General features: G+C 40.2%; 2 protein-coding genes across 2 annotated transcripts; one reads left to right on the top strand and one right to left on the bottom strand.

Moving 5' to 3' along the window:
- Window positions 1-24,202: 24,202 nt before the first annotated feature.
- LOC122820815 lies at window positions 24,203-52,987 on the top strand. Its single transcript, XM_044098436.1, has 8 exons — window positions 24,203-24,336; window positions 24,456-24,573; window positions 27,056-27,403; window positions 45,670-45,762; window positions 47,529-47,882; window positions 48,649-48,972; window positions 49,338-49,661; window positions 50,388-52,987. Exons 2-8 carry the CDS (start codon window positions 24,504-24,506, stop codon window positions 50,462-50,464), a joined length of 1,590 nt encoding a protein of 529 aa, XP_043954371.1. The 5' UTR covers window positions 24,203-24,336; window positions 24,456-24,503; the 3' UTR covers window positions 50,465-52,987.
- A 15,994-nt stretch (window positions 52,988-68,981) lies between these two features.
- Window positions 68,982-70,201, bottom strand: LOC122820120 (trinucleotide repeat-containing gene 18 protein-like). Its single transcript, XM_044097294.1, has 4 exons — window positions 69,848-70,201; window positions 69,622-69,657; window positions 69,183-69,509; window positions 68,982-69,103 (listed from the first exon to the last, which is right to left on the bottom strand). The coding sequence occupies exons 1-4, from the start codon at window positions 69,876-69,878 to the stop codon at window positions 68,982-68,984; spliced, it is 516 nt and encodes a 171-aa protein (XP_043953229.1). The 5' UTR covers window positions 69,879-70,201.
- Window positions 70,202-72,089: the final 1,888 nt, after the last annotated feature.

A 72,089-nucleotide genomic window follows, 5' to 3' on the forward strand; every position in this document is an offset into this window, starting at 1 on the left:
CGAGAAAACGCAAGAAAAAATATGTGAAGCTGATGATGATCCTCTTGCATCCTGATCGGTCGTCTTCCCGTCGTTATACAGCTCAGTTGACAAACTGAGCGTCCGTTGCTCTACTGAAAATCGGATTATTATGCCTCATTTCAGTGAGATTCTTTAAAAAAAACAAAAGATGAAATCTCCTTCTCCCCATGGAAGGACATCGGAACAGAGAAAATAAAATCTCCTTTTCCGAGCCCTGTAAACCTCGAATTTCAGGAAGATGAAGTGGCCACGACAGAAACCCTGCTACACTTCTTCTCGGGACAGTAGATCCACGTCTGCTTCTGGCCGTGCCTGGCTGTGCTCCTCAACTGAAGCTTGATGCTGCAGGTCCTCCTGTATCACTCGGAACGCGCGTTGTGGCTCCTCGGCTGCCGTGCACTGACTCCAATGGAGCCAGGCGTCTCCTTTCCCTTGTAGACGAACAGCATGGGATGTCTTCTCCACTACTCAGTGTGGTCCGGTGAAGCGAGGTTCAGACCGCTTCCGTTCGATGACCCGCAGGGGCACCCAGTCGAGTCCAGGAACTGGTCTCGAGCCTGGACGTTCCTGTCACGTCTGATATTATGCAAATTCCACTCCCAGAACCTGTAACTCATTAAAGCAGTCGTTATGCGACAAATGTGCACATTCACCTTTTCATCCTGGTATAGTCCGGCGGTCCACGTAACTTCCGTCGGTTTCGAAGCTCAAATGGAGAAAAACCCTGTTGAATGGTTACTAGACAGACAGGCATCGAAGTAATAGGCAAAACATCTACTCAATTTAATTCTTATGTGCACATAGTTCAGCCAATTTCTGTGATAATTTAATTTAGTCTCCCTTGCCTTGTAATTGGGGACAATATATAATTAGTTTGCCAGTTTTATTTCAAAATTTATATTCTGTTCTAATCACACATATTCATACCATATATTCACAGACAGACGATAACACAACAAACAGAACATGAAACATTCAGTCTAGTCAAGGTCAGTCACAAAACCGTCAGTCTTTTCACATCGTATTCTTCTTTGTTCAAATTTATTCAATCAAGAATTACGAAAGCTACAAGAATGCTCCAAATGTGTAGCATTAAATGTTTTACTATTTTATAAATTTAGTCTCCAAGATTTTAATTAACATGTGCATTCTAAAAGATATTTCTCAAAAGTTATATTAGAACCCAATTAATAATTTCCTTTTTGTCAAAACTTCTCACCAATTTCAATAACTGCATATCCAATATTGTGTCTCAGAGTTAAATTCTAGTTTATATATTCAATTAAGATGCAACAAATACTTCAACGTTCCACAAAACACTGCTATTTAACTCCATAATTATCAACAATTAGAGATTTTAATTTAATTTTACATAAATTCCTTCACTCAGAAAAACCCTTTAAATGTCCGCTTATTTGCAAAACTTAATAGTATAAGGACCTTTTCCTTCTCATTTCATTTTATTTCCAGGATAATTTAATAATTTTCATAGTTAACCTTTATCGTCATTATTTTGTTTTGTCAGGGCCTCTGCCCCTTTTTGTCTAAAATGTAAACTTTCAAAACAAATAGATCAATTATTTGTAGCATGATTTAAACCCACAAGATTACTCAAATTTTCCCAGAACATTTCACATTACAATTTTAAGCACATTATTTCAGTCTTACTCGTTAAGGATTTCAATAAGTAGAATTTCATCATGTATTAGCTCCCTTGGAAACCTTTAACGTTTAAACAGTCACTCCATAGTTCTACTCATCTTCAACTTTTCCCAACATTCAGGGGTAACCAGAGCAGCCTTTAGAGAATTTTTCTAATTTGAAATTATCAAAACATTAAAGCAGTATGTGTTAATTTAACCAAACAGGCTTGTTCTCATCAAACCATGAATTCGAATATTTAGTTAGAAAATGCCCTTAGAAAGATCACACCACCAAATTATTATTTGTACATATGTAAAACATTTTAAGAAATATATTTTCTTCCACCACCTTTTCCTAGAAAATTTAACTAATGTTTGTCAAAGCATGTTTACCCATTAAACTCAGCATTATGATGCTAAAAATGTACTTTTAATATTTTCCATATTATTTTCTTACTCACTAAGTATTTACTTTTTAAATAATTCACTGTAAAGAGTTCTCTGAATTTAAGACACCAAAACTCCAAGCAACTCGCCTTATCTCTACAGTCAGATGGGCCATAAAACTACTTGACACCTCCTTCATGAACTTTTCTTCACCTTGTAGAAGGAACTTTTATGGCAGGAAAGAAAGCTAATTAGGATTCCAAGAGAAAAACTCCCAATTCCTCTGCTACTTCATCAGGTTCTTGCACTCGTATCATACAACATGTTTTTTAGTTTCATCCAATTTTAATTTCAACTTATAAATCTTTTTGGGGTGCCTCTTGTTGTTTCACTACTAAAATTGTGACATATATTCTGATATTTTGTCAGGAGCTACTTTAGGTGATGGGGGAGAGAATGATTTGCATTACAGCTGCCTTTTATTTCCTGCTGAGCTATTTGTCTCTTTTCCATAGGATCTAGTATTGTGCTCGCATATTAGAGAATTCTCCTCTCACCCCCCTGAAACACAACCAGATTAACAATCGGTTGTGTTACAGAAACATCCAAACAAAATTGGGAAGATGATCACACACCTCCCTGCCACCATGTCTAGGAGTTTGAACATGCACCGTAATCGCAGAGTCCACAGGCAAACACAGCATGCTGCATATGTCTGTAAAAGAGGAGAAAGAGATCAGGAACAACAATAGAACTTCAAGGAAGCGTTTTACCACGCCCCTTAACTCCCAAAGAAATATGTGGAACTGCTTCATCATGCATTATAAACCGAAACGATCAAACATAAGTCAGATTACTACAGCAGCAACACCCCCTTTTGTCTCAAAAATGCAACCATTCAGTCCGGCCTTGGTCATAACACAGAGTGACATGAGGAAGAACAGAAGCCGGTCCACATGGGACAAGCGCTTCGGGTCCAGGTTGGCCAAAGCAGAAAACAGGACAGGATACAAGTTTAAAACACTTATCTGCAAACGACACCTCTCTGTCCCACTTCTCCGTCCTCCCCCTGGGTCTGGCGTCACTGAGGTGCAATCCTCCCCCCTTTCTCTGAACTCTCCGCAGTCACATGTAACTGGCTCTGATGTCGGACTTTGAGTTGTCCAGAATGTCCCTCTATCAACGTCCAAACAGTTCATGAATGAGACAGCATCAAACAGTTCAGTTCGTTGTCTTCATCTTAGAGGCACATCATTTTCCGTCTCCACGCTGATGTCAGGGGGTTGGTCAGCGGAGGTTGTACGAGTTCAATTGCACCCAAACAGGAATCTAGTTTCAGTCCAATGTCCAGCAGGACACCATGCAGGAATTTTCTGAATCACAGTTCACAGGCATCGGAACTGTAAGACCAGCATGTCATCAGTGACTGAAGGTGATAGAACTCTTCTCTGTCTCCTTGAGTGCTGTCATCAGCTAGTGATGTGGAGGGAACATCATGTCGACCATGGCAAGACTGGTTTGAGTTGAGGTCAGGGGTCAGACGCACCGCAGCGAGTCTCAGACAGAGGAAAAAGAAAGAAGCAAACAGGAGTTAATTAGTTAGCTTTTACATAAAAACACCCGTCTCTGCTTCGCAAGCCTCGCACCCCCATCAAACAGACGCTCTCCTTCTTTCCTCACCCCACGCTGGAAGAGTAGGCTGCCAACATGGAGTTGCACCCTTTTAACCCAGGATGTGTCACTGCAGCAGGAGTCCAACCGAAGCCTCAGTAATTGTCCAAAAAAATCATTATTCTACTTCTCCACCTCTCTCTCCTCAACCTGAGAAATCTGCAAATCATGGAACAAATGCAACCCCCATCCTATATAATCACAGCATTCCAACCTATGTATTCAACATGGCAGCGACATAGGGAGGGACATCTATTCAAAACAGGGCCTGGCGGAAATAGTCTGTCATTAATGTTGCACCAGTGCCACAGAAAGTTATTCGTTCCCCATTAACCAAAAAAGGGTTATTTCAGGCGCAATGTTATTTATTTACAGCAAATCTTAGAAATTTAGCAAAAACCTATAAATTCTGACCTCAGTCATTTCATCAAATTTGGGGATAATTTGACATTATATAAGCCTAGTGCACTCGAAGCCAAATCCAATTTTACTCATGTGTGGTGTTTCTCAGGACAGATTCCAACCATATGTGTCAGGTTTTTGATGCAATCTTATTTAATTTATCAAGTCACTAATTTATTTATACATTCATTTATTTATTCAAATTATTTTGTATGTAGTCAGCTAGTAATTTGACAATACAGCATTACCACAATCCTCTATGTCCGCATAGTCATAGTTTATTCTTCATTTATATTTCAAGTCGTAGTTCTACCAATCAGAGAACGTTAGAACCCATAATTTATTTTCAGCACGTTCAAATGTTATATTTTATCAGGATTCCATCTTGCAATAACCTTTCAATCTTTACAGTGCAGCTCAGGCTGCCTGCTAGTATCATTTATCCGAACAAATAGTTTAGTTCATATTATGAACAACATAGGGCATCCCAAAAACTGTAATTTTTGCACCTCGAAACAGCAGTGAAAGAAAACGTTCCGAAGAGTAATTACTGCTTCAACTCGGTTCGAATCCCGACAACCAGCGGCGGACAGAAGGAGCTGACCTATAACGCTCGCCTAGCGGAGAATTTTACTCCCTAGGACTTTAGACAGGTCGTAAGACCCGACTGCCAGCAGGTTTGGAGCGCGTCGTTCTCCTTCCGCCAGCGGCGGCTGTATGGGAACCCCTTTAACCACAGCTAGTTTGAAACAAACACACAAAATGAAATCCAAACACTTTTCAGCAGTATAAATTCAACCCGTCAACGGACCACATGGCCTAACGTGATTTTCAAATCATCCGCCTGGACAGCAAGCGAATTCAGACCAAGCTGTCGCTCATAAATAATAATCAAGCCAGCGATCCGTGCCCGCAAAGTTATCCACGGAGTCAGACCAGAAGAATGACCAACAACATCTTTTGCAACACATTGTCCATAAGCACTTCACACTAAAATGCAGCAAAAATCAACACAAATCAGCATCGTTCCACCCAGACCAATCAGAACAGACAGCGCTTGACAACACAGCGGGCCACACACACCAATCAGCACATACACACACACGCGCAGAGCTCAGCAGGGACACGCCACACTGAACAGCAGCTTAGGTCCGAAATCACCACGGACAAACACAGAAAACACAAAACACACTGACATAAAAGACAGAGAGAAAAAAATTAAAAAAAAAAATAAACAAAAAATAATCAGGCGCCGAAAAAATAAGTAGCATCAGTTATGATTGTTTCTTTTTTGTTTTTTATTCATTTATTTAATTACTTTCTTTCGAAGGCTCAAAACTAAAAGTCCTTCAGGTTAAAAGCACTAAACCCAACTAATTTATTCACTTACTTTCTTTTGAAGGCTCAAAACTAAAATTCCTTCAGGTTAAAAGTCCTAAACCCAACCAATTTATTCACTTACTTTCTTTTGAAGGCTCAAAACAAAATTCCTTCGGGACTTAAAAGTACTAAACCCAACTACTTTATTCACTTTCTTTCGAAGGCTCAGTAACATTCCTTCAGGTTAAAAGTCCTAAACCCAGCCATTTAAACCGCGGCGACGTCGCTCCGACAGTTTTGGACCCGCCACAGTCCTCTGAATATCTTTTGGAGGCACAGAAACAATCCCCCGGGAGAAAGATCAGAATCTCAACCCAGCCTTTTTACGGCACAGACGCGTCACTTCTGCTGCCTGAATCCGCCACGATTCTCTGAATTTCATTTATTCCAAGTATATACAACAAACACGTACAATAAAAACTATAAACACTGCCGCAGATCTGTGAGGTCACACACATATACCGGGAACAACCACTGTCGGGCCGCAGCGCCTGATATGAAAACAACAAAAGGTTTCTTACCACAATGCAGCACTCGGTCCGACACAGATTACTCCGGGACACACAGCTCGTCAAGCACCCACGAGCCCCCAATTGTTAAAGGAAGAAATAGTACTAAGTTAGCTTAATTTGGAAAAAGCTTGGCTCTCTATTTCTTCCTATTTCCCGGGTTCTTCCAGCGAGGAGTGTGTGCCAATCAGGAGCAACATGCGTGATGACGTCACAGAGTTACAGCATTTAATCTCACAACAAGCAACGTATGAGTTAACAAGAAAACTGCAGAGTTACAGAGACATACATTCATTACCTGAGACAAAAGAATTAAGACAGAGACAGAGAAAGAAAAAGCAAAGACATGTCTTTGGAGAAGGCTGTTGCCAAAACGGCAGGAAATAACAGCAATCTAACTTATTATTATCGTGTTCAATCTCTTTATAGTGGAGGCGTTTCTCTCCTTGTTAATGTATTCATTAAGGCGTACCCCTGGTTCGACCAACCAGGAGCTCCCCTGGACACTCAGAGGAACTTAGACCTTCCCTTAATTTCACGCCAGAGATCAAAGGCCATTTGGTCTCTAGAAGAACAATGGAGCAAGCAGCTGCATCCTAGTCTTCTGGCTCTAACAGATACCTGTGAAATTCGGAGTGCCTCCCGGCCAAATCAAATAATTTAGTTTAAGGAAAGATTATCTTCACAAACCTAATTCTGGTCTACTGCATTCAGCATTTTCCAAAGATTTAAGTCCTTGCTTTATCACATAAAATCCTGAACAGTTTTCTAATACTAAACAACACATTTTCATTGAAACAATTTCCATTTGGTTCAGATATTATCATAGACAGTACAATTTTCAAATACATTCAGCATTCACCCTTCTAAACTTAGATAATGCACTTTCATTATAAACTTGCTATTAATACTTAGAAAACTGTTAGTGATCTCAACATTCTATGTTGCATTCTAGTTTAAACCATGTCAGATGTGGTTCTGGGAAACCTTTGATGCTCTGTGAGCCATACAGGCTTCTGCCCTGCAATAGATGCTAATTTCGTGGCTTCCTGAGCCCTGATAACAATCCTAAAAGATCTCCTTTGATCTGCATCTAGTTCCTGACCTTTGACATTTACTCTGCTGGATAATTTAACTGTAAATTCTTCACAGAACATCTGTTTAAAACAAATAAATTTATACAACATAGAATGATCAAGATACCCTTCACACATGACATAAGATTAACTGTTAAGAAATTTGTTCAAAATCAGACTGTTCAATATACCTTTTACACCTGGGGTAAGATTAGCTGTATTAAGCACTAAAAATAATAATTTTCCGTAACAGTGGAAAACTCTGCGGGAACAGATTGCTGACTTGATTACTATTTATGAGCAACAGCTTGGTCTGCCTTCGCTTAATGTGAAGGCGGATGTATTGTAAATCACATTGGAAAATGCGGTCCGCGAACAGGATGAACTTCTTAGTGCTGACCAGCCTTTGGATTTGATTTTGAATGTCTGTTTAAAACAAGCCATTGATGACGGAAGGAGAAAGACACAATGAAATCTGCGCAGTCGGGTTCTGTTGGACCTGAAAGGAAAAAGTCCCGGGGGGTAATTTCCTAGCTGGGCCGGCGTTTTAGGTCACCTCCTTCTGCCAGCGGCTGATTGACGACATTCAAATCAAGTTGAAGCAGGATTACCCTTTGGAGTGTTTTTTAGTGCTGTTTCTGGTGCGCAATTCCAGTTTTTGTACTACCCTGTGTTGTTGATAAACTGGACTAAGTTATTTATTCGAATAAATGATAATAGCAGGAAGAGTGAACTGCACTCTAAAGATTGGAAGGTTATTGAAAGATGGAATCTTGATAAAATATAACATCTGAACAGATTGAAAGTAATTATGGGTTCTAACATTCACTAAATTGATAGAGCTACAGGTTGAAATATAAATAAAGAATAAGCAAAGACAAGGAGTAAATGGAGGATTGTGAAAATAATGTATTGGCAAATTAGTAGATGACTAAATGAAAGTAAATTTAATAAAATACATAAATAATAAACAGTACAAAAACAATAGGCCTTCGCTGCGCTTTGCTGCTCGGGCCTAAATAGTTCCAGTTTTTCCACCAACAAAATACGCATCTCCCTCCATTGTTTACATTTCTGTCGCATAGAGACGTCGGTCACTCGACAAGACGAGTAGAGGAAATACGATTAAATTACAAAAGAAAATAGTAACGCAAAAATGATTTTGATAAGTAACTGTAGTCTGACTACTGGATTAGAAACAGCCACACGTTAGATTACTGGTTACTGAAAAAAGTGGTCCGACGTCAGTAACGCGTTACAAATTAACACGTTACTGACGTCACTGCTGTCAGGTTAACTGGTCTCTCTAAATTCTCCCTGGGTGTGAGTGTGTGTGTGAATGGTTGTGTGTCCTGTATGTCTTTGTGTTGCCCTGTGACAGACTGGTGACCTGTCCAGGGTGACCCCGTGACCCCATGACCCCGCCTCTCACCTGGAACGTAGCTGGAGAGGAACCAGCAACCCTCCTGACCCCATTAGGGACGAAGGGTGTATAGAAAATGGATGGATGGATATTTTAATAAACCTGTCAGCATAAAGTATTAACCAACATCAGATTCTCTACATAAATGTGATTCATTGATAAAGTTGACATTTAAAGTATTTCTAATCTTTCTTGTGCTAATATTTCAATTTACAGATGTTTTTTTTTTTATAGGTGATTCTTTTTCTGCTGTCAGTCTGAGTTTGCTATGACATCATCTCACTTTTTATTGCACCATATTTACATGAAATATAAGTAACTAATTTTAATATTCTGACTTTCAAACCACTTTTTCTGTTTGGATACTGGATATTATCCCCATCTCTATATCAGTTATTAAACAATATTTCTGTACTTACAGATCAGACGCTGAGCAGCTGCTTCCTTCATGGCTGCTGACTTTGACTAGACCGATTCACTAGAGGAGAGTCAGAGGAAGAAACAGAGTCCGCCTCTTCCTGTACACATTATGGTTTTAGCATATCTTTCTTCCAGACAATGCTACAAAATGTGCAAAGAAACAGAATTTTAGAATGTTTTTATTCACTGTTCAATAATTACTACATCCATTTGGAATAAATGCTGCCTCGCACTTGTAACAGAGTTACAAATGTACTTTAGTTAAATTATTATTTCTTATTCATTTTATATTGAGAATTTGTGAATTTTATCTCATTCAGTTATTTTTGTTTATTTTGTTGTTTTTGCCTGCGGGGGTCGCTCTTCTGCACTCCGTCTCATTTGTGTTTACTGGGCTTCCGTAGTTGATTCCAGCCCTCATAGCTCCTCTGTTTATTTAACTTTGTCCCACTGTATTGTGTCGCTGTGGCCACCAGGTGGCGTTTTTCTCTTGTTTTGGTTTAAGATTTTTATGAGAAGATTTCTTTTTTGTGTGTGTGTTAACTGTTGTTAAATTTGCAAAATGTAAATGTTACCGGACAACGTTGTTCCCGCTGCTGTGGGACTGCAGAGAGAGAAAGAGAGGGAGTTGAATAAGTTTTGATTTATTTTCCCTTCTTTCCCAGAAATAAAAAAGAATTTAAATATCCTGACTGAGTGAGTTCTGGAGACTTATTGATGCCATCCGTTACACACTGTCTGATTTTAGATGATCATGAGTTTTGTGATGGAAAATATTATCAAATAATACATTATGATTTTGCTGATAATACAATGTTCGTACCACAATCCCTTCTTTTGATTATAATATAATATTTCATATTAATCACATCAAATTTTATTCCTGCAGTTCTTATAGTTTTTTGCAGCAGTGTTCTCTACAGCAGGACGGTTCGTTTTCATTATTGTCCATCCCTCTTTATGGTCAGTCATGATTGTCTATCATTTACAGCAAGTGCATGTCTTTTATATATTTCTTATAATTTTAATTTATTTTACTTCTTTTCAATTTATTTTCTTTCTTCCTTTTTTGCAATTGTGGCAGCACTAGATGTGTAAGAGCCAGTTAATGGGGAATTCATATAGAATAATAATTTAGATTAAAAATGTATAAATATGCTTAATTTAATTTTAATAAATTCATGATGAGTATATTTTCTAGAATGTATAACTTAGTTAATATAAAAGGATGCTTTTATTGTGAAAAGGGCCAAAGCTATTGTGGGAGGTGGGAGGGGTCACAAATTACATATATGTACACATACATACAGTGCCTTACTAAAGTATTCGGCCTCCGTGAACTTTTCAACATTTTGCCGCTTTTCAGGCTTTAAACATAAAGATCTAAAATTTTTATTATTTTGTGAAGAATCAACAACAATCGTGAGGTGGAACAAAATTTATTGGATATTTTAAACTTCAACAAATAAAAAAACTACAAAGTGGGGCATGTAATATTATTCAGGCTCTGTGATGGGCAAATTCATGGCCACTGCCATGTTGTATGTATCTGGCACCTGGAGGTACCAGACAAAAGATGGGGGCCAGGGGCCAAGTCCACCTCAGCAAACAGGAAGGGGCGGGTTGGACCATACCTTATATGGAAATGGGTCCATTGCACTCTGGAAGTGGAGGGGGCGCTATTTCCTAGATTATCCGGGTGTGAAAAAGGCTGCTTGGTAGTCTCCTATGTTGAGCCCTTTAAGGGGCGGAGCTTAGAGCACCGGTGAGCAGCATGCAGACGAAGAAGGGGAGAAAAAGGGAAAAAAGGAGCTGCAGAGTTTTTTACCGTTCGCAGTTGTGTATTCCATCTTGCTGTTTGCAGTTTGTTGTCACCTTCTCCCGATGTGTGTGCGTGAAATGTAAGTAAGTAATGTCGGGAGGGTGGGTGACATTGTTTATTCAAGAGAATATGTCAGTTTACCCTTAATTGATAGCATGCTTCATATCGCAGCGCGTAAGAGCTACAAAACGTGGTTTTCTTTCTCGTGCAGTGTATTTATCTAGAAACGAGATGTTTGTAGTTATTAACATTGCAGTTGTTTAGCATGGGTAATACTAGTTCAGTCATTTGTTGGGAAATATTCGGACACTGATTTTGTATTATTGTCTGTCTTTCTAGAAAAACCATACACACGGTTACAAGTTGAAAATAAACAGCAAGTACAAGTTGAAATTCCTGGAGTGCGACTCTGCGTTTTTTGGAGTTCTGACCGGACTCACCACAGTGATCTGAATTTTCCACCAGCAAACAAATTCCCTAAGTTTTAATGGTCCTTCGAGCCGGATAGCAGATTGCTGTTTAAGAATGCAGAACCAAGAGTCAAAGGCATTGGACACTCAACCCAAACGACGAATGTCAGTTCCTTCCTACCTGTCAGATTATGACTTAAGTGGACCTGGAGCTCAGAGTAGATTCCGGACAGCAGCTGCAGGGGAGTTATCAGTGGAGCAGAGGGCACTAGGGTGTACAACTACCAGATCTCTATCACCACCTATTAGCCAGAGCTTCGACATGATGAGCCTGGGGGATGATGAGGAGCAAGAACTAGAGCTTTGTCAATCTATGGGGCAAGTCACCGGGGAGCAGCAGACCAACCAAGTTCCTGAGTTCAGTGCTGCTCTCCAAGAGATGCGCCAAGAAAATGCTGAGCTTCGTAAACAGTTTCAGAGCCTGATGGTTGCTTTACAGTCCCAGCCAGCATCCCATCAGCCTCTGCTCCCACCTCCTCCACCTCAAAGTGTTTATAGTGGCGGTTATGGACCTTACCAACCCCCTACTGATTCTCCAGCATACCAGCAGCTACAATATCCAACATACAGCTCACGAAGAAACCTGCGATTAGATTTCACTAAACCTAGAGTTTCTCAAACATCCGGTGGTTTGACTCACAGCCTGTACTACGCAGACACACCGCAGCAAAGCGCATCTTCCTATTCACATAGAGATTCTACATTTTTCCAAGCTCCCGGATTTAATGAGCCACAGAGAGACCACATACAGGGGGCCGAAGCCCACCATCCCCAGATTTACATCACCAGATCCCAGAGAGTTTGCACGTATGAAGATTGCCTTAGAGAATCTATTACCAAGCGATGCTACAGAAAGATACAAGTACCAGATCCTCACTGATCACCTCCAGTGTGAGGAAGCTTCACTTGTAGCAGACTCATACTGCAACTCAAGGCAACCTTACACTGATACAATGCTGGCTCTCACGAAGATGTATGGACAGCCCCACAAGCTTGCAGTGCAACGGATTGCAGAGTTAATGGATGGACCAAATATAGTGGTGATGTTAGGAGTTTTCGCCTGTTTGCCCTCAACGCATGCGGTCACTAGTCGGCATGTTGGAACAACTAGGGCAAAGAGGTCAAATCGAGTTAGTCTCGGCTCTCATGTTTCAAGACTCTTAAGTAAACTTCCCTATGACCTCAATGCCAGCTTTAAGAGATTTATCCACCCACTGAGAGTTGCCATTCCTACCCTCATGGACTTTGCTGATTGGCTAGAATATGAGCTAGAAATTCAGGAAGACGGCATGAAGCCCCCCAAGAGAGAGAGTCATTTAGCAAGAAGCCTGATACCAAGCGCACTCCCAAGCCCTCAAGTAAGGCTGCTACTATCCTCCTGGGCACTGAGAAGGTCTCTGGATCAAATAGCGTAGCAGCACCACCTGCATCTCCTGTCAACAGGTCAAAGGAGAAAGAGAAGGTTACGCCTACTGTCCTTATTGTGACAACGACAAGCACTTCCTGAACAACTGTTCTAACTTTAAGACTTTGACCAAAGAACAGAAGGTGACATGGATTAAAACAAATAATAAGTGTTGGCGTTGCTAGGACGAATCACCAAGCAGCCAAGTGTACACTTAGAGCTCCCTGCAAAACCTGTGGTAGGAGACATCTGTTAGTGCTGCATGAAGTGAATGAAAGAGCAGAGGAAGAACAAGCAGCAGTTCCATCTTCAGGAGAAAGTTGCCTTGTTAACACTGCTAACAAAGTCATGTATGTCGACCGGCCAGTCTACAACTGCAAGGTGCTACTGAAGATCAGTAAGGTACTCCTGAGAAATGGTGACAAGTCCCTCGAGACGTATGCCGTCTTAGATGATGGATCTGAGCGGACAATCCTACTTCAGTCTGCTGCCAAACAGTTAGGTCTTAAAGGAAGTAAAGAGGTGTTAGCTCTTCGTACAGTCAGACAGGAAGTGGAGAAGCTCCACGGGGCGGCTGTGTCTTTCACAATTTCCCCAGCAGCCAACCCTGACAAAGTGTATGGCATCCAGAATGCCTTTACAGCTGAGCAACTGAGTTTAGCAGAGCATTCCCATCCAGTTGTCTCACTCCAGCAGAAGTATAAACATCTGTCAGGTTTGCCTCTCCCTCCTCTAAACAGAGTCCGTCCCATGTTGCTGATTGGCGCTGATTACACACACCTCATTACACCAGTGGAGCCAGTCAGACTAGGACCACCTGGTGGCCCGGCAGCAGTGAAGACTCTTCTCGGATGGACTCTACAGGGACCAGCTCAAGCCATTAAATCCATCACAAATGTGAGTCACTGCCTCTTCACATCTCTGTCATCACCCACAGAGCTGTTCTCCTGTGTAGAGAAGTTATGGCAGATGGATGTGCTCCCTTACCGCAGTGAGAAGTTAGCAGTCAGGTCACGACAAGATCAAGATGCAGTTAAGCTCCTGCAAGAAGAGACGGTGAGAGTCAATGTTAGTGGTGTTGAGCGTTATGCTACACCCCTTCTTCGGGTCAAGAACATGCCTCTCCTGAACGCCACACCAGAAGCAGTGTTGCCTCTCCTGAGAGGCACAGAGAAGCGCCTTGCCAAGTCACCAGAACAAGCTGCTGCTTATCAGATGGAGATAGAGAAGCTTATAGGATCTGGTTACGTAGTGAAGTTGGTGGATCATCAATCTGAGACCAGTGGTGAAGCTTGGTATATACCCCATCACATGGTTCAACATAATGGGAAGAACCGGGTGGTCTACAACTGTTCATTCCAACACCAAGGGAACATGCAGTGGCATTCAGCAGTGATATTCGTGGCATGTTCCACCAAGTGAGGCTCCTACCAGCAGATCGACCCCTGCTTCGGTTTCTGTGGCGGGACATGAACCGAGACAAACCCCCTGATGTCTATGAGTGGCAGGTACTTCCATTTGGAACGACTTGTAGCCCTTGTTGTGCAACGTTCGCATTGCAGAAACACGTCATGGACCACAGCCAACCAGAAGAAGATGTTCGTGTTGCCATTAACAAGTCCTTCTACGTGGACAACTGCTTACAGAGTCTCGCATGTCCAATAGCGGCCAAGACACTCGTTGACAAACTGCGCCACCTGCTGGCTGATGGGGGATTTGAGTTGCGGCAGTGGGCCAGTAACAATCCAGATGTCATCCACCATCTTCCTCCAGACCTCAAGTCAGCCAGCTGTGAGCTGTGGCTCAGTCAAGGTCAGTCCGACATCCAAGAGCCAGCCCTTGGGCTACACTGGAACTGTAAGTCTGACACCCTCACCTACAAACACAGACACATTGATTGCTCAGTGGCTACTATGAGGAACATTTATAGAGTTTTAGCCAGCCAGTATGATCCTCTTGGCTACATAGTGCCTTATACCACCCGAGCTAAAGTTATCGTACGCCACCTGTGGGAGAAACAGAGAGATTGGGATGACCCACAACTCCCTGAGGAGCTGCTGCAGAAGTGGCATGCATGGGAAGCAGAGCTGGAACAGCTGCATAAGATCACACTGCCTAGGTGCTACACTAGTCACAGGCTAGACCAGCCCAGCTGTATGAGAGCTATCCATGTATTCTGTGATGCCTCCGAACAGGCATATGGATCAGTGGCTTATCTCAGGACAGAGAGTCCTGAAGGAGAAGTTGAGGTTGCCTTCCTTGCAGCTCGGTCTCGTGTTGCTCCAAAGAAGCAACAATCTGTACCTCGGTTAGAGTTGTGTGCGGCTCTAACAGGTGCTCAGCTCTATAAGGTCATCAGCACTGAGTTAACTCTCCCCATACACAGCTGCATATTGTGGTCTGACTCAGCCACAGTTTTAACCTGGTTGGGTTCAGACTCCTGCAGATACAAGGTTTTTGTGGGTACTCGTGTGGCGGAAATACAAGAGCTGACGGAAACTTCCACATGGAAGTATGTGCCCTCAAGAGACAACCCAGCAGACGACATCACTCGTGGCCTCACTATACAAGACATCAGCAAAGGCAGTAGATGGACAGATGGACCTGAATTCCTGAAACTAGCTCCAGATTACTGGCCTCATCTACCACCTCCACCCCAGAGTGATCCTGAAGGTGAGCTGAAACGACAAGCTGTTTGTCTAACTGTGTCCAGCTCTAGTGTTCCAGATCCACTCCAGCACCAAACTTGGGACAGCTACTTAGAGGCTGTCGCACATCAGCTTCACGGGGCGGCTGACCCCGACCACCCTCTCACTGCTGATTCCTATGCTGCTGCTGAGATCGAAGCTCTACAACGAGCTCAAAGAGAATCCTTCTTGGAGGAAATAACCCAATTAAAGGCCGGTAAACCTATCACCAAATCCAGTCGTCTTCTTCTACTTGCACCTGAGTTTGATGAGAAAACAGGGCTCATCAGAGTGGGAGGCCGTTTACGCCGGAATCCAGACCTGGCTGTAGATGAAGTTCACCCCATTGTTCTGGACCCCAAACACGCTCTGACCCAACTCATCATACAAGATTATGATGGTAAACTCCAACATCCCGGGCCAGAAAGGGTGTTTGCCGAGATCAGAAGGAGATACTGGGTGCTACGTGGACGTGAAGCAGTACGTCGTCATCAGAGATCCTGTGTTGAATGTAAGAGGTGGAAAGGTCACCCTAACCCACCCCGGATGGCGGACCTCCCTCCAGCCAGACTGCGTCTGTTTAAGCCGGCATTCTATTCTACAGGTGTGGATTGTTTTGGGCCATACACCATCAAGATCCGACTCAGTAATGAGAAAAGGTGGGGAATACTGTTCAAATGTTTAACTACAAGAGCAGTACACCTTGACTTGATTCCCAGTATGGACACAGACGCTTTCTTAATGGCTCTGAGACGCTTCATAGCCAGGCGTGGGAAACCCAAGGAAATCCTCTGTGACCAGGGGACAAACTTCCGGGGAGGAGAACGTGAGCTGCAGGAAGCATTTCAAGTTCTTCATCCTGACCTCAAAGATCATCTAGCTCGCCAGCAAATCAAGTTCATTTTCAATCCTCCTGGTTCCCCACACTTTGGAGGCTGCTGGGAGCGGGAAATTCGCTCTTTTAAAACTGCTCTTCAAGTTGTCATCGGTGCCCAAGTCGTTACTGAAGAGGTGCTGCGCACCGTTCTGATTGAAGTTGAGGGGATACTCAATTCAAAACCCCTAGGTTATACCTCTTCTGAAGTGGCGGATCCTGACCCGGTGACCCCCAACTATCTGCTCATGGGACGGCGGGATGCTTCCCTGCCACAAGTCATCTATGACAGCCCAGAGATTCTTGGGCGGAGAAGATGGAGACACAGCCAGATTCTAGCTGACCATTTCTGGCAGAACTTTCTGAAGTTCTACCTGCCAGGACTCCAAGCCCGCCAGAAGTGGCAGACTGAATCAGCCAATCTACAAGTAGGAGATGTGGTCATGATCGTGGACAAACAGCTCCCGCGAGCCCTCTGGCCTGTGGGTAAAGTCTCTCAAGTTTTTCCTGGACCAGACACCCGGATCAGATCAGCTGAAGTGACTGTAAAGGGACGATCTTATATTCGACCCGTGGCAAGACTTGTCACCCTACCTGCCCTGCCTAAGGACGATTGATTCCCCTTATTACTCAGCCTTTTTTTGTTATTTGTATTCTCAGGTGAATACAGGGGCGGCTGTGAAAAAGGCTGCTTGGTAGTCTCCTATGTTGAGCCCTTTAAGGGGCGGAGCTTAGAGCACCGGTGAGCAGCATGCAGACGAAGAAGGGGAGAAAAAGGGAAAAAAGGAGCTGCAGAGTTTTTACCGTTCGCAGTTGTGTATTCCATCTTGCTGTTTGCAGTTTGTTGTCACCTTCTCCCGATGTGTGTGCGTGAAATGTAAGTAAGTAATGTCGGGAGGGTGGGTGACATTGTTTATTCAAGAGAATATGTCAGTTTACCCTTAATTGATAGCAGCGCCGTAAGAGCTACAAAACGTGGTTTTCTTTCTCGCAGTGTATTTATCTAGAAACGAGATGTTTGTAGTTATTAACATTGCAGTTGTTTAGCATGGGTAATACTAGTTCAGTCATTTGTTGGGAAATATTCGGACACTGATTTTGTATTATTGTCTGTCTTTCAAAAAAAATCATACACACGGTTACAAGTTGAAAATAAACAGCAAGTACAAGTTGAAATTCCTGGAGTGCGACTCTGCGTTTTTTGGAGTTCTGACCGGACTCACCACAGTGATCTGAATTTTCCACCAGCAAACAAATTCCCTAAGTTTTACCGGGGTCTCCCGTTTTTATTTATTTTTTTTATATCTGTGATATATCTTCACCTTTAGGAAGGATTTTCACTCTCAGCATGTACTTGAACTTCTCTCCTTTATTTACTTCAGCACAGCTCACAGTTTTTAACAAATTACGTAGCTTCCTGTGAACTTCTAAATCTGCTTCTTAGTCGCATCTTTTTGGGCTTGATACTGCCTCTAGTGGTCTGGGCGTGATAACACAACGAATATAATTACGTCACCAAACGAGAATACCACAAAGTCTTTATTATTTACTATTAATTTTGCCATTACTGGCAACGAAAAATATAAATGATCTTCTAAAGCACCATATTTTTCCATTTTCTTCAAGATGTAGAGCTAATTAGGTGACATAAACAATACTTTTACACAATATAAATAATATCTATATATCTCCATGAATTATAGGAGAATCAAAAGAAATAAGACATGAAAAACAACATAATCAATTATAATAAAAATACCATTTACAATGTATTTGTCATGTTCCGTTTTTTTCTGTGCGTTTATTTTGAGTTTCCTGTGTGTCTGAGTCTCCGTGTTGTCCTGTCTCCCCTTGATTAGTTCCCAGGTGTGTCTTATTCCCTGATTATCCTCTGTGTATTTAGTGTCACCTGTGTCTCTGTGTCTTTGTCAGATCCTCGTCAAAAAACTAAACAGACACCCTTCTGTCAAAGTTTAATTGGGGAGAGATTTATGACCCTAATCATTAATTGCTTTTAATTTCCGGTGTCAAATTACACCCTCCCATCCCCCACGCCATCTGTTGCGACATCTGTTATTCCCTCACCTTCTGACCTCTATGAGTTTGAATTAACCAATAGAAGCAGAGACAAGGGATTCGGCCTTAAGTGTTTCTGCTATAAGTAATGTCAGAAAAATCAAGCACTCTAGTTGTAACAGTTGTTCAAGAACTTTATAATGAATGGAGCTAAACGAGTTCATACTGCTGTTGACAACAATGGACCTATCTCCTCTGCAACATCTGATACAGATTCGAAGTTACCTAGCCTGGAGACATTCGCTAAGATGATGAAGTTAACTCCGCTAACAAATAAATACTTGCTAGCTGAACAAGAACCTGCTATTGTATGAGATCCCAATAGCAGTAAAACTGGATTTGGGCCCTGTGATGTATAGACCTGCAAGCTCACCTTCATCACCTGACGCATTTGCCTCAGACACTGCGGATAAAAGAGAAATAGCGACAGGTGGAACATCTCTTCTATGTGAGACCCCAATATCCATCTATAACAACTCAAGGCTTGGAACGGATGCCCCCAAGAAATCAACATTTAATTTATGTCGTGTGCAGAGCCCAGTACTTGGATCTCTCCAGGCAGACTGGTCTTTAAAACCTCATGGTCTATGGGGGTCATGGGGTTATGTTTTCCCTTATGAGACCGGAGAGCTTTACCTGTACCAGTTGGACAAGGATGAGGAGCTTTCACTGATAACAAATACCTGCAGCCTCACCTATAATGACTGGGCAGTGCCAAGGCTCGCAACTCCTTGTGCCAATGAAGATATGGAATTGGCCTTAGAGCAAAATACATGAGAAGATGAGTCTGACCCTCGATCTGCTAAGAAAACCAGAAGACGGCGTTTCCAGACTGATACTGAAATTGGAAAGGGAGAAATTCTCTTCAGCGCAGTGTGGGAATCGAAAACTACTGAATCCGGCCGCTGGTTCTTACAGGCAGGCAGATGGAGGGGGGAGAGCAGGAATTCCCCAGATCTCTTTGTGTTGGAGGCTTTCAATGTGGAGTGTGATGTATTCAGAACCATGCTGGCTCTCCCATTTGAGGCCTGGTCTGAGAAAATGACGGAATTCAGGTTATCAATCCCTCCTCCAACTCATGCTGTACCCGATATTGCAGAATGCTACACATCAGTTATGAATGTTTTAATTGATTTGGCTGACGCTGCAAGCTCGTTAGCTGTGCGTAATGATGTCCTGCAGTTAGAATTAGTGGGGGATAATATTTCTCATCGGACGTGGATCACCGGGGCCCCACTCTGGAGCCAGGGCTGGAGGGGGGGCACAACGGTGAGCGTCTGGTGGCCGGTCTTTTACCCATGGAGCCCGAAGAGGAAACATGGGAAACAGATTCTGTTCATAACTTTTATGGACAGAATCTCTGGACCAGCCAAGGTGTTGAGGGGATCCGTTTTGGTGGCCTTAGGATCAAATCTCTGCTTTTTGCGGATGATGTGATCCTTTTGGCTTCATCAGGTCGTGATTTGCAGCTCTCGCTGGAGCGGTTTGCAGCCGAGTGTGAAGCGGCTGGGATGATGATCAGTGCCTCCAAATCCGAGGCCATGGTCTTGAGCCGGAAAAGGGTAGAGTGCCTTCTCCGGGTCAGGGGGGGTGTCCTGCCCCAAGTGGAGGAGTTCAAGTATCTCGGGATCTTGTTCACGAATGGGGGAAGAAGGGAGCGGGAGATCGACAGGCGGATTGGCGCAGCGTCTGCCCTCAAGCGGGCGCTGTACCGGTCCGTCGTGGTGAAGAGAGAGCTGAGCCAAAAAGCGAAGCTCTCGATTTACCAGTCGATCTACGTTCCCACCCTCATCTATGGTCATGAGCTTTGGGTCATGACCGAAAGAACCAGATCACGGATACAAGCGGCCGAAATGGGTTTTCTCCGTAGGATGTCTGGGCTCTCCCTTAGAGAGAGAAGCTCAGTCATCCAGGAGGGACTCAGAGTAGAGCTGCTGCTCCTTCACATCGAGAGGGGCCAGTTGAGGAGCATCTGGTCAGGATGCCTCCTGGACGCCTCCCTGGTGAGGAGTTCATGTCCCACCAGGAGGAGGGGAAACCCAGGACACGCTGGAGGGACGATGTCTCTCTGCTGGCCTGGGAACGCCTTGGGATTCCTGGGAACGCCTTGGAATTCCTGGGAACGCCTTGGGATTCCTGGGAACGCCTTGGGATTCCTGGAGGAGCTGGAAGAAGAGACTGGAGAGGGAAGACTGGACCTCCATACTGAAGCTGTTGACCCCACGACCCGACCAGGATAAGAGGAAGAAGATGGATGGATAGACGGATTTATAGAAAAGTCAAACAAAATAGCATGACAAGAAACACAATAGTAAAAGTTTGTTATAATAAACTGAGCAGAAAAAAGAAATAAAAAAATACAAACTAACTGTGCGGAAAGTAAATTCAAGACAAATTTCAAATCTTAAGTTAAGATATTAACATATTGGTGTAAAGATTGGGCTCTTGTGATGTTATGTTTAAACACTCTTAAATAAAATTATTCCACTTTAAAAATGGAGGTGAATTTTAGAAAGCTGAATTAGTGAATAAAGCCAGAGGATTACATATATCATTATATATAAATATAAATATATCATAATTTAACTCTTCATCCCCTTCATCTGGAGGTTTTCTGTCTCCAGCGAGACATTTTGGGCGAGAGGCGGGGTCACATGGAGAGGTCGTTACTACATCACAGACATTTTAGTTCCATTAGTTTTTTTATTTTTCAAATGTAGCATCATGATTTAAAAAAAAAATGATTTTCATATATGCTGTATGTTTGTCTTTAACTTGATCTTTACTAGCACGTTAGCTCCACTTTATACCAAACTAATTTTTAGCTGCATAAATATAAGTTTAAAAAAATCTAATTACTGTTAAATTGAATATTTGTACATTTTATTAATGTGTATTTTTTGCCAAGATGCATATTTGCATCTTGGAAATATGCAAAGTTTATTGGGCAAACTTTCTCTTGCAAAAAATAAATAAAAAAAAAGAATAAAATCTATTTTCAAAAATGCTGAAATCCTATTTTTCACTGAACATGTGATTACATAGAATTTTCTGTATTCAACAAGATCCATTTTAGATGTGAAGTTACGACACTGGGGTGTTCTGTCCCAATTCTCACATTTTAGCACGCTTGTAAACCTGCACACTCAAACCCTTATGTACACTCGACTGATTCCACACTTCACAGGATGAGCACTGAGCTTTGGGACTGGGCCTGAAAGTTCTCCGGACAACTAATGGTGTTTCATTTTAACGTCTGGAAACATTCAATTCTAGCTGGGAGGATACTAATTTAGTTTTCTATGTTCAAAAGTGGGTAGTACTGATTACATTCACCTTAGCAACGTTTTTGGAAAAAATAAGAATTGTTTTCATGCACTGCACTTTTTTTCTTCTTTGACAAATATTATTTATACTCTTTCTTCTTCATTAGATTTATTTTGCATAAAGAAATGGACTCCAGAGATTGGAGACATTAAATTTCTGCAACATGTGTTTATGAAATGTTTATGAAAATTTGAGTATAATTACTCAGCATTTTATACATGTCATTGTTTATATCCTGTTTATTTTGCACTAATAAACATGGTTATTTTATTTGAAATGTTACATAAAGGTTTGTTTACGTATTTATTCCCCCCCCCCCGCCCCCCCCCAAAAAAATAAGCTAATGCCCCCTCCCCCTGATAAACTGTTCTGGAGCCGAGGTTCTGCAAGTGTGTGTGATAATCTGCTGGCCTGCCCTCTAGTGAAGGCAGCTCTATGGCTCCATCTCGTGGTGAAACTGAGGAAGCGAAAGGAGGAAGAAAAATCACCCAAAACCCCGGTTACATATGCGTTTTCAACAAGAAATGTATATGTGTTGTTTTTATTTATTTATTTTTTCTGTGGTTACTGAGTGGTGGTATTGATCTAAATAAACCTAAGAAGAATAGAACAACACCGCCACCTAGTTAACCGAGGAATAAAACCAAGAAGATAGCAAGTGTGAGCAACGCTTTAGAAAGGAATGGGGTAAAGTTACCATCCTTCCATCCATCCATCCATCCATTTTCTATTCACCCTTCTTCCCTAATGGGGTCAGGAGGGTTGCTGGTTCCTCCCCAGCTAACGTTCTGAGCGAGAGGCGGGGTCACGGGGTCCCCCTGGACAGGTCGCCAGTCTGTCACAGGGCAACACAGAGACACACAGGACACACAACCATGCACACACACTCACACCTAGGGAGAATTTAGAGAGACCAATTAACCTGACAGTCATGTTTTTGGACTGTGGGAGGAAGCCGGAGAACCTGGAGAGAACCCACCATGCACAGGGAGAACATGCAAACTCCATGCAGAAAGACCCCGGGCCGGGAATCGAACCCAGGACGAACCCTTGTAAAGTTATCAATTTTATTTAAATCTTATTACAAATAAGTCATCAAAAATAAAAATGGAGGGGCAATGTCACGCAGCAAAGTCAATAGAAAGACTGTGGAAAAGAAGCTGGAAATAGAGTGTTGGCTAAAGGTCTGCTCCTCTCGCCGGGGTTCGATCCTCTACCGCCACCAGCTGACCGATCCTCAGCGGCAACCAGCAGGTAGGGATGGGCCACCTGAAGCCATCAAGGCACCCCCTTTGTATCGAGTAAAAAGGAGGTGCAGCTCCAAAGTGACAACAGTGGCATGGCTTCCTTTAGACCACATATGTCAGAGTCAAGGCCCGCGGGCCACATCCGGCCCGCGAGAAGATTTTCTACGGCCCCTGGGATGATCTTGATTTATTATTAGAACCGGCCCGCAGCAAGCCGGCACCCCGTCTGAAAAAATGCGAGATGCACCCCCCCCCCCCCGTTCGATCCTCACAACGCGCGCACCCCCCCCCCCCCCATCCGCTTACGAAGGTTTGGGCCGGTCCGCTGCACTAGACCAAATGCGTCATTTAAAAAAATCTCAATGAACATTCGATCAGTCCGGCCCTCGGCTTGTAGCTAAATTTTTCATTTGGCCCTCCGTCCATTTGACTTTGACACCCCTGCTTTAGACGGACTCTTTATTAAACGCAGTGAAAACTATAAAAATAAAATACAAAGCTTTAGATACATTTACAGACAGGTGACACGTGCTTTAACAAAAGTTACCTCATGGCCTGCTGCCACTTCGGAGGTCATTTGCAGATTAATTCTTTGTCGTCCACTCTAAATTAAAATATCATTTTACACAAATCTCAAAACGTGAACCAAACAACTTAAATACATTATTCTATGTAGCAGCTCCCCAGCACTTGAATTACTCAGCCAGTCTCGACTGGTGAAGTTAGCATTTTATTTTCTTTGATGAAGGTCCACCATGATCATCACAGTCACCGTGAAAACTAAAACATATACAAATGTTAGAATGTAAAAGGACCTCGCTGAAGCAAACAGAAAAGGGCAGAGATGGACCACTGTCAGTTCATACCTTATTGGAAAGACTTTGTGCTATTCTGATTTAGTAATGTAATTAGATTAGTTGTGTTACCACACAAACGCCACTGGAGACAGTATCAGGCCCGAAAAGATGCGATTAAGGAGCAGATTTAGAAGTACAAGAAAAACTACAGAATTTGTTAAAAACTGTGAGCTGCGCTGAAGTAAATAAAGGAGAGAAGTTCAAGTACATGCTGAGAATAAAAATCTTTCCTAAGGTGAAGATATATCACAGATTTAAAAAGAAAATATAAACGGGAGGCCGCGGATAATATAGTAAATAGCGCCCCCTTCACTTCCGGAGTGCAATGGACCCATTTCCATATAAGGTATGAGATTGACAGCGGTCCGTCCCGCCCCTTCCTGTTTGCTGCTGATTAATGCTGGCATTACTGGAACAGTAATGAATGAATGAATAGATAGATGGATGGATCTATGTGGCGGAAACGGGCATCCAATCAATTTAAATAAAATTCAATAAAAAAAAAAAACACAACCCCGGAAGTATTTCTTTTAGCGCATGCGTAAATGAGCTGAAGGGAGGGCTCCTGCTTCTGGCACAGATCATGCAGTCACAGCCCCACCCTTTTCCGTTTCTGAAAGATCTCTGTCGCAGTGCGCTGTGAGTTTTCGCTTTTCTGAGTTTAATTTATCCTCGTTTCATCGCTCTTCTAACAGGTTGTTCTGTTCTAAGTTAAACTTCAATGTTTTTGGTGTTTCGTTACAATATTTTCCACTTAGGAACGTCTCATGAATCTAATCTAACGGACAGATCGACTCAACCAGGAAATGTCTTCCTCTCTGCCTGCGTCTCTGTTCCTGCTGTCTCTGGTTTTCTGGCAGTTTGTTTCTGCTGCAGGTGAGATTCCGTTACACACAGACAGTTTCATCAAACTACTCAATTCTGATTAATTAACTTTAATCACCTCCATGTTGAGATTGTTTTCATCATATTTCAAAGCTGTTGAAGAGTTTTTATCCTGGTTTAGGTCATTTTATAACTTCACTGAAAACAATTTACTAGTTGGACAGAAAGTTGAGTGATTGATTCAGAAAATTCAGTTTTCAAGCATATTTGGTTTTGTTTTTAAGAACTTCATGCCACTCCCAATATGGTGGCACTCTTGACATGTTTCTACTGCTGGTTGCCAGTAGAATCAGCCTGTGGTCAACATGGAGTTTTGAGTTTTAACTAATAGATTTAGTTGCAACATTTATTTAGATTTAGAGGACATTTAAATGATTTCATGGATCTCTGCTTTAATTTTCAGCCCAGTTATTCAGATTTTTTCTGATTTATTAAGTCAGTCACATCATTTCATTGGTTCCAGTTGTTTTCTGGACCAGATGGTACCAGAACCAGATGTGTCTCTGTGTCTTCAATCTTTGATACATCTATGAATAAAAGACGATGCGAAACCACAAATCATGGAACATGAAAAGGATTATTTAATCTAAAATGTCATGCGCTGACTCTTCAGGGGAAACTGCCTTGTTCTTTTTTGTAGCCTGTTTGACTTTATTGTTGAGTTTCTGGAGTTGGTTCCTGCAGCTCTGGAGGAACAGGTGACTTCCAGCCGCTGAGACATCATGAACCTCACAGACTTGTTTGAATAAATGAACAAAGTCACATTAAAGCTCTAAGGAAATGGTGTTCCTGTTGTCCAGTGGAAAGTGGTCATCCACAGTCTGACCTCCAGGCTGGATCTGTACAAACAGAGCAGAGGCAGAAGGTAGTCGGCCCATTTCCCACAACTGACAAAGATGGATATTATAGTTGATTTCGCTTATTTAAATTTGGTGAATTATTAATAATTATGGTAATTATTTATTATAATTAATAATTCATGCTAATATTAATAATAATAGTCTAATCATTACAGGTGTCTGAGCGTACCGCTGACCGCCTCCTCATTTATGTTAACACCTGAAAACGGTTCAGGTTGATTTGGAAATTCACTTCAGGGACCTTTTGGACCTTTTGGACCTTTTTGGACCCGTCTGGGTGGTTCAGCCCTTTCAGATGGACGTGGTCACACTGAGCATCTTGTTGATGTCCAGTGCAACGTTGAGGCACAAGCTACTTTTCACCCCTCTGGTTGGGGCAGCATGTGGACCAAATACGCCGCCTGTTATCCGTTCTATAGAAGGTCAGGCTGCTGCTTCTTGCTTTCCCGTCCACATATCTCATGATTCAGCCAGGTCCTCCCCATGCAGTCCAAATACCTAAATCGTTTGGATCTGGCAGCTTCTGGTGCACTACGGCTGAAAATGACTTCTCTGCAGCTCGCAATAAAGAAACGGGCAGAGAAACACCAGACGGTGAACTCCTGTTAGTTTTTCAAATGGGTTTTCTTGAAAATCAGCCTAAAAATCCTGCTTTGTTTTCAGTTCTTAAGTGGCTGATTCTTTTCTGTTGGAACAATTATTCTGCTCATTGTTTGGCGTTTTTGATTGGCTGTTGTTAATTAATACATGAATGGTAGATCGCTGGCTGTTTCTGATTGGTTCCTGTTTTTTACAGTTAAAGTTTGAACTGAAATTTCTAACCGTTCTGATTGGCTGAAGTTAAGTGTATCTAATTGAAGATCAATTTCAGCTGCTTTTTCTTAAAAATAATTTTTATTTTCTGAAGGAGCTGTACATAGATTTTATTCTTGTGCCATTTTTGCTTCCTGAGAAACTAATAAATCTTTGTCATTCAGTGATGTGAATCAAGAAACAATTTTTTAATGATAAATTCAGAAACAACATGATATCAACAGTAATAGTAGCTCATCTCAGTTGAAGGGTAAGTACCTGGATAAGTGGAGCTGGAACCATTAGAACCAGTGGAAAAAGGCCAATAAAAATGTTGCAGATTAAATTCAATTGAGAAATTATTTATTCATTTCAAAGGAAAATTAAATCTGTCATATTAACCAGATCATCAATAAGCCTCAGATTCTGCTTGTTTCAGATCTTCTGTTTGTTTGTTCAGTTCCTTTAATAAACAGGTGACATATTAATAACTGGTGACTGGATGAAGCTTTTATGTTTTGATCAAATGTTTTTTCTAAAGATTATTCTGTGAGGAAGGTACAAAATGAATCCTGCAGAGTTTTTGTTTCTTTTAACCATATTTTTTTAATTATTTAAAATTGTCTTCATAAAAACGTGTTTTCTTTTTTTGAATATCTATACTGACTATGACCTTTGACCCTGATGTTTCTGTTGTTGGATGAATCTTCAGATTGATGGATCTGAGCTCGTTGTTCCAGCAGCAGAAACTGAAGAGTCTTCATCACACTGATCACTCTTTGACCTCTGACCTCTCTGCTCTGTGTTGTTTTCTCCTGCAGGTCAGAACAACATCACAGTCAAAGCTGAACCTGGAGATAACGTCATTCTGCCATGTGAATCTCCAGACCAGGATCGGATTTTAGTCGCAGAGTGGAGCAGAACTGATCTGGGGCCAGAATCCGTCCTCCTGTACAGAAATTTTCAGTTTGATCTAGAAAACCAGAATCCATCTTACAGGGACCGGGTTGATCTGCTGATTGGTCAGATACAGAAAGGAGATGCGTCTTTGATTCTGAAGAACACAAAGACTGATGACAACGGAAAGTATGAATGTCACGTTGTTAAATCAGACCGTGAGAGGAAACTGATCAGCTCCATCAGCCTGGTTGTTGCTCCTCGTCGTCCAGGTGAGTGTTTGTCTCTGGATCAGAACCAGCAGCTTCCTGGTTCTGATCCAGATCAGTTGATGATGATCTACAGTCAGATCAGACTAGAGGTTAAAGGTCACATATCTAGACAGTGTTTGATTGATCATGACCTTTAACCTTTATAATTAATGCCAATTGAATTTGATTGATTCTTTTGACCTTAAATACAAACTATGTTCATAAGTTATCAGAAAAATTAAGTTGTAATATTGAATAACTTAAACTGTTTTATTTTCAAGTTTTATAACTGTAAGTGGGCAGTTGATATCTTACATAAACCAAAATTACATACTAATATTTTACTAAAGGAGCCTGTTTGGTCTTGAATGCATCATGGATCTTGTCTAAAATACGACGGTCAGTTCAGACCAGATGTTTTCATTCATCCCAGAGGAAGAATAAAGATGTTCTTGGTGTGATTTGGAGGAAACTGAGAGTAAAGTCCACTTTTTGTTTTACTGTTCTTTGTACTTGAGGTTTAGAAATGATTTATTTACTAAAATACTTGATATTAACCGATGGGGATAAAATGTATATTTATTTAAGTATTTTATGTTTCAGTTTACACAGTTTATTTTGAAGGCCTGGCACCTTAGATAAAGGATGGTTTTAGTTTACAGAATATTTATGTCTGTCTGCTGGTTTGTAATGTTTTTATTGTATCTTATAAACCCATCTGGACTGTGAACCTGTAAAAGGTTGTATGACACAAGAAAAATAAGGTCTGTTTGTCTTAAACTATTTTTACCTGTCAAATTATAATCATATTAACATCGGCCTTTTAATCACATGTTTATGCGATTTAGTTCATATTCACCAAGTTGAACCGTGAATCCAGATTCCATCAAACAAAGCAGATAAATGTATCTACTGTAACTTTATCTGTGTATTGACAAAACCCACTGACTGAGGTCCCAATAACTCATAATAAATTAAACAACTCCACTTACATTAGCAGTTCTGTAGTTTCCTCCTGGTTCTGGTCCAAACCAGCAGCAGCTGGTCTGACCAAAGGAAGGTCCAGCTGGAGGAACCAGAGGAGCTTTGAGGTTTTTAGGAGACATGAATAAATTCTGTGATGAACAGGAAGCTGATGGAGGACAGGAGAGACGTCCTCATGTCTGAGTGGACCAATCAGGAGACAGCAGCAGCATTTAGACCAATCAGGAGACAGCAGCAGCATTTAGACCAATCAGGAGACAGCAGCAGGTCAGGGGTCACCAACAGAGTGCCTGCAGGCATCCAGTCTTCCAAGGGGAGCAAGTTCTAAAAATAACCATTGTCATTAGGGTGTACTGCCAAAAAAAAGATTTTAATTTTTATTGACTCTAGTGGCCTTTATTTGACCGTAAGGGGGTAATGAGAGAAGGGGAAGACATGCGACAAAGGTCGCCAGGCTGGGAATCGAACCTGTGACAGACACGTCAAGGACTAGGGCGTCCATATGTGGGTTGTGCTTAACCCCTGCGCCACCGCAGCACACCCGTACAATATTTTAATTCAATGTTATTACATTGAAGTAATAACATTTGTTTATATTTAGAATAAAAAAAGAAAGTTGTAAAAACATTTAAAATAAATTGCTTTATGCCTAAAACTCTTTTCTATGGTTAAAGTTCAGAACGGGTCAGACGCCTGCAGGATTTTATCGGAGGGCAGCAGCGCCTGCAGGCTGCTCCAACTCTGCCTACCTTAAGATTTTACTTAAAGTAAAAATAAGCAAAAAGTAAAAATGGATGGATGGGTAGATGGAGAGAAAATGATCTTTGGTGTCAAAACATCTTGTACGTAGCAAACATCAGTGTGAGTCTGTGGGGGTCAAAGGGCACGCCAAAGCCTAAATCTTATTGATCAGTTTATTTTGCGTCTTGGTGCTTTTTCTAAGCTAAAAATGAATGAGCAAAGTTTGAACCTCCCGTTGTTCTAAAAGGACGTTTGAATCTCGGCTGAGCTTTTTATGTAAATGCCCTGAAGAAGGAGAGTATTTTAATAAGAGCTGGACATGATGCTTCTGCTGCAACGGTTATTAACGAAGGAGGAAGTCCTGGTGCTCTTCACTATAGCTAGCATGAGCGCTAGACTCCCCCTGCTGGTTGAATCTGACCACTGCTTCAGCCAAATCAGACTCATTGGTTGGTTGAAAGTTGGTTTTCAAACTCGCCACCTTGGTCATGGTGGATCCGTGCTGGGAACCCAAATCTTAGTGCATAATCATTGAATATTTTGTCAGCTACTGTCTTTCCAGATTTTGATGTTGTAGTGTATGCATCATAAGACATCTCCTCTGTGCACTCAGCCATCAAGTTCTCTACATCCAGTGGCATCCGAGACAAGCTATCAGCATCAATGTTTTCTCTGCCTGGATGATATTTAACTGTGAAATTAAAGTCGACAAGTTCTGCAACCCACCTACTCCCTGTGGCATTCAGCTGACATTCAGTTGATAACACATAAGTTAGAGGATTGTTGTCACTGTAAACGGTGAAAAAGGGGGCATAGTACAAATAATCACAAAATTTCTCTGACAGCCCATTTAAGAGCAAGAAATTCTAATTTGCCTGAATGGAGATCATAATTTTAGTGTTTGCGATCCATATGCGATAACACACAACTTTCTGTTTTGTTTTTGATACAGTACAGCTCCAAGACTCTTACTGGATGCGTCTGTATGAAGAACAAATGGGAGAGAAAAATCTGGAAAGGCCAATATGGGTGACTGAGTCAGACAATTTATCAGTTGCTCAATAACTTGTTGGTGACTATCTGTCCATTCAATTGGAGTGTGGGATGGCACTACTTTTGCATTCCTACAGTTTTGTGACTTCCTCCCCTTACAGCATGACTGGTTTGGATCTTTAATTGGCCCCTTGGTTAGGTCATACAGAGGGGCAGCAATGTGGGAGAAATCTTTGATATACTGACGGTAATAACTTAACAGTCCCAAAATTTGCCTCAACTCACCGACTGTTTTTGGTTCTTTGTCTTTTAAAACCTGGACAGCTGCAGTGTCAGAAGGATCTATCTTATTTCCCTCTGCTGATACAATCCTCCCGAGGTAACGGACTTCATTCTTAAACAGCTGCTGGGTTTTAGTTTTATCCCATGTTGTCTGAGTCTTTGCAAAACGGTTCGAACATCATTAACATGATTTTCAAATGTTTTACTAAAAACTAAATATGGTACGCATATTTTGTCACGCAGCCCTTCAAGGCAGTCTTCCATGCAGCGTTGGAAGGCTGCTGGATCACAGGTTGGAAGGCCTGTGACAGCAGGTCCATTTGGGTTTCATGTCACTCAGAACCGGCCGTCTCTCCAGACTCCCAGGACTCATAAAACCTGTTTTCTTTTTAAAATGATGATAGATATTTGTGTAAAAAATAAATTCACCTGTTTTATCAGGAGCAGTTCTCCACAAACGACACAAAGACAAAATGAAATACTGATTTTATTTTTGCTTTTTTTTAATTAAAATGATCACTTTGCCTACCAATCAAGCTGATAATTATTATCCTGTTGGTTTGTGTTTACAATGTTGGTATAGTAATTGTTCTAGCCTTTGGAATAATTATGATACAATTAATAAGTTATTGATAGATTAATGGATTATTTAGTATTTATTGAATGAGTTCATGATGAAGAATGTGGTAGAATGAAAGGGTCTAAACACTTTATTATACTTGTAAAATAAGAAATAATACTCAGACGAGTCTCTTAACTGCAGGCCACGGCGGGTGGAGATTTATTACACTTTTCCACAGATCATGTTACAAATACATCGACTCAAACACGAAGTTCCTAAATTTCCCAAATCTCCCCAAAATCTCAAGGTATTCTAAGTGCAATCAGTTTTTATAGGATCTCAATTCCCTTGGTGTGGTTTGGTAAGATTTGACCAATAATATTGCTGCTGGTGTTTTGCGTATGCTTTTACGTAGGTTTTCTGGCAATCTTTGAACTGACTGTGTATGGGGTTCCTTTTTGGGAATGTTCAAACCTCTTGACCTCACATCTGCTTCATTTCAGGGTTGCCGAATAAGCCAACTCATCACAATTGTTATACTTATCTATCCAAACATCTTGCTTCCTAAGCCATATTTGGTCCAACTTTGTGCTTCGCACGTAAGCAGGGGAAAGAGCGTTCAGGTCAAATTGACCTTTAATGGCGCCAGATTTCCTCAGTAAAAACAACTCCATAAAGGTATTTTCCGCTCTTACATAATCCCCCCTATTCCGCTTTTAAGTGGAATCCTAGTTAGTCTTAGCAGTTGTTTTTTCTTTTGTTTATTGCTATGCTAAGTGTCATGGTTATATGTGATTATAATCCTCAAATATAAATTTTGTGAATGCATATAAAGATTTCTCAGAAGTGGACAAGAATTAAGTGGGTGGTTACATATTGTTTCAAGAGTAAATGAACAAACTTAATAATCCTTATACATTGATTACATAGATGTCCATTGCTTCCATGATTGTTCTTCCATTTGCATAAGGTCGAAAAACCCTGTTGGCCTTTTGTTGATTGTATTCAGGGAAAAAATTACCTTATGGTCCCCGTCCGCCTCGGGCAACCGCCGACAACTGATTGCTTCGGCGCAAATGTAATTCAATCATGGATCCACAGTGGATCAAATTCAGTGATATTCATGGTGATGATCAATACATCAATCATTACATAATCTTGATGATAGTTATGAAGAATTGTCCATAATGCACATGTAATTGAATAACTAATGTAGTGAATCAACACAATCGAAGTCTTCGTAGGAATAACATCGTGGCTTAATACTTGTGCTCATCCACGCACTCTCTTTTGCATTCTCTTTCTCATTCAAATTCACACTCTCTTTCATACTGTCTTACATGTTCATGCATACTCACATTCACACGTGTTCCTAGTGTGTTAACTATGTGTAGGCCACCTGTGTTGTATTGTATATAATTGTATATAAATTGTGTAACCATGTGTAGTGGTACATGTGAACTGTGTCTTTTCCATGCGTCCATTTTATTCCACTCCAGGTTCTGTCTTAGTTCCTTGAACTTCTTGACCATTGAACAAACCATAAGTGCTTTTAGGTCTGGCATCGAAATGTCCTTGAGCTTAGCAGTCCTTTGATTCGGTCATGAGTTCATCGGTCCAGGCAGCCTTGTGCATTAGTCCGTGTGGTGTCCACTGTCCTTGGTCATCCATCTGTACACGGTCCCCAAGATCCATTTCCTCATAATAGGGATCACACAACACACAAGTAGAAAAATAACAATTAGTACTACTACTATAGTTATTCCTGTTTTTGCTGCTAAGGCTCCCCATTCACCTAAAATTTCCTCCAGACTTTTCCATGGCCAATTGTTCTTTCCTGCATTTTCTTTAAATTCCACTTTCAGTTTATTCAGTTTAGCCATTACTGTTCTAAATGCTCCTTTTGGTGAGGTGTGCATAGGTATATAAGTGCAGCATTCATTGGCAAACATATGACAAACTCCTCCCATTTTGGCCAAGATCCAATCTAATGCTTGTCTGTTTTGTCTTGTCATTCTGCTTGTTTCATGAAGTTGATCTCCTAAGATCATAAATCCTTCAACGGTGAAGTTTATCAATCGCTGTTGGTTATAATAAACATAATTGACGCATTCAACATTTTTGTTAATTGTAATCCAAGGTAAGATAGATTCAAATCCTGCTAGGACTTCATGTCGTGCTTTGAATTCATGTGGAATTCCTCTTGGTTGACCTATCAGGTCCAAATATACTCCTTCATTTAATCCATAATCCCCCAGGCTTCTTCGAAGCCTTGTTTTATTGTGAGTTATTCCTACTATGTCTGTTACTCCTTCATACACTTAGGTTACTGGTACTTTCATTCGAACGAGAGCGCAAAGGCCTACCCATTTTAGGGGCAATGTGTTGCTTAATGTGTCATCACCACACATCCAGTAGCTGTCTGCCACCGGATATGTCTGATCACCTAGAAAATATAGTGGGGGAATGGCCCTAGTCACATTTTCACAGTCTTCTTCTACAAATTCTGGATTTTGATACCATATTGGTTTTGTAACAAACAGCGGTGTTATGTTGGCATGTTTAAACCAAGATAAAATCCAAGTAACATTACATTGAACTGTTGTATTACCTACATATATTCCTCCATCATTTTCAAATCCTCCACTTGCAAAACATTCATACTCTGCATCATAATCTACCTCATAATCCATTGGAGGATTGGTTTGTGTAGTGGTCATATTGAATTCTGCGCAAACAGTTTCGTATCTCCAACCTGCCCATTTATCTAAATAAAGATGTGAGTTACGTGAACCGTATAACAATCTGCAATTCATGCCACACATTGGAACTGAAAAGAATGAAACCATATCCGGTGCTCGAATAAATTTACCTTCTCTGCAGCTTTGTTGTTGTCTAATTGCACACTCTTTAGATGTGTATCTTTCTGGAATAACAATTGATGCTGCTCCGGGAACAGCAGTACAGACAATGCAGTCATTTTGTGTTAATTCTCTTGCAGTATACCAGGACCAGGTATACCATGCATTCTGAGTTGCCCTTTGCCAAAGTGGATCTCCTCTTGGTCGTAAGGAGGTCCATTTAATGTCACGTAGTGTATGCATGGCTCTTGGAGCTACTCTGTTTTCCCGTCTTTGGTTATAGAATTCATCTAGACCTCCATGATATTCATGACAACCATCCTTTTCAGAACATCCATATTTATTTGAAAATGACATATTAACTACTTGGTTTTGTGATGGGGTTGTTTGGATAAGTGCCAAATCTTCATTACTATTGAGCAATTCATATGATTCAATTACTTTGCTAACTTTTGTTTGTGTGGTGGTTTGTTTTAGTGTTATAGGTGTCACAATTTGGTCACGTCTGGTAATCACGTTTTTATTCAAAACTCTTGGTGTTGTAAGATCTTTTGAGGGCGTTGTCATTTTTATTAAGGTTGTTGATTTAGTGGCTAAATTTCGAGTTGGGGTGGTTTTTGAAGGTACTGTGGAGGGCAAGACTTTTGTTGTTGAGGTAATTTTAACTTTTGCTGCTGCTGCTAATTGAGGTGCAGGTGTGACAATTTTGAATGTCTCCTTTACTGGTTGATTTCCTTCATCATCTTTGATCTTTTCATTAGGTTTTTTGGTTATATGAGCTTTACTCGTAATAGTTTTAGTCGTTTTGACAGTTGTGAATGGCATAACCGTTGTCATTGGTAATGTGATGGGTTTGATAGTGTACTCATTGAGTGTTAAGCAGTTACTGGTTTCCGTGTTTACTTTCGGTAAGCTCCAAATTACTCTAATCTCTTCCAGTTCATTATTGGCAGCTGCTCCAATTTTTATTTCATATGATTTATCCACTCGAAAAGCTAAAACATCTGCTTCAATTGTCCAACCACAAGTTGTTTTTATAAGTCTTAAGTTACATTTTGTGTCTTTCTGATCCTTCGTTAGTACATTATATTCTGAGTTCATAATTCCTCTACACATCTCGCGACGATTGCTTTCAAACACTATTCTTGAGACAATTATTTGTCTTCCTAGCATGCTGCTACCGACTTCATCAGTTGACATATATATTTTAACTCTGTCAGTCATCATTTCAACCATACTCGTTATCTTTGTATCTTTTACTCGTTCTAAATCACCTTTACCTGTTACCGAAATATCGAGGTTTGTCATTGCCATGTAATGTTTAAATTCATAGTCTTTGTTCCATTGTCTTCCCATTTTTGCTTCAATGTCAAATCCGTCATCTCTAATGTACATAATGATTAAACATTGATCTGTGATATATGCGTCGTTCTGTGTCCTAATTGTTTTGTGACACAGTTTTCGGTTAGTATAGCTTACATAGGCCTCATACTCTGTTTCTGAATTTGTTTGAGTTGCAGTCTCTGTTAAACTTGCTGTCCATTTCCAGTCTAGGTGCACATGTCTAGTTTTACGAGTTAACTTTTTAGAAAAGTCTGAGTTAAAATTTGCTGGAAAGAACACTGGCATGTACTTGTCTGGAATTCTATAAGTTGTGTGATACTTATCTTTTTCATTGGAGATGGATCTTTCCTTGTGGGTGGTCATCTCTAAGTCATCGTTTGTCCCCCCTGGTGGCTGTCTTTGAGTCCATGCTCTGTCACTTGGGATCGTCGTGGTCTGTTTGTCCTGTGGTGTCGGATGCAGATTGTGTGAGTTCGTCTCTGCTGTCGCTGCCGTTGCATGGCTCATCACTTCTGTCAACATCCACAGTTGGACAGTTATCAGTATCAGTCTCATTGCCGCGAGGCTTCTGCTCATCTTTCTTGTCAAACTCAAATTTAACTCTGTCTTTATTCTGAACTTTAGTGCAATGAGTCAAATGATGCCAAGTGGTACTTCCTTCTACTTGGACAGCTGTTGGGGTTGCTCTTTTGACTTCATAAGGTCCTTCCCATCGGGCCTCATGCCATCTGCGTCTGTACACCTTGATGTACACCAAATCGCCTGGTTTCACCGGTGGCTCCAACACTGCCAACTCTGGACTTCTGGATTTTTCCTGCAAATAGATAGCTCTATGGATAGCAGTTAGTTGTTCAACATAATCTTTCAATTCAGTTTGCAACTGCTCAAGCGGAGGTCCCTTGAAAGGTGACCTCCATTGCGGCACAGGCATTGGTCTGCCTGTCAGCATTTCATGCGGGGTTAAATGCGTGCTTTTGTGCATTTGCATGCGGTAGCTCATTAGTGCTAGTGGCAAAGCATCTACCCAGTTTAGTTTAGTTGTTGCACAAATCTTTCGAAGTTTTGCTTTCAGCGTGGCATTGATGCGTTCCACCATTCCCTGGCTCTGGGGATGGTAAACTGAGCCAAGACGCTGTTTGATTTGTAGCCCTTGCAAAATGCCTTTAACGACTTTCTGTACAAAAGCTGAGCCATTGTCTGAACTGATTTCAGACGCAATTCCAAATCTTGGAATCACTTCTCTTGTCAAAGATTTGATAACTGTGTCTGCTCCTAAGGTTTTTGATGGTACTGCTTCGACCCATCGACTGAAACGGTCAATTATCACTAGCATGTACCTTTTACCTTGAACTGGTTTGAGCATGTCTACGTAGTCTATCACCAGGTGTTTGAAGGGTCCTTCCGGGACTGGAATGTGTCCAATGCATGGTTTTATGCCTTTCCGAGCATTGTTTTCTGCACATATTTCACATTGGCTTAGAATTTCATCCACCATGTCTTGCATGTATGGAGACCAAAAACCTTGTTTTCTCAGTTTTTCCAAGACTTTTCCTCGGGCACAGTGGTCTAAGCCGTGGGCTTCTGAGACCAATAATGTCAGTAATGCTACTGGTGCCATCAGTAGGCCTTCATGTGACCTCCATAACCCATTTTCACTCATTGTAGCACCTCTGCGTACCCAAAGATCATGTTCACTACTACTTGCTTGTTGCTGCATTAAAATGACATCTTCTGGTGTAACGGCTGGTTCTAAGGTTACTACAGGTGCCAAGATGGCCATTTGGCTCTTGGTCGCCATTTTCGCCGCTTCATCAGCCATGTTGTTGCCTCTCACGACAATGTCATTACCTTTTCGGTGTGCTTGACACTTGATCACTGCCAGCTTCGAAGGAAGCAGGCAGTTTTAACCTTTGAGCAGAACACAGCTTCAATTCCTTCAAAAGCTTTGTGGGCAATCACTTCATTTAATAAGTTGAAACATACACATTTCAGAATTTACTGTATATACAGAGGCATGCCGATTAAATACTTACACAGCAGTCACATACAACATACATTCCCAATTATTCAGCCATTCATCTCAGCAACATTCATCCTTTATATTTTTGCTTCCTATCTTTAATTATCGTTATACTCTTCTTCTTCTTCCTCCCCGGGGAATATATACTTTGACTATTATAATTATTTATAAAATGTAAATATATAAAATTGTAGTTGCCTACAGATTTAACTAGCCAGTGTCCAATTTTATGTGTGCACACAATTGATTATGTTAGGACTTCAATCATCTCAGCCAAGGCACAAAATAACTCCAACCTCCTTTCAGAGATCTCAGACAATCTTTGAACTGACTGTGGATGGGGTTCCTTTTTGGGAATGTTCAAACCTCTTGACCTCACATCTGCTTCATTTCAGGGTTGCCGAATAAGCCAACTCATCACAATTGTTATACTTATCTATCCAAACATCTTGCTTCCTAATCCATTCTTGGTCCAACTTTGTGCTTCGCACGTAAGCAGGGGAAAGAGCGTTCAGGTCAAATTGACCTTTAATGGCGCCAGATTTCCTCAGTAAAAACAACTCCATAAAGGTATTTTCCGCTCTTACAAGAACTGAATCCTCTGGTTATACAAACACATGAACCCAAAACAGCTGGTATTTCTGTATTGATCATGATTTAATCTTTTTTTTTAGTTTTGTCTCTGTCAGCCTCTGAGAATCATTAGACAGAAAAGTGGATTATAGATGGAGGTCATGGGTTAAAGGTCACCAGGTCCAGATTCCAACCCAGGAGGTCCATCTGTGGGTTTTTCTTTAACCTTGAGCCCAAAACTAATAACCTGATCAGTTATTAGTTTTAGAAGTTTTTATGACGCTTTAATAAATTCATAATGTTTAGCAGAGCAATAAAAACAAACCCTGTAATCTGAGTTAGTGACGTTTTAGTGAATCTGGGATAAAACAATAATTTATAGGAAATCGACTCGTTTTTCTCCTGAAAATAAACTTAAACTTTATTGAAATTGTTTTCTTTTCTCACCATTTGCTGCACCGCTGTTCATTACTGTTGCTGTTTTATTTACCTAATTATTAATTTTTTTATGGTTAATTGTAAAGCAGTTTGTTTTTACTAATGACATCATAAATGATTTCAATAAAAAAAAAAAAAAACGCAGGTGAAAACTTTTCAGAATTGATTCTCACTCAGTGATGATCAGTGATGGTGTAGCGTAGTTGAATCTGCGTTGTCTTTTTTTTTTTTTAGAACTTAGACTTTTATTATTTTTGCAGAGCAATGATACAACCATGCATCAAAGGTACACAACACAAACGCCAAAAATTTGAAGTTTTTCATAAATAAACATCTTAGTCACAATTGTAGGTTCATCGTCGTACAACCCCAAAATAAGGATACACTTTGGGAGGGATACCTAGACATCATATGCCAAGAGACAGACATGTTGGGTTTATTTACATCAACATTGCTTCTGCTGGCCCCCAGCGTAGGCTAAAAGTATTTTTTTGAAGTCTTAATGAGTAGGTTATCTTTTCCATTCTATACAATTCCCTTACTTTTTGGACCCATAAGTCATAGGAAGGAGGCTCCAGCTGCATCCACCTTATTGTGATGCATTTCAGGGCAGCTGTAAAAAGGACATTTAACAGATATGCTTTGGCCCGTCCTTGCAAACTATCTGGTATAATCCCAAGTACCGCAACTGCAACATCCTTTGGTATAACTCCTGGGAAAATATGGTTTATAGTTCTGTACACCTCATCCCAAAAGTTTTGAAGTTTGGGGCATGACCAAAAAATGTGTGTATGATTGGGGACCGCTGAGCCACAATTTCTCCAACACAAGCTTGGTACTTTAGGATCCATCTTGGCAACCACATCTGGGGTCCTGAAATATCTGCTAATAATTTTCCATTTCTATTCCCGCCACGTATTTGAGTTTGTAACTCTGAGCCTCAGTCCAGACTCCCTCCCAAGCCTCGTCAGAGATTATTTTGATCGTCTCTGCCTCCCATCTTTGTTTGGTCCAAGTGGTTTCGTTAAGGTTCATTGACAGAAATACACTATATAACTTTGCTATAAATTTTTTATCTCCTCCCCCTTTCTGGTAATGGATTAGAAGGTTTTCTAATGGTGTGGGATTTAGTACTTTTTCCCAGTCCTTGTGTGCGAACAAAAAAGAGCGCAGCTGTAAATATCTAAAGAAATCACTTTTTTGGAGATGAAAATTCCTACATAACTCTTCAAACGACATAAGATTGTTTCTGTCGATCAATTGATGAAGAAATGTAAGCCCCTGTTCAGCCCATTTAGAAAAATGTTTTCTAAATGTGAAAGATTTAATGTGTCCAATGCTTGTTAATATTGATAAAACTCTCGGTAGCTTGAAAGAAATTCGCACTTTGTTCCAAATGTCAAGTGTGGTTTTAGTCCACAATGGCAGTTCCTTAACTGGGATATCTAAAAATGGCAATACCTTTAATGGTACTGAGCACTTTGCTTGCTCAATGCTCAGCCATCTTGTTTGAGAATCCTGTTGGATCCATGAGATTAAAGGCTTTAACTGAGCTGCCCAGAAATAGTATTTTAAAACGAGAAGCTTGAGACCCCCTTCCGTCTTACTTCTTTGTAGTGTTTTATATTTTATGCGGGGGCGCTTGCATTGCCATATGAATTTTGATATAATTTTATCCAATTCATACTTAGGTATGCCAACTGGTAACATTTGGAACAAATACAATAATCTGGGTAACAGATTCATGCGAATGGTTTCAATGCGACCGAGGAGGGACAAAGGCAATGCTGACCATCGCTCCAGGTCTTTTTTAATTATATCCAGTGTTTTAGTGTAATTGACGTGATACAAATCATTTAATGAGAGGGGAATATTGATGCCTAGGTATTTAATGCCTTCCCTTGGCCACCTAAAACCGCTCTGTTGTTTAACCCCCAATGGAATATTGCTGTTGACATCCATTGCCTCGGTCTTATCAACATTTATTTTATAGCCAGAAAAATGGCCATAAACAGAAATCATTTCCCTCAGACGTGGTATTGATGATGTAGGATCAGACAGATACAGGAGTACATCATCTGCATAAAGAGATATTTTATGTTCCTCTGTGCCAATCAAAATCCCTTTAATTTCATCATTGTCCCTGATAAGCTGGGCTAGTGGCTCGATGCTAATTGCAAACAAAAGAGGTGACAAAGGACAGCTGTGTCTGCATCCGCGCTCCAACTGGAAACCTGCCGACCTGAAACCATTAACTCTTCCAGCCGCTTGTGGGATGAATATAATGTCTGTATCAATCTATGAATTTGGGCCCAAATTTAAACCTCTTTAATGTTTGAATAAGGTATTTCCACGACACACGATCAAAAGCCTTTTGGGCATCTAAAGATATTACAGCTGTCATAGCTTTATTTTCTTTTTGGTGAGACATAATATTTAATAAACGACGCAGATTATTTCCATAGTGCCTCCCGACAATAAATCCAGTTTGATCTGGATGTATGATTTGATTTATTATGACATTTAATCGTCTTGCCAGAATACCAGTTAGAATGCGTCCGTCCCCATTCAGCATGGATAATGGCCGATACGACCCGCAGTCAGTGGATCTTTACCTTCCTTATGTAATACAACTATTGTGGCATCAGACCAGGACGGCGCCATTGGTTTAGTTTCTAAAGAAAAGCGGTATGCTTCCAATAAAAGTGGAGTAACGATGTCTATGAAACATTTGTAAAATTCATTTATGAAACCATCGGGGCCAGGACTCTTATTATTTTTAAGGGATAAGATAACATTTTTAATTTCTTCTACTTGAATTATCTTATCTAATTGTTTAGCTACAGTATCAGATAATTCAGAAATATTTATATTTTGTAAGTAGTCACCTATTTTATTCTCATCACTGCAAGTGTCAGTGTCTCGGTATAAAACCTTGTAAAATTCAGCAAATGTTTCATCAATATCCTTTGGTTTTAAGATGGATTTATGGCCTGATTTCAGCTTTTGAACAACATTTGTTGTTTTTTAAGTCGGAAGGCCAGAAGTCTGCTCGCTCTATTTCCATTTTCATAATACTGCTGCTTAGCAAAACGAAGGTTACCTTCTATCTTTTCTGATAATAAATCTTGAAGCTCTCTATGTGATCTATTCAAATCATTCAGAATTTTGGATGCTCTAGTCTTTTTATGTTGAAGATCCAGATCTCGAAGGTATGGTTCCTTGCTCAATGCGTCTGCCACAACATTTCGCGGCCCTGGAATGTATTGAATGTCAAAATCAAAGGGGGCCAGTTTGGCCACCCACCTCTGTTCGCAAGCGTCCAACCTTGGCTTGGTAAGAATGTATTTCAGAGGATTGTCGTCAGTCCAAACAGTAAACTTATGTCCACGCAGCCAATGACTAAACTTATCATGGATAGCCCATTTCATGGCGAGAAACTCGAGCCTATGAGCCGGGTATTTGGACTGCGCATGATTGAAAGACTTGCTTGCAAATGCAATGGGCCTGGCAATGGTTTGGCCACCTTGAAACTGTGACAACACAGCTCCTAATCCAGAAGATGATGCATCAACAGAGAGCAGGAAAGGCTTTGTAAAATCGGGGTGGGCAAGAAGAACCTGCTCGGTCAATGCAGCTTTCAAAGTCTTAAATGCGTTGCTGCATTCCGGGGTCCAGTCAGCCGCGACAAGCTTACGCGATAAAGCTTCCTTCTTTCGGCCCTTTCCCCTCCGTGGCTTGGAAGCCCCTGTAGTCAGTTAGAATAATGGCTTGGCAATCACAGAGCAGTTCTCAATGTAATGCTGATAATACACCACCATTCCAAGAAAAGAGCAAATTTTCTTAGGAGAAGGTGTGGTGCCATCAGGTTCCATAAGATCCGCTTCTGACACACCTACAATTGCCTGCACTTTATCAGGATCTGTTGCAATTCCGTCTCTTGTAACAATGTGACCCAAGAACTTGACTGACTTTCTCAAAAACTGACACTTGGATGGAGACAGCTTCAGGTTATGTTCTCTTAACTGCCGAAACACCATCTCCAGTCTCTGCAGGCTTTCCTCCTCAGTCTTGCCAAAAACCAGCAGAAGTAACAAAGAAGGCTTAAAAAGTTCTGGTCACCAAAAATCGTGAGCATCATTCGCATGAAAGTAGCAGGGCTGTTACACAGACCCTGTGGCATGCGGTTATACTCATGCAATCCGAGAGGAGAGGAGAAAGCAGTGTATTTCTTATCATCCATTGTAATATCCCGAAGTCAAGTCCATTGAGCTAAAGAACGCGTTACCTCCCAACGCTGCAAGGATGTCAGCTTGATGCGGTAAAGGGTGCGCATCCTTGACTGTACGGGCGTTCAACCATCTGAAGTCCGTACACAGCCTCAAGTCACCATTTTTCTTCCAGCAAAGAACGAGCGGAGAAGCATACTCACTACTCGACTTCCTGATAATTTCACGCTCTTCCATGTCATCTAAAGTCTCTCTCAGCTTTTGGTAGTGAGCAGGAGAAAGCCTACGATAAGGCAGACAAAAAGGGCTTTCTTCGGTAAGTCTGATGCGATGGCAGAATTCAGCAGCTTTGCCGCAGTCCAAGTGATGTCTCGAAAACACATCTTCATACTGTACGACTAAGTCAGTCAGCTTCTCTCTCCAATGATCGGAGACTTCACAGTCACCGACAGACAGATCCTGCAGCCCCAAATCAGCCAATTTGCCAGATCCACCTGTTGTATCAACACTGCAACTTGACTCAACTGTAAGGCTGCCATGGGAACTGCCCACCCTACCCACATTCTGGTGTATCCTCTCCTCCATACCACCATCAAAATCCTCCAAGGCAATGCATGGATACACATCAGCTACCTTAGCGTTCCGTCTCAACACAATCGGAGACATAGTAGGATTGATGATCTTCACAGGAAGCCACCCACCTCCCCAAAGTGGAGTCACTACTCTGCCGACCATCACACTACGGTGCACGCGGCGTGATGTGCTTGGCTCAACAACAACAGTACTCCCCACAGAGAGTTCAGTCTTAGGTGGAAGGCGGCCCCACACCACATGCTCACTCATAGGTTCAAGAGTCACGGCCTTCTTCAGTTTGACAGTCCCAACTTTTTCTGGGATTTCCTCTCCCCTCCACCTTTCAAGATTGGCCAAAAATCTGACAAACTGACTATTCTCATCCAAACAGGTGGAGTCAGGTTTACTCAGTATCCTCCAATAAACCTCATCAGACTTAAACTGTTTTATGAGCGGTTTCATCACATTTGTGCCAACAATGAGCTCATCAGCCTGACCGTCGACCACCAAGACTATAGTCAAACCCAAACAGCTTAAGTTTCAGTTCACATATGCCCATCGGAACGGTCTGCTTGCCACCACACCCAACAAGAACAATGTTATTGGGAGGGATTACATCTCCCATCACCACTCCTGCCTCACGTAGCTGAGGGATCATGTCTGCACGTACAGATGTAGCCATAGACCCACTATCTACCATCCCCCGCAGCGCAATCTTGTTGCCAACTAGCACCGTAGTGAAAAACAGGTCGTCACTGATAGGCAGTTTTGCCACATTTTGGAAAATGACAGTTTTATCATTAGTTACTGTGTTGCAAGCCATCATGTATACAGTCTGAATGTCATCATCAAAATTGGGGGAAACACTACAGAGGCCCACACCATCCCCCGCTAAATGAGGGCCATCTAGTTTTCCTGAGGTGAATCAGTCTGTCGCTGACCAATCGGGTGCGTTTGAGGTTTTTGAGTCTGAGTGCAGTGAACACTGATGTGCTCTGGAGAGAAGCATCGAAAGCATAATCTGTGCATCCTACAGTGTGACCTAGTGTCATGTTGCAGGTTGCCACAAACCTGACATTCTCGTGAGCGTCGAGAGATCTGCTTATTGGACCTGTAGTTTATAGCCTGTGTGTTACTGATCAGAGCAGTCTCCAGAAGACTCAAGACCCTGTCCATTGTGGTGTTTTCAAGGACTGCTTTGGAACACTCTAGCTCTGGAACACATTTAGAAATGGGCAACACAGTTTGTTCATTGACAGCCACCTTCTCATGTGATAGCTCGGTAATCGCCACTTTCTGATTCCCACGGCTCCGAACAACCATATGATCTCTTAGATACTCATCCAAATGGTCTTGCACTTCACTAGCTGTCCAATCGGGAGAAGGCTTGGTTTTAAAAACCAACGCCAGCTCTCTGTCCGGACAATGGCGAATAAACATGAGCACCAGGTGGGAACTCAGGTCAGTCATTGATTCCCCCTTACTACCCAAGCACCTTTCAGCAACCTCCGCGGCTTTGTTTATAAACGTATAAACGTTTATTAACAAAGGAAACTAAATTTAAACATTTTATTCAACCAACTCATTAAACTAACACTTATTTAAAACTACTGAGATTAAAATAGGAAACTAAAAAAAATAAAAACTGGAGCATTAAAATGATTCAGTGATGTCATAGTGATGTCATAGTGATGTCATAGTTCAGTATTAATGGTGGACATTGAGAACCAGCTTTATTTCATGGGGAATGTGTCAATTAGTTTTTACTAATTGAAAATATGTTTATTCTTCATACTGAACCAGAAATGTTCAATAATCAAACTTTATTAAAATGAAGTAATTTTTACTGGAAGAGAAATCAATAACCTTTAAATCAATGGAGAGATTGTTTCCAGTTCACACTGGGAGGAAACAGATGATCAGTTTTGATCAGTTTTGTGTTTTTCTACAACGATATTTAATTTCTCTAATGTTGGTAGAAAACCGAACATGGTCCAGACCTGCAGGGCTGCTTGATTTGGACCTGGGAAAGTTGATCAGAACCATTTGGAGCCAGAAAGTAACTGGATCAGTTCTGATAAAAATCTTCCTCCAGTCAAAATGTCACTTTATTTATCAGCAGCTGATGCTGACATGAGGATTCACTTTATTCTCACAAAGTTTTTCTGCTAAGAAGCTTTTGAGCAAAACAGGAAATCTGTAAAGTAGCTTTTCAAAATAAGAGTCACAAAATAAACCACCATAATGAAATGAATAGATGACAATAAAATCAATAAATCTGGAAATAAATAAAATAAAAAGGTAAAAATGTCTGGGAACATTTATTTGTTTTATGGAATATTTATTGATTTATTGATATTTATTAATATAATTTTCAGTAAAAGGTTTTCTGTGCAGAACATCAAAACTGATTTAATATCAGAACCAGGTGAGTCCAGAACCGGTTCTGGTTCTACCAGCTCCTCATCCTGACCTTCTATCAATATCAACCAATCAGAATCAGGATGAACTGATCCAGATCATGTTCTGGTTACCAGGGCAACCAGCTCCACCAATCAGATCTCTTGAGGTCAAACTGAGTCAACTGAGTTTCCTGTCTTTTAATGAAACTCAGATTTAATGAAAAATCATCTGATGATGAAAATATTCTGTTATTATAACTGATCCATCTTCATTTGTCTCCACAGAACCGTTTCCAGTCTGGGCCAAAGTTCTACTGGTTCTGGCTCTGGTTGCTGCTGCAGGTGTCTCTTTTTATTTCTGGCTCCGTTGGAAACCAGGTGAGTCTCCAGAACTGCATTACCCATAATGCCTTTGGTCAGTGTCTGCTCTCCTCCAGAGCAGGACTGAAGAGAAGAACCTCGCTGCAGCAAACAGGAAGGGCGGGACGGACCGCTGTCAGTCTCAGACCTTATATGGAAATGGGACCATTGCACTCCGGAAGTGAAGGGGGCGCTATTTCCTATATTATTCCTGATCTCACGTTTTTCTTTTCTTCTTTTTATTTAGTTTTGAAATCTGTGATATATTTTCACCTTTAGGAAGGATTTTCACTCTCAGCATGTTTTTGATCTTCTCTCTTTTCTTTATTTCAGTTCAGCTCACAGTTTTTAACTAATTCTGTAGTTTTCTTCTAAATCTGCTCCTTAGTTGCATCTTTTCAGGCCTGATACTGCCTCTAGTGGCGTGGTGGTGGTAACACAACTAGTATAATTGTATTACTAAATCAGAATACCTCAAAGTCTTTATTAGTTTTTAATTTTTAATTTTCTTAAGGATGTAGAGTTAATTAAATGACCTCATAATGATTTCAGTTTGTCTCGATGGCCAACCTGTTGAATCTGAGTTTAATTTTAAATACTTTGTGTCGTTACTGGACAGTCAGAAACACTGACTATATTTTTAAGAAATGTTTTCAGAGTCTATTATCTTTTAAGGAGACTCTGTGACCCAACTAGAGTTTGTGCAGAAGAAAATGTTGACAAAGTTAACTTTTCATCTGATTGGCTGGTTTGGTCACATGAGCTGCAGAAAACAGACAAACTTTTAAAAATACTTTGAATGGCAGGTAAAACGTCTCTGTCTCAACTGTTTACTGAAAAAACATGGAAAACGACAAGAAATTTCATCAGAGAGAATCCATCCTCTATTCATCAGTTTGACCCTCTGAACTCATGAAGGGCTTACTGTTTCCCTCTGGCACCTAAGAATATTGATTATTAGTCATTTATTGACAATAATCAGTTTTAACCAAACTAAATGATAACATTTAGCATGCTAAGTATTTTACTTTATGCACAAATTGTTGATTTTGTGATTCTATAAATGTTTTTTATTTTATCGTTTTACAGTCGAAGGAAAATTTATAGTTTCATCTTATTTTTTTCTTCTATATATAAAACTCTACCAATAAAAAAATCTTTCAGAATAACATTTATGGCTCCACATGAGCAAAAATATGAATTATTGCTTCTATTTTTAACAATCCTGGTTGTAACCGGATTAGTTTTTCTTCTGTGAATTTAATTAATTTGTTCATTATTGACTTTTGTTCAATTAAGTTTGTTATGTTTACATTATAAATAGTATTTTTATTATAGTTGATCATGTTGTTTTTCTGGTCTCATTTAATTTATTCCAACTACAATTGATGGAGTTATTTAGATATCATTTATTAATATAGTATAAATTTTGTTTGTCATTTTATTATCTCTACATCCTTAAGGAAATGAAAAATATGTTTTATAATTTATCTTTTACGGTGACAGTAATGCCGTAATTAGTATTAAATAGGGTCAGCAGCTCCTGGTGCATTGTGGGTCAGCAGCTTCCTGTCTCTCTGTCAGCTGGAGGACAAACAGAAACTAAAGAGTCGGTGAGGATGGAGCAGAACTTGGTGTGTTGCTGCAGCTGGTTCCTCTTGGGACATGGACACACGTCTCTGTCCTCAGAGTCCAGGAGACACAGAGACAGAGAGGAGACGGTCAGGAGACCATCAGAGCTGCTGCTGTCTGTCCAACTCATCTTGTTCTCTGTTGTCTCTCAGTCCCAGAACAGGTGGAGGTGGAATCAGGGGAGAAGTTTGTCAAGCTGCCCTTTAAAGTCCCACGCTGCCTGTGGTTCAGTAAATACAGAACCTTCCTGCATGTGGATAAAGTGGAGTGGAAGAACAGAAATGATGATGTGGTCCATGTGTATCAGAACGGTTCTGATCAGTCTAGAGAACAGAACCTGATCTCCAGTACCAGAACCAAGATGGATGAAAACCTGCTGAGGACTGGAGACCTCAGTCTGACTCTGAAATGTCCCAGTGATACAGACAATAACACCTACACCTGCAGAGTTTATAACAAGAATGGAGAAAAACTGATGAAGAAAAACGTCTGGCTAGAGGTCAAAGGTCAGTGATTTAAATGTACATTTAGAGCCCAACCAGAGGAACTGTTTGGATCAGAACCATTTCAATCTTTTCTCTCTGTTTGAACTGGATCGGTTCTGGTTCTGGTCGGTTCTCAATGACATTTATCTGGTTCTGGTTCTGAACCATTGAACCCATGACCTTCATCAGGGCCCTGGATCCCTTCAGAACCAGCCATCAGAGGTCCAGAACCTCCAGGCCCAGGTGAAGGTTCTGGATCTCTGCTCAGCTCCAGAACCAGCAGGTCCAGTAGTTCCATCAACCCGTCCAGAACTCAGAGCTTCATGTCCAAGTGGACTGAAGGACGTTTTCATGTGGGACAGAACCAGAACCCACACAGAACCGGCCTCAGTCCAACTGGACCTTCTGTCTCCAACAGAGGACAGGAAGCAGAACTTCAGGACTTCCTGTCCTCTGATTGGTCCACACTGAAGAGACGGAGCAGCCTGTCCTCTGCTGGTTTCCATGGAAACGTGTCCTCGTCTGTCTGCCAGTCCGAGTCCAACTGGAGACAAATGATGGACCAGAGTCCAGCTGCTGCTGGTTCCAGTCTGCAGCTTCCTGCTGTCCTCACTGAGGACGTTCTGTCCACCTGCTGCTGGTTGGACTCAGCAGAGACACCAGTGGAGACATGGGACACATTTCAGACTGGAACCAGTCCAACATGTTGGACTGGTTCCAGTCAGAGGAAATGTCCTCAGAGCTGCTGCTGTCTGTCCAACTCATCTTGTCCTCTGTTGTCTCTCAGTCCAACAGGTGGAGGTGAAATCAGGGGTGGAGTCTGTCCTGCTGCCCTGGAGAACCACAGAGGATCTGGATGGAGACGTTAAGGTGGAGTGGAAGGACAGAGAGAACAAGACGGTCCATGTGTATCAGAACAGTTCTGATCAACCTGGAGAACAGAATGAGATCTACAGAACCAGAACCAAGATGGATGAAAACCTGAAGAATAAAAACCTCAGTCTGACTCTGAAATGGCCGAGATTTGGAGACAGAGGGATCTACACCTGCAGAGTTTACAGCAGAGTCGGAAACATCCTGATGAAGAAACATGTTCAGCTCCAGGTCAAAGGTCAGTGGTTTAAATGTATTTTTCCAATCAGCTGATTGTTTGTGATCAATAGTGATGGTTGACTGATTAGAAGGTCAAAGGTCAATGTGATGAAGATGAGGAAGCAGAGCAGGAGAAAGAGGTCCAGGACAAATGATGGACCAGAGTCCAGCTGCTGCTGGTTCCAGTCTGCAGCTTCCTGCTGTCCTCACTGAGGACGTTCTGTCCACCTGCTGCTGGTTGGACTCAGCAGAGACACCAGTGGAGACATGGGACACATTTCAGACTGGAACCAGTCCAACATGTTGGACTGGTTCCAGTCAGAGGAAATGTCCTCAGAGCTGCTGCTGTCTGTCCAACTCATCTTGTCCTCTGTTGTCTCTCAGTCCAACAGGTGGAGGTGAAATCAGGGGTGAAGTCTGTCCTGCTGCCCTGGATAATCACAGAGGATCTGGGTGGAGACGTTAGAGTGGAGTGGAAGGATAAATATAACAAGACGGTCCATGTGTGTCAGAACGGTTCTGATCAGCTTGGAGAACAGCACCAGATCTACAAAGACAGAACCGAGATGGATAAAAACCTGCTGGAGAATAAAAACCTCAGTCTGACTCTGAAATGGCCCAGTGAGAGAGATTATGGCATCTACACCTGCAGAGTTTACAGAGACAAAAACATCCTGATGATGAAAGATGTTCAGCTCAAGGGCAAAGGTCAGTGGTTTAAATGTATTTTTCCAATCAGCTGATTGGTTGTGATCAATAGTGATGATTGACTGATTAGAAGGTCAAAGGTCAATGTGATGAAGATGAGGAAGCAGAGCAGGAGGAAGAGGTCCAAGTTGGTTCTGGTTGGTTCTCCCAGCAGAACTGACTGGTTCTGGTTCTGGTTCTGTTAGTAGGAAGAGATGAATCAGAGGAAAGGATAAAAAGAGGAGAGAGAGCAGCAGGAAGGACAACCAGGAAGGTAGAGAGAGAATCTTCAGGTTCTAGGAAGTTCTTCCTCCGTCCTTCTCCACCCAGAGAGAATAAATCCTCCACCTCACTGAGGACGTTCACCATGAATCAGGATGTAATCAGGATTTCAGGCTCTGATCAATAAGTAGCATTGATCAGAACTCAATAGTCGGGCTTTGTTCTGTAATTGATGGGTTGCCAGTTCTAGTCCGGCTCAGTCTGTCTCACCTCTTGTGCTTTGACTAGACCGTTGTCAGACTGATGCTAATGTGTTGTAGCCACCAGAGCAACTGCAGCTACTGCAGTAGCTCAGCACTTCATTGGATGAATGAATGAATGTAGAGAGAAGAGCTTTGGAGTCTGATTTAATGAGTTCACATTAATTGATTCCTTGATTCATTGATTCATTGATTCATTTACCAACATCTGGTTGGATCCTGATGCTGCTGGATTCTCTCTAACTGTCCTCTGTCTCCTCTTCAGGGACAGTCGGGGTCCAACCAAAGTACACCAGGTCCAACCAGAGGACAGCGGGACCAGAAGAAACTCTATTGATCTGACTCTAATGGATCATCAATCAGTCTGATCAGGTTGATCAATCTCTGGTTATTGATCCAGTCAGACTTTGGATCAGAGCCGATCTCAGTGAAGGTTCTGATGGACCAACAGAGGAAACTTCCTGGTCCTCTGGTTCAGTCTGCAGCCTCTTATTGATCACTATTGATTATTGATGACTGAATGAAGATCTGAAGGAACTGAAGGAACCAGTTAAAGACTGGAACTGGAACTGGAACTGGAACGGGATCCATCAGAGAGAAGAACAGTTCAGTTTGACCCAGAACCTCCTGACCATCATCATCATCATCCTCATCTTCATCATTTTCTCTTCAAACCCAAAAATCTCAAATTTTTTCCTCCAGTCCAGATTGTGGATTTTTACTTTAAAGCTTCACTGATTTAAATTTTCTGGCCGATTTTATTTCCAAATCTTTAAAATTTGACCTTCTGGTTCTAATTTTGTCCTTTTCTCCTGAAATGTTGCTGCCTGTCAGGAGAAAGTTGCTGAGTTGCCAACAGACTGTTGACTGCCAACATTGAGTTCTGACCCGGTGGGTCGGTCTGTCAGTCCAACGTCTCTCTGATTTCTAGACCTTCGCTGAGGAAGAGAAGATCGGCTTCGTGTCTAAATATCGGATCGGCTTCATGTCTAAATATCGGATCGGCTTCATGTCTAAATATCGGATCGGCTTCATGTCTAAATATCGGATCGGCTTCATGTCTAAATATCGGATCGGCTTTATGTCTAAATATCGGATCGGCTTCATGTCTAAATATCGGATCGGCTTCATGTCTAAATATCGGATCGGCTTCATGTCTGAATATCGGATCGGCTTCATGTCTAAATATCGGATCGGCTTTATGTCTAAATATCGGATCGGCTTCATGTCTAAATATCGGATCGGCTTCATGTCTAAATATCGGCTGATATTCAGGAAATCAGCTCAGATTAAATGACTGCAGAGAAATTGATGCACCAAAGAAAAGCTGAAAATATTTAATATCTTTATGGTTCATGTAAAGTCCAGTTACACTTATTGCATTTATTAATCTGTGTTACATTATAATGCAGATTATTCTAGTCCTGGATTATAATCTGACTCTGAGAATCATCCTAAACCGTCCATCTGGTTTCTATATGAATCCTGCCTTATTAATGTTTTCATTATAAATAATAGAAGCTTCTTTATTTCACTTTTTTATTTTAAACAGAATTTGATTGTAAAAGTAAAAACCTACTAACACCTTAAACTGTTATTTTACATAAAATGCAGAATTTGAACATATTTACAGATTTCTGCTCATTAAATGTTTTAATTTCTGACTGAAATATTTTATATCATTTTATTCATTTGTTACATTTTATTTTCATGTTAAAGTGAATTTAAAGACAAAAGTTTAATTTTAATTCTCCACATTGATCTAAAACCTCTGATCTAATTTATTACCAAAAGATCATGAAATAATTTGATCACTAATAATTAATCAATATATTTAGTCAGACATGAAGATCTAGAATGAGTTTTTCTATACATGTTACTATTTACAGTGTTCATATTCTATGCTTGTATATCTACTAGAATAATCTGTCTGCTTGTGTTTTTTATTTCTTGTGAATCTTTAGATGAATATTAAATTAAATGTTTAGATGAATATTAAATATTTACATGAATATTAAATATTTACATGAATATTAAATATTTAGATGAATATTAAATATTTAGATGAATATTAAATGTTTAGATGAATATTAAATATTTACATGAATATTAAATCTTTAGATGAATATTAAATATTTAGATGAATATTAAATCTTTAAGGTTGAATGAATCTGATTCTGGTTTTGAGTTCATCTGGATTTTTCTGAGTTTTTTCTGCTGGTTTTATTTTCATTCAGGATGAAAAAATATATTTTATTTTAAATTTGACTCAGTTTATTGGATGTTTCCTGAATCTGCAGAATCAAATTGATAATTGAATTATTGATTTATTGATTTCTCTCAGCTGATCACTAATAACAGATGAACTGATTGGTACTGAAGGTTAATCAATATTTATTTAAACATAAATATTTCATTTGTTGGACTCCATGGATAAACAGTGTTTCTATTAATTTGACTGGAAAATAACTTTTAATTTTCAGACCAAATCAGTTTCCAGATTTTATAGATTTTTTTTAGTTTAAAATAAAAATATAAAATAATTTTAAAACTTTGTTTCTTTACTGATTTATTTCTTCCCTTCAGGGAGTCGACCTGAATTCAAACTAAATCCAAACTAAAACATCCTGTTTGGTTCTGAGAGCCGATTTCACTCTGAACTACAGAAAAACAAAAAGTGGAAAAAAAATCCAGATTTTCCAAAAATTAAATCCTCAAACAGAAACTCAGAAAGTTTGATACTTTTTAATTTTGTCAGTTTTAGTTTTTAAACTCATTTTCAGGTGAATTTTATTTGTTTTGTTAAACTTGTTTGCTAAAATGCCAAAATGTGCTTCATAACAATAAAACCTGATAAATTAAAAACTTTCTTCTGTTTTGTGTTTGAATTCATTTTATTTAGTTTTTCAGGAGCAGCGACTCTTTAAATCAGGATCTTAAATCATTTTCTTTACTTTTCATCCCATTTTAAACTAAAAATATTAAAATATTTCTAACTCTTTATTATTTCTGATGATTTCAGGTTGAATTTCAGAATAAAAGCTTCTGTCAGTTTAATGACTCTGTTCTTCATCTTGGTCAGAATTTATCCAACAAACTGATTTTACTGAGATTTTCTCTGATTCTTTAAATTCTCCTGAACCAGAACCGTTTGGAGACGTTCTGGTTCCATCAAACATCGACTTCAATAAAGATTCAATAGATTTAGATTGAAAACTTTGTATTAATTTAGAGTTTAGTATCAATAAACATCCATCATGCAGATTATGTTTAGAGAAAAAAACACATTTTAGGAAAAAACATTTTTATTTAGAAAACATCATTTATGAAACAGGCAACAAAAACAGTTTATACAAAATTAAAGAAGAAACATTAAAATAAAAACATTTAATAGAAATAAACAAATATATTAAAATAATAAATTTAAATCTTTCAGGGGTCAAAGTTCAGTCTGTGATCATTTATGGTCTGAACAAATCGACATGTTCCCGCGTCGTTGGTCTCATCCTGCAGCTGGTTCTACAGACGGAACCGGGTTTCGGGTCGATCTTCCCGTTCCTGTAGAGAAGAACCGGATCCGACTCCAGATCGGTTCTGATAAAACAGATTCATTCTCTGCTCCACATGACAGACTGACGATCTGATCTGCAGGACAGGAAACAGCAGGACAGAGAGGTCAAAGGTCAAAACTCTGAACATTTAAAATAACTAAATTAATTTACTTTGTTAATCTGGTTTATAACTGAATCAGTAATTAACAATAAAAACTAAAACTCTTAATCCAAACTATCAACTATGAAACAAAATAATTTCTGGTTGAATTAACCAGGCTGTACTTGACCTTTGACCTTACAGACTGGCAGTCACATCCTGGCTGCACCTTACATTGCTTATGTCAGTGCTGCCTTCAATGAGTGTGGGAGATGTCAGCATCAGAGAGTCTCCCTGACCCAACTGGACCAGTTCTGATCAGGTGAGTCTCTGTTCCTCTATGTGAACCTGAATCAGTAAAAACTGTTTTTAACTTCCTGGTGTTTCTAACAGAGCAGCAGGTTGGACCTTTACATTCCTGATGCTCACTTCAGGTTCTGCTGGTTCAGATCAGATCCTCTGTTAGAAATGGACCCATTTTCTGCAGGATGATTCTGACCAAGTATGAGTTTTTACCAAGTAAATATTTATTTTTACCTCTTATATTCTATTTGAAAATGTGATTATTTGACTCCAATAAACATAATCTAGCAGCAGTTATCAGATCATAATGTAAAACTGAATCACATTAAATGTGATTAAATTAGTTAAAATAGTTATCTATGAAAACAGGAATCAACATAATAACCACAGGTTATGACATGGTTACAAAATGTTTGTTTTTAGGTGTAAAATGAAAAAAGAGTTTTAATCCCATCCTGTCACTTAAACATTTTTATTCCATCTTCATTTCTAAGTTAAAACCTGTCAGCAGAAACAAACATGAAGCAGAAAACAGAAAATAGATCCGACCGGTTGAAGCCGTTTCCTGCAGTGAGGTCACATCCGTTTTTACATCTCTAAGAAAAGTCAGAAGAAACTGATTTTATTCTAAAACGGCTTGCCATACCGGACTCGCCCTGTCGGAGCTGAGTTCAGCAAAAACAACCATGACGTCACAGTAAAATATGAACATCTGTCTGTGGTTTCCATTGAAACACAGAGAGTAACATCTGCATCAAGCAACAAACTGGAATCTGATCCAACATGAACCTCCTTTAAAATCCACCAGAGATCTTCAAACTTTAATTAGGACATAAAGACGGACAACGCCCAGATCTCTGAAGAACTCACTGCGCATGCCCGGGTTCTGCTCTTCTTGTAAATCACGTGACTTCTGTAGAAGTGACACTGAGCTCCGGAGGTGTGACTGAGTTTATTTATAAAGTTTTCTTCATGTGATCTGTTGAAACTCATCAGGTTGAATCTGGAAGCAGAAAAAACAACCAACTGGAATCTGTTCATGTGAACGTCACTGGAACCAGTTTAGATCAGAAACTGGAGCCTGAAGCAAACAGGAAGTCAGAAACTTTAAACTGGATTCTAGAAAACTGATGTAAACATTCATTATTGACATTCTGCTTCCTGTCGGGATCCAGATCCACATTATTATAAAGTAGTAAACATGTGACGTCATGTAAGTGGATCCTGCTGCTGGAGTCTTCACATGTAATGATGCTGCCACCTTGTGGCCAGAGATCAACACTGCACTCTGTTCCAGTAGAGTCTCAGATGATTTGAGCTTCCAGTGAAAAGTAAAAACTTTTCTATCAGGGCTGAACTGGTTTCTGATGTAACTTCTCTAAGGGTAAAAAGGGGCGGAGCCTCAATTCATAATCAATCAATCAGTCAATCAATCAATCAATCAAGCAGAACCAGAACCAGAACCAGAACCTGAGAGGTTCTGGAAGGTTGATACAACAGCAGCAGATCTTTAATGTTTTGTAAACAGAAACAGTTTAAAGATTCATCGTGTTTCTGGGTCGTTTTGGTTGATGGTGAGAAATTATTTAGTTCTGATTCTCAGTGTAAATATTCAATTCCAATAAATTACCATTTTGTCTAAACATCAGTATTTTGGTCACTTATTTCAGAAACTGAAACTTTTACATTAAAGTCTTTAACCCGCAGGCCGTTTTTTAATTGTATTTTCTGGGTTCAGAGTTCAGGGGTTTTAAATGTAGAATGAAATATTTCAAGTCTTTATTTCTTGTAAATTTGATGATTATAACTTACAGAATGAAAACCCAAAAATCAGAGAAAATGAAAATATTCCTTCAGAATAATCAAAACTATATTTTAAACAAATCCAGTTTCCTGCTAGGAAATGAAATCAGAATCAGAAATGGACCGGACCGGGTCGTTGGGTTTTTCTCCTCAACAGCAGAACAGGAGGAGAGGTCAAATGTTTAAACAGCAGATCCTGGTTGGTGAACTTTGACCCAGAAGGTGATCACATGTTTACCACAGTACCAGGTTCAGTTCTCCTGAATAAGAGTGTAACTGGACCACAGAGCAGATGTTCTGGTCCACTGGACCTCCTGGAACCAGAACTCTCTACAGAGTCCAGACAGACTGCTGTTCTACTGAAAACTAACGGAACCAGGAGAGGTCCGACTGGTTCTGATGTTTTCTGAACGAGGAGGAATTAAATCTTTCCAAAGTGGAAATTTTTTAAAAACTCAATTTGTCTTTTATTCCAACTTTCACATATTTTGAACAGTAACTCATCCATCTGTCCACTAGGGGGAGCTCGTCTTCCAGCAGCTCCAGTCCTGCAGCTTTAAGTCTCTCTGCTTCAGCTGGATCCAGTATGAACTCCCAGTATAGATCCATAGAACTGGACTGATGACAGTGAGACACTTTAATCATTTCACTTTAGTGTGGAGGAAAAGAGACAAATCTTAAAGTCAGAGGATTCTGGACAGTTTCAGTTAGAGAGGGACGGACCAGACCATCATCATCATCATCATCATCATCATCATCATCATCATCATCATCATCATCATCATCATCATCATCATCATCATCATCATCATCATCATCATCATCATCATCATCATCATCATCACCACCACCACCACCATCATCATCATCATCATCATCATCATCATCATCATCATCATCATCATCATCATCATCATCATCATCATCATCATCATCATCATCATCACCATCACCATCACCATCATCATCATCACCATCATCATCATCATCATCATCATCATCATCATCATCATCATCAGCATCATCATCATCATCATCATCATCATCAGGAGGAGGAGTCAGGCTGCATCCTGTTTCAGGTGAGTCTGGCCCCTGGGGACTGGCGTAGGAAACCCCTGGTTTAGTCTGACTGGTCGAGGTCAGAATGAAGCGCTGAACTTTCTGAGGGAACTTGTTTTATTTCTAAAAGTTTTTATGAACTTTATTTTTCAACTTCTTCATTATTTACTAAAATAAATGGGGAAAAACAGCAAAGTTGAATATTCTTTTATTTTGTAGAATATTCATCATCATATTCAGGATGTTTACCTTCAGTCTTTGTCCACCAGGTGGCAGCAGAACCTGCAGTCTTTGTCCACCAGGTGGCAGCAGAACCTGCAGTCTTTGTCCACCAGGTGGCAGCAGAACCTTCAGTCTTTGTCCACCAGGTGGCAGCAGAACCTGGATCGTCTTTCATCCTTTGATCTTTTCATTCTGCTGAACTTCAGGAAAGTTGGAAACATTTTAAATGTTCTATAAATCTTCATGATGATAAATGATGTTTGTCTCTGCAGGTTTATTGATTGATTATTGATCCTCTGGTTGATCAGACATGATGTCTTTAACTCATGATGGTTGATGGTGAAAACATGAAGGATTCTTAAAGCTGCAGCTGGAGCTCAGAGGAACCAACTGGACCGGAACCAGTGAAATCCTTCAGTCTGATGCAAGCAGAGTCACTGGGAGAACTGGAGTCCAGATCCACTGGGACTGGTCAGATGTCTTTAATCATCATCATCATCATCATCATCATCATCATCATCATCATCATCATCATCATCATCATCATCATCATCATCTCAGATGTTCTGTCTGGTTCTGTCTGGTTCTGATCCATTTTATGTTTTATTATTTAGTTTTTTCTACCATGTTTTATGTTAACTTAGCATTGCTGCTAACCATTAGCCTTCCTGTTAGCAGGAGCTTCAGATGAAGCTTGAAATGAGGCCACATGATCAATGACATCACTTCCTGTCCAAACCTGCTGCGGTCTCTTCTGCTGCATCGTTTCAAAAATTCATATTTTGGAAAATATTTTTAACAATAAGTTGAAAATATTTTGACTTTTTATACTTTATGTTTATTTTTCTTGATATAAACATAAATAAACAGCTGCTCTGCTGTTTGGTTTGGTTCAGACTCAATGAATATAAAAATATTTTAACTAATAATCAATTATTATTATGATTCACTTTTGCAGAAACGTTGATTTCCTGCCATTTTATTTTCTGTTTTCCATTTTATATCAAACATTTTCATAAAAATATTGATGCCATTCAGAAACGTTAGCATAGGAAACACCAAACTGAGCTGGATAGGAACACATCATATCTGACCTTTGACCTTTGAAACGTCATTTAGTCATTAAACTATTTAACATTCAGATTGTTACTGAAACCTGTTGACTGTTGTTGACATCTTGCTCTGCTGTTTATCTGAAGCTGTTTGGATGATTTTCACTGCAAGTCAAAATATAATTTAGTTAAATTTAGTTCAGAAATCAGAACAGATTCTTAGATAATCCATAATAGATTAAAGAAAAATCAGAACTTTAATGTTTTCCTCCAACAAACTGAACATCTGGACTCAGATTAAAGTCATAAAATGAATAAAATGTCTTCATGCCGTTTGGACTGGATTTTATTCAGGAGTATCAGAAGAACAGATACATGCCGCACTTTTCAGAATATTTATGAAAACATTTTAATTCTCCTTCCACTTAATTATTATGCAATAATAAAACATACAATTGTTCAAAATAAATGTAGGTCATTTTTCAGCTGCTGCATTTTGTGATTATTGATTTATAATTGATTATTTTAAAGGGACATTTCACATATTTTACATCTAAAATACATTTTCTTGTGGTTTATTTTTTAATACAACAAATTAAGACAAACAGAATAAAAGTGAAGAACTTCAGTTTGTGGAAAATTTAATTATGACAGAAATCAAACTCTCAGATTATTGATCTAATATTGATGTTCTGAATTTAACATTAACTGCAGTTTATCACAGATTTTCTTTAGATTAAATCAATAAACAACCTGAAGGTTCTGCTTTGGTTTCACACTCAGGGATTTTTTTCTGTTTTAACAAGTTTGTTCTGCGGTTCTGAGTCAGTTTTTCTCACCTGCTGCTGTAAAAAACAGTTTCCACTGCAGAACCACAGACAGACAGACAGACGGACAGACAGACAGACAGACAGACAGACAGACAGAGAGACAGACAGACAGACAGACAGACAGACAGACAGACAGACAGACAGACAGACAGACAGACAGACAGAGAGACAGACAGACAGACAGACAGACAGACAGACAGACAGACAGACAGACAGAGAGACAGACAGACAGACAGACAGAGAGACAGACAGACAGACAGACAGACAGAGAGACAGAGAGACAGAGAGACAGACAGACAGACAGAAACAGACAGACGGACAGACAGACAGACAGACAGACAGACAGACAGACAGAGAGACAGACAGACAGACAGACAGACAGACAGACAGACAGACAGACAGACAGACAGAGACAGACAGACAGACAGACAGAGAGACAGACAGACAGACAGACAGACAGACAGACAGACAGACAGACAGACAGACAGACAGACAGACAGAGAGACAGACAGACAGACAGACAGACAGACAGACAGAAACAGACAGACAGACAGACAGACAGACAGACAGACAGACAGACAGACAGACAGACAGACAGAGAGACAGACAGACAGACAGAAACAGACAGACGGACAGACAGACAGACAGACAGACAGACAGACAGACAGACAGACAGACAGACAGACAGACAGACAGACAGACAGAGAGACAGACAGACAGACAGACAGACAGAGAGACAGACAGACAGACAGACAGACAGACAGACAGACAGAGAGACAGACAGACAGACAGACAGACAGACAGACAGACAGAAACAGACAGACAGACAGACAGACAGACAGACAGACAGACAGACAGACAGAAACAGACAGAGAGAACTGCAGAACTGCTGGTTAAACATGGTAAACAGGTTAAACAGGTTAAACATGTTAAACTGGTTAAACTGGTTAAACATGTTAAACTGGTTAAACTGGTTAAACTGGTTCAACAGGCTTTGAGGTTTTAACAGTTCAGACATTTAAAATAAAAACAGTGAATTACTGAAAACATGAGACTGAAACATTAAATACATTCATTTGGTTCTACAGACAGATAAACTTTCACCAGGAGCTGGTCGATCATTCTGGGCTTTAACTAGACCGTGGAGGTTCCTGCTGGACCTGAGGATTACCTCAGGGTGGAATAAACTACTTTTGGTTCTGGTTGGTGATCTGGAAAGAAAAACATGAAATTAAATCACAAATAAACCAAAGTGAATCTGAACTGTTTGGTTCATAATGAGAATCAACTGGAATGGAAACGATTCAGTTCATGAGATTGAACTGAAATGACTGAAAATAAAATAAATCAGTTTATTTAAAGGACCACAGAAACAGCAGGTTATCACTGTAATATATAATATGAATAAACAAAATGAAACTTTATCTATAATCATCTCATTATGCTTTTAGCTTCATTTTTGTAAATTTACAGATTTTTCTATGAATTTTCCAGAATAACTGATTCATTTATTTTCAACCTGTTGCTTCAGTTCAAACTGTTTTGATGCAAATGTTTTTATTTTTATTTTAAAGCTTATGTATTCATTTATTATTAATAATGAGAGCAGAAATCAGGAGCACAGGTCTGTCCAGGACCACATCAATCTGCATAAAATAATTTATTTTTCTGTCTTTCTGACTGAATCCAGTTTTATTCAACATCACTGTTTCTGATTTTTATATTTCAGATTAAATATCTGAACAAGAAGATTCATTTGTGCTCAGTTTTGTGTTTAGAGAAGTTTTACCTCTTTTCCTGGTTTCTCTGATGATTATCTGTCCATAACTGACTTCATCTGTCGTCACCGTGGAAACGCCTGCAGACGGATCGCTTCCTGAAAAACAAACCATAGAAGCTGAATATTGCAAAATGTGGACCGTCATTAAAATGTAGATGTATAAATAAATAGAAGTGACTCACAGCTTCTGACAAAAAGAGTTAAAGACAGAATCTTTGTTTCTTAAGATAGTTTTAAAATTAATCTTTATTAGAATAATATTTTTATCTTCTGCTTTACATTTTATCTGATCTTCTACTTCTTGTTCTGTTTCCAGATTAAAATGAAACATTTTTATACTTATTTTTAAAACACTTTCATTATTTTATTAGTCATTTTTTAATTTCTAATTTTTCATTCTTACTGTTTTACTTTTTGATAGTTTAATGCTTTTTGTCATTTTTTCATTTTTATTAGTTTAACTGAGTTTTATTTAAATTATTTTAACTGGTGGTTGAATTTATTTTAATAAGTTTATATATTTTGTAAACATGTTTATTAAGCTGCTGTTTGATTTCACTCCATATATTATTTTATAAAACCTCACATCACCAGGCAGACAGTCAAGAAACAATAACTAAATATTTGGTAATTATTTTCTGATGGTGCAGCAACATGATCATATTTTTATTAAAATTATAAATTACCAAATCAAAGCTGCTGTGGTGAAAGTTCAGCTTTAGGATAAAAACACTAAACATGCAGTTTTATTTACTTTAACATATTTAAAATGTCTTATTGTCATGAATATTTAATATTAGATCATCTTTAATGTTAAATTTTCTCCTGTTTCAGTTCAGCTCTGGAAGTGCTGAGAATATTGAACTTACAGACATTATTTATTTATGATATTATAACATCATTTATATCACTGCTCTCTGGTTTCTAAAAGCTTTTAAAGGAGAATTAATTCAATCATAAACTGAGAAAAAGTCCAGTTTGGTAATATTCTCAGTTTGTAAAATCACAAGTCCATAAATGAAGATGAAGATCATCAGATGATGATTCTGCTGCTCTGTCACTAAAACTGAGAAAACCTGAACAAAAAACCACCAGAAGGTTTTTGTTCTGATCCATTCAGGATCGGGTCCAATTCAGTCGACAGACAAACAAAAAACAAAAATTAAAAATCAAGTAATTTTTACCTTCAGTTGTTATGAAAATGATTTGTTTATAAAATGACTTTAAAAGAAATTTGAGTTTGTAATTTGAAGCCTTGAAATTGGCCTCTGTCCCTTTAAGAAGCTACTAATCTTTCCAACACTCTGTCTTCAGTTCATCGTCACAACAATGCTTCTCCATTATGCCTTTTACAACTGTTCTTAGGAGTGTTGCTCAGAGCAGCAGCTCCAGCAGGTGTTTGCTAATTGTTGCTGGCTAGTCTGAAGGAGCTGCTCTGTGAGGTAGAAACCTGGAAACTGCAGCTGCAGCCAAAGGCGGGGCTAAGTCCACCCAGGTGTTTTGCACAGCTGAATGGTTGCCATGGAGATTATGAAGGAGTCATGGCAACAATCCAGGTATGTTTTTGATGGAAAAACTTTATAATATGATGTAAAGCTAAAAATATATTTGATATGATTCTGCTCCTTTGGTTCAGGATGAAATTGACTTAAAAACATTTTCTGTTCATTTCAAACTTCCTCATGTATCTGTGGCTAACAGCAGCAGCATTTATCACTCTGTGTTTTAATACTTATGATAAAGTTAATCTGTGGTTATAGTATGAAATGTAATTAAAGCTCTGAGGGAATCAAGATGGAATTTGACTTCAATTCTCCATCAGATCCATCAGATCCATCAGATCCATCATTTCCTCTGTTTCCTAAACAAACGGATCCGATTCTCTGGTCAGAGACGATGGGAGGAATCAGGTTGGTGATTTACAGACCAACCTTTGACTGGAAAGTGACATCAGACACTTTCAGGTTGTTGTGAGGAGAAAGTTTCTAAATGAATCTCTGATCATTTCCTGCTTCATGAAGATCAGGAGGCGTCTGCCTCACTTCATATGTTCTCTTGTTTCTCCCATTTTGAAGAGTTTTCTTGTTACTCTCAAAATCTACAACGATGTTTGTAGTGAGACAAAACACCAACAGCAGTTCAAGGCATTTCAGAGGCGTTTCTGTCAAAACCAGAGTCTGTTGGCTGCAGCAGCTGCAGCAGCTGCTGTCTGACCTTCGTCACTCTGGTTTCCCTCAGGCGGTGATTCTTCCCAGGTCCGGAGCCACTGAAGCCTTTAGCTACAGTTCAGAAGACCTGAGGGCCCTCGTGTCTTTAAACGCCTCCTTCTCCATTACATCAATGGAAACACACCAGTAACAGACCACACTGCCCAGTAGGCGGCCGTGTGGAGGCCAACTGGGTTAAACATTAAAGATATAAAGTTCATAAACTTAATAATCGCTCTCAAATTAAAGGTTGATATTTTCTGGATGGTATGATGTTAAAACAGTCCTGCTGTTTCAGGTACGGCTGTCAGGAGTGCCAGGGTTTGTGGAGAGCATGGTAAGTCACGAGAACATGTCTGACTGTCAGCAGCGGAAACCACGATGCATTTCACCTCTGTTTACTCAATGTCACACGTTCACATCAAAGCAGGACGCAAACAGTTTCTCAGGTTGGAACGGAATCAACAGCGACGAAGTCCAAACCACAGAGCGACCAAACGGCAGCAGCTCAACCAGCCTCTGATGAGAAACTCTGCTGTGGTCCTGATGGCGTGAGAAGATCACATGACCAACCAGCCAACAGAGGAACAAGACCAACCAGAACCCAACCGGGTCAGAACACAACCGGGTCAGAACCCAACCGGGTCAGAATCCAACCGGGTCAGAACACAACCGGGTCAAAATCCAACCGGGTCAGAACCCAACCGGGTCAGAACCCAACCGGGTCAGAACCCAACCGGGTCAGAATCCAACCGGGTCAGAACACAACCGGGTCAGAACACAACCAGGTCAGAACACAACCGGGTCAGAACACAACCGGGTCAGAACACAACCGGGTCAGAACCCAACCGGGTCAGAATCCAACCGGGTCAGAACACAACCGGGTCAGAACACAACCAGGTCAGAACACAACCGGGTCAGAACCCAACCGGGTCAGAAACCAACCGGGTCAGAACACAACCGGGTCAGAACCCAACCGGGTTAGAACTCAACCGGGTCAGAATCCAACCGGGTCAGAACACAACCAGGTCAGAACACAACCGGGTTAGAACCCAACCGGGTCAGAACACAACCGGGTCAGAACACAACCGGGTCAGAACCCAACCGGGTCAGAACACAACCGGGTCAGAAACCAACCGGGTCAGAACACAACCGGGTCAGAACCCAACCGGGTTAGAACTCAACCGGGTCAGAATCCAACCGGGTCAGAAACCAACCGGGTCAGAACACAACCGGGTCAGAACCCAACCGGGTCAGAACACGGAGATACCGAGTCAATCAACATTAATGAAGACAGGTTAGTTAAAGTTAAATATTCCTCTACTGGTGAATATTTAACTGTTATGAGAAATAAAACTGAGATGGTTCATAAAAACATTCAATGGAAAATAAACTTAATAGTTTGGATATTTTAAAGTTATGATCAGTTCATTATAATAAAAACATAAAAACCTTTCAGCTGATTTGATCAATTTATAAGAAGATCTATTATCTATTGGATCAATATTGGAGGATATTAAACCTCCAATATTTTAGGTTTATTAAAATAAAGTTTGTTGTTGGTAACAAACAAAGTTAATGTTCCAACATGAAAGACAAAATGGCTCCTTATCAGCTGTAACTTTTCAAACTGCAATAAACTTTTAATACTTTTCATAGATTATGAGCAGAATATTATAAAGTTCTGGAGTTTTTCTAGGAGTTGATGAGAAACAGAAGAAACTTCAGGAAGATATTTTACCAACCAGACCCAGAATGTAAAAACAGATTTTATATGGTGGAAAACCAGGAGATGAGAAATTAGATAGATAAATATTAATAGTTAACATTACTTATTAATAGTTAACATTATTTATTAATAGTTAACATTACCTCTAAAGCTCATCATAGCATCGACTGTTTTAACTTCAGTTTTTTCTCTACATGAACATCATGAAACATTTAAAGGTCTCAAAAAGTCACATCCTGTCCAGATTTAAGGAATCCAGGAACAGATGAAGATAAATTTATGTTATGATCAGAGTTATGATGACATTTTGGCTCTGAGACTCCAGAGAAACTCAGATCATCCAAAATGGAGGAAACATGGAGGAGTGAAGAAATCCAATCTAAACTCTAACCAGCTACCGTCTGGTTCTGGTCGGGTCCATTGTGTCTCCACTGCTTGAGTTTCTCACTCTGTGGGCGTGAAAATGACTGTGTGTGGAATGTGTGAACATGAACCCACTGAGGTCTCTGTGAGCAAAACTCACTTTAAAACATTTTTATGTTTCTGGTTTAACCTGCTTGTTCCCTCAGACGGACAGTTTCTCCAAAGTCTCAGTATTTTCCTCTGACCCTGCGTGCGCTCGTCCATCACCAACACTAAAGACTGTTGGACCTCAAGGTCTGACCAGCTGCTCCAGTCTGGTCATGGATTCAAGATGGCGGCTCAGGAGTTTATAAGTACTGAAGCCAAAACCAATCAACACCTGCAGTCTGCTATCAATCACATTGATCGGAGGCAATATCAGGTTTTACCAAAGGAAGGTAAAAGGAACCAAGAAGGATCTGAACTGGAGATGAATCTGTCTGAGGGTAACTGGGGAAAAACCAGTTAAAACCAAAATCCCAATCCAGAAGATCCCAGAGGAAACCAGAACAAAGTTTTAATCTCTGCAGACCTCAAGGCCTCAGTAAAGGTCAGAGGTCATTACTCAACAGTATGGAAGAAAAACTGCCTCCATCAGGGAGTTCAAAGGTCAGAGTCACTGGAGACCCAACAGAACACAAAGACCGTCTGATTTCTACCAAGAACATCTTGATGATCCCAAAGAAGGAAACGTTCTGAGGATTTTCTACAAAGTTTGGATCAAGTTGGATCTGCTGTGAAACCAGAACATCAGAAACAGAAACTCAGATTCACTCAGAGACTTTTCTCTGAAGCTAACAGAAGCTAACAGAAGCTAACAGCTTCACCACACAGACCTGCTAACCAATCAGAATCAGGCTAAAGGCTAAACTGTGACTCACATCCAGCAGTCGGTCCGTGTTGCGTTCAGGGTCAGTTTGTCATTCTGGGAATGAACAGCGAACAAAAACTGTAAGAAGACGAAGCCAAGAAACGACAATAAAGACAAAACAACAAAAAAAAAAACAACAAAAAAAAAACAAAAAACAAACGGTTCTGAGTGTAGATAAGGAAGGTGGTTAGTGATAGTTAACCCTATACTAGTAGTAATGGTTAACCCTTTTCTAGACGATGTTAAAGGTTCTCTAAAGGTTTATAGTTTCAACATTGTGCAGAACAGAATCAATCTGCTGCATCAAACAGACTGAAAACTCTTTATTCCCATCAGGATGAATCTGATCCACCATCAAGCTGCTCAGCAGCATCATATTTACCAACAGCTACTTCAGTTTTCCACCTTTACTGACCGACTGTGTGACTGATTTTAAAATCAGTTTCTGTCCTTCGTTGCTCAGTCGGTTCTGTTCAGTTGATGCCAGAAGTTCTGGACTCAAACTCTGTTTCACAGCAGCCAGATGCTGATCCAACATGGTTCTTCTTCAGACTTTTGTTCCGTCTGATTTCATGATGAGCTGCAGCAGCTGGGAAACGCTGCATGTTGCCAGTAAAACAGTGAAAACTGTGAAGCTTTGATGCTGGACCTAAAAGACGTTTCTCATGTTTTGAGGTGAAAACTGCTGGGATCCAGATGTTTCTAAAACCCACCGACACTCTGTGACGGTTGTGACATCAGAGGCTTTAATGTTCATGATGAACTTCATGTTCATTTTACTAAAACATTTTACTGGAATGTTTTGGCTCATCAACAGGAAGCCAATGACTTCTGGACAGTTTACAGATCTAGATGCATTAGATCAGGGGTGTCAAACTGCAGTCCTCGAGGGCCGCTGCTCTGCAACTTTTAGATGTGCCTCTGCTGCACCACACCTGAATAGAATAATTAGGTCGTTAGCAAGGTTCTGGAGAACTGATCTACACAAGGAGGAGGTAATTAAGACAATTCATTCCAGTGTTTTGTACCTGTGGCTCATCTAAAAACAGCAGGACAGCAACTGGAGGACTGGAGTTTGACACCTGTGCTCTAGATGCTCTAGATCTAGACGCTGGTTGTCAACAGCTGGACCAGTTCAAACTGGGAGGGATTATGGGTAATGCCCAGGGGTCAAAGGGCACAGGGGCCCTAAATCCTGGAGCCCAAAGAATCCCTGACAGGTTCACTCTGGGTTTGTTCACCTCCTTTATTGTCCATTTGATCAATAAATTCATCAGAATCTAGAATTTAAGAATCTATTTTAAAATGTTCTGGAGTTTTAAACAATGTTTGGATGAGACTAAAGTATTTTATCAATCTGGGCCCCGTAGATTGTTCAGTTCAGGGTTTATTTTGATATAATATCATGTAAAGTATTAAAACTGCGTCTCTCACAGTTTCTCTGTCTTGGTTATTATAGAAAACTCTACATGTGACAGGAATTAAAGCCAAAACTATTTAATAAAAGTCTCAACATTAAAACAGTTTTAGTGTCTAAGTTTGTTAAAGTTTCTTCAGGTGAATCTATTCACAGCGTTGGCATGTGAACCTTCAGCTGAGACACAAACAGGAAACTGGACGACCGCAGAGTCTGTTAGCGCCAGTTAGCAGAAAAACCACCAACTGCTGCAAATGCTTCGACACAGAGAGCAACTTTAGAGAACAAAACATATAATATAATATAAATATAAATATTAATAATAATATAAATATAAATATAAATATAAATATAAACACAAATATAAATATAGATATAAATATAAATATAAACATAAATATAAATATAAATATAAATATAAATATAAATATTAATATAAACATAAATATAAATATAAATATAATTATAAATATAAATATTAATATAGATATAAATATAAATATAAATATTAATATTAATATAAATATAAATATAAACACAAATATAAATATAAATTTTAATATAAATATTAATATAAATATGAATAAATATTAATATATTTAAACTACATTAAGAACCAAACATCACTAAACGTCCCGACAGTCTGGAAACAGAATCCAATCAGAACAGAAACGATAATTTAATACATTTATCATGTTAAATGATAAATATGTTCATTGATATTTATAGAAGTTAATTCAAAATATTTACATCAATAAATTATATTTTTATGTTCTAAAATAGTTTAAATAGTAAAACTATTTATTTGTTTGATGTTAAAAACAGATTATTAGTTATAATCAATAAATATCTGATATCTGAATAAAACCTGAGAAGATTCTGTTATTTAGTTTATTTAGTTTATTTTGTTTTCTATCAGTTTAACAGTTTGTGGCTCCAGAAAACTAATAAATCCAAGAAAACATTTTTACCTCCGTTTGGTTTCTGTTGTTTCCTCTGTAATATTTGAACATCACTGTAAGTTAAACTTTCCTCTCCATCTTCCTGATCATCTGTAAAAAATAATCAATCAATAGTTTAAAAATGTACAGATGAATAAAAACATGTTGAACTTTTGCAAATATGAACTTAAAAATAAAAACTAAAAAACTAAAATAATTAACATTGATCTCACCTTTAGATTTCCTGTTAATGTGACGTTTGACCAGTAAAACCAGTAGAACCAGTAGAACCAGTAGAACAACAGCTGATAGAGACGAGAGAGCATAGAGGAGAAACTGTGAGGAAGATGAAGATGAAGATGGAGGAGGAGTTGATGGGGAAGATGTGGTTGATGGTTTCTCTAAAATAAAGTTTTAATAAGTTATAAATTCATATAAAACTTAAAGTTCAGGATTTATTTAACCTCTCTGACCTCTGACCTTTGACAGAGATCCTGCTGGATGGAGACTCTCCATGACCTCTGATGTTACATTTATAGAGGCCTTCATCAGATTTCTTCACTGAGTTGAGGGTCATGTGAATGACTCACGCCTAGCCATCTTTATAGAAAGCAGCTGGGAGGTTGTGGGTTGGATTCCTTGCTCTGCAGCTCAGAGTGACGTCATCTCCCTCCATCACAGGGAGGACAGGACTCTGCAGGATCACTGATCCACCTCAACACAGAGACAAACTACAGCATTTCATCCATTTCCACACAGCTTCAGCAACACTAACTCCACAGTCTGATCTTACCAGAGACAGAGAGCTGGATGCTGCTGCTGCTGCTGCTGCTGCTGCTGCTGCTGCTGCTGCTGCTGCTGCTGCTGCTGCTGCTGGAGGATCCAGACCTGGACTCACACCAGTACAGACCAGTATCATATGGCTGTATGTAGTTCATATTACAGACAGAACCATTTAATTTCCCCCATCCATCTTCACATGTCTTCCTGGTTCCTTTGGTTGTGTTTCTCCTCACAGTCCATCCATCAGATCTGTTTTCATCCTCACAGATCAGAGTCACTGATTCATATTCAAAGAACTGAGATCTGCTGGGATTCACAGTCAGATAAACTGGGAGAACTGGAAAATAAAATCATCATGATTTCAGTTGCTGAGAAAAAACATCTGAAATTAAGAAATTTTTAAATAACATTTGAAAATGTAAAATGTTTTTCTAGATATTTTTACTAACCTTTAATCCCAGTAGAGCTCAGCAAAGAGGCCAGAACTGAAAAAAAATTAAATATTTAGATCAAAAACTAAAACTCTTTGAAACATGACTAGCTATGAGAATAATTATAAATGTAAAAATCCTCTGATTTTCTTAAAGTTTTGACTCCAAACTGTAATAAAACCATGAGAAACCTGCCGGCCAGCAGAAGTCCGACCCAAACGGATCAGAAAGTGTTTGTACTCACAGAGTGAAGCTGGTAGAGATGTTGGTCTCATCGTAGCTCTGACTGATCTGAAGCTTCAGTTCAGCTGCTGTCACTGAGCTGAACCCGCCTCCTTCCTCCACATCAAGGGATCAGAGCAGCAGACAAACCTTCACAGGATGAAACTCACATTTCACTCAGGAACCACCTTCATACCAGCAGTGAGAAGCAGGACGGTTGGTTAGTTTAGTTTCTGTTCAACACTAAATGGAAACGTGTCAAAATGTCGACATGAATGATTCACTGCAGAAGTACAACTGGAGGAAGGATGTTGGACATGGAGATGTTGTGGAGGAGGGACAGAGGAAAACCAGAGAAGGTTCCTGATGGAGATCAGTGGAGCCCAAAGTGGGTTCTGGAGGTTCTGGAGGTTCTGGAGGCCCGGCATCCTGCATGTTCTGGTTCCCTCCCTGCTGGTACCAACAACCTTTCAGCAGGTCAAAGTTCTTCTAATGATCATCATTGGATCCAGGTGAGTTAAACCAGGGAGAGACTAGAACCTGCAGGATGCCGGACCTCCAGAACCTCCAGAACCTCCAGAACCTCCAGAAACTCCAGAACCTTCAGAACCTTCAGAACCTCCAGAACCTCAAGAACCTCCAGAACCTCCAGAACCTCCAGAACCTCCAGAACCCCCAGAACCTCCAGAAACTCCAGAACCTTCAGAACCTTCAGAACCTCCAGAACCTCAAGAACCTTCAGAACCTCTAGAACCTTCAGAACCTCCAGAACCCACTTTGGACCCCCTGATGTAGAGAGAGAGGAGAGAAAGGAGGACAGAAGATGGAGAACGAGGATCTGCTGTGGCGCCCCCTGGTGGGAGCTGTTGGAAAGAGTCCAGGAAGACAAAGTGAATAACAGAAAAAACCTTCATGGTGGATTAAATGAACATTAATTATGATATCTGTAATAGAGTGGTTTGTTGCCCCTAGTGGTAGAAATGCAGATATACCTGTTCTAGGTATAGTTCTTATTAGGCCAACTTATTAGCGTTGACTTAGCAAGAAAGCTGTACTGAAGTGGCTGTCTGTTTTCCTGCGTTCCACCATTAAAAAGATTTCGTCTCCACATTCCCTATGCTTCATTCTTCCAACCCCAGAATATCACAATATCATACAAATATTAGTTTATAGAAATTATTGTTGTCTAGAGGGTTTTTCACAGAATCGTTTCCATGAACTGCATGTGTGTCAATCTGTGATGGACTTTTGTCAAACAGTTTCATCATTTAATTGGATTAATCACAATTAATCAGAACGTCCATCTTTCTAAGCCTGATATGTAAATAAGCATCTTTCATGGTTCTTTCAGAAATGTTGTCCCATTAAACCCCAAAGGGAAACTCACTCAACTCCACATTCATACAACTTGTAGCAACTTGTTCAGTTTGGGACTTTTAGATCTTTAGATTTTATTTTCTAGTTCTTGGATCCTCCACTCCTCACTGAGAACCATTTCTCCTGTCGTTCTCAGTGTGTCGACCCAGTAAAGTGCTGCTGTTAACCAGTTAACCCTCCACAGACCTTTAGGTCACAATCGGTTGATTAACCTTCATCACTTGATATTAACACCTTCATCTCCAGCTCAGCTCCTCTAGAGGCCTGGGAGCTTCAGGACTTGATGTTTCTGGCAGGTGTTTCATCATCAGGTGTTTCTTCAGGTTTCTGTTGGAGCCCCTCCTCCAGTGTGGGGGTCACTCTGGGGTCACTGACCCCTGAGCTGGTATGACCCAAGTCGATACTATTGTCTTCACCTGTTGGGATCTTTACAGGACCAGCTCCTGCACTGCTATGATCAGTGTTCCTGTGCCGTCTGTCAGTCCAGCCCTCTCTGAGGATTTGATCATTTCAGCTCCGTCCATCTGAGGAAGTGATGTCAGTGGTTCTTCACATGCAGGTTTTTTTCTCCCATCATGGTTCCTTCAGCTTCTTCTCTTCCAGTTTCCATTGTCTGAAACATTCACAGAGAGCTTCATCCCTCAAGGTCTTCTTCCTGATGCATGTTTGGAGTTTAAACATTTCATTTTGGATTGTGGCTCTTATCCTCACTAGACCTCTGCCTCCTTCTGTGTGCTCAATGTTTAGTCCTGTATTTATAAAGGATCCCTGGTCCAGTACAGGGATTCTATACTTGGGGCAGAATCCACCGTCCATGGTGAATATCCTTCATGTCTGAATTTCAAGGTATCTGATTACCCACAAGGCATTGCTGTTGTTTGTCTGGA

Source organism: Gambusia affinis, linkage group LG18 (genome assembly GCF_019740435.1).
Source record: "Gambusia affinis linkage group LG18, SWU_Gaff_1.0, whole genome shotgun sequence".
Classification (NCBI taxonomy): Eukaryota; Metazoa; Chordata; class Actinopteri; order Cyprinodontiformes; family Poeciliidae; genus Gambusia; species Gambusia affinis.

Bases quoted from the DNA above. Each gene is read 5' to 3' on its own strand.
- LOC122820815 (XM_044098436.1), top strand. From the start codon at position 24,504: ATGTCTTCCTCTCTGCCTGCGTCTCTGTTCCTGCTGTCTCTGGTTTTC. The intron at 47,883-48,648 runs GTCAGTGATTTA...GTTGTCTCTCAG, and splicing joins CGTCTGGCTAGAGGTCAAAG to TCCAACAGGTGGAGGTGAAA. The intron at 49,662-50,387 runs GTCAGTGGTTTA...TCTCCTCTTCAG, and splicing joins TGTTCAGCTCAAGGGCAAAG to GGACAGTCGGGGTCCAACCA.
- LOC122820120 (XM_044097294.1), bottom strand. From the start codon at position 69,878: ATGAGACCAACATCTCTACCAGCTTCACTCT. The intron at 69,658-69,847 runs GTGAGTACAAAC...ATTTTTTTTCAG, and splicing joins ATCTCTACCAGCTTCACTCT to TTCTGGCCTCTTTGCTGAGC. The intron at 69,104-69,182 runs GTAAGATCAGAC...CTCTGTGTTGAG, and splicing joins CATCCAGCTCTCTGTCTCTG to GTGGATCAGTGATCCTGCAG.